The following is a 60,948-nucleotide window of genomic DNA, read 5'->3' on the forward strand; positions in this document are numbered from 1 at the left end:
GAAAAAAAATCAGTGCAAGACGTGAACTTAGCACACTGTTCTTGCTGTTTATGCTCTTCTTCTCAGAATCATCCAGATGGACTCTGTAGGAAACTGAAGCCAAAGGCTAGACAAAATGGAACATTTCATTGGATCAAGCTGTTTTCAAACTCAGCATGAATCAGAAACCCAAGATAATCTGGAGCAGAAGCTAAGGAGTGACCTTAAAGCAGCATTTTTTTTTTCAAGCTCTAGATTCCATTTATGGAGCATTGGCCAAACGTTGGCAGCGTCTGGGTGTAAGTGTCCCATAACAGCTGGATTTGATGGAATGCTGCAAGCAGGATGCAGAGACAGCAGCTGGCATTCCAATAGTTTCTTCCAAGAGACTTGCACTTTTTAAAAAATGCGTGTGCAAGGAGAAAGCAGATGGTGACCACTGGCCACAGAAGCAAATTGAATTCTGCTGCAACATTTATTGGGAAAGTGGAAACTCTAGCACGATATTAGTGTTAGGCTGCATTAACAGAGGGATAGAATCAAGATCACGTGAAGTGTTAATACCACTTTACAAGGCCTTGGTAAGGCCACACTTGGAATATTGCATACAGTTTTGGTCACCGCGATGTAAAAAAGATGTTGAGACTCTAGAAAGAGTGCAGAGAAGAGCAACAAAAATGATCAGGGACTGGAGGCTAAAACATATAAGGAACGGTTGCTGGAATTGGGCATGTCCAGTTTAACGAAGAGAAGGACGAGGGGGGATATGACAGCAGTGTTCCAATATCTCAGGGCCTGCCCAAAAGAAGAGGGAGTCAAGCTATTCTCCAAAGCGCCTGAAGGCAGGACAAGAAGCAAGAGATGGAAACTAATCAAGGAGAGAAGCAACGTAGAACTTAGGAGAAACTTCCTAACAGTTAGAACAATTAACCAGTGGAACAACCTGCCTCCAGAAGTTATGGGTGCTCCAACACTGGAAGTTTTTAAGAAGAGACTGGACTGCCATTTGTCTGAAACGGTATAGGGTTTCCTGTCTCAGCAGGGGGTTGGACTCGGTGGCCTCCAAGGTCCCTTCCAACTTTATTATTATTATTATTATTATTATTAAATGCCTATTGGTCCAAAAGAACTCATATGGAACAGAACAGGGCTGGAAGGGACCTTGGAGATCTTCTAGTCCAACCCCCTGCTCAAGCAGGAGACCCTATACCATATCAGACTAATGGTTGTCCCATCTCCAGTGGTAGAGCACTCAGAACTTCTGGAGGCAACAATTTCCACTGATTAATTGTTCTCACAGGAAATCTCCTTAGTTCTAGGTTGCTTCTCTCCTTGATGAGTTTCCATCCATTGTTTCTTGTCCTGCCTTCAGGTGCTTTGGAGAATAAGTCGACCCCCTTTTTTGTGGCAGCCCCTCAAATATCAGAAGGCTGCTATCATGTCAGCCCTGGTCCTTCTCTTCATTAAACTAGACATACCCAATTCCTGCAACCGTTCTTCATTATGTTTTATCCTCCAGTCCCCTGATCATCTTTGTTGCTCTTCTCTGCACTCTTTCTAGAGTCTCAACATCTTTTTTATACTATAGCGACCAAAACTGGAGGCAATATTACAAGCGTGGTCATCAACATTTTAGCCAGAGTAACCAATGAACTAACCCAATTCAGTGTCCAAACAGTGATGTCAAGAGAGAATATATGTCCCCAACACACGGCCCAAATAAGCAACGCAAGAAACTTAAGAAGATAGATAATTTTATTTAAACAATGTGTGGTTTTTTTTTTTTTTTTAAAAAAAATGATTACATATATTTGGTTTAAAAGGAGTAACTCAAATCACTGACAGAGAAAAAGTTTGGCGTGTATTCCGGTAAAAAGCAGGCAATGAATTGTAGCACAATTTAAGCAATATGTCCATAAGGAAAGAAAGAAAGAATTTGGGGGAATCTGTGAAAAGCAAAATGGGGAATGCTCCAGCTCTCCTTAAATGAGGATACTTAGCTCGGTTCCTATTATAAATGATTTGGAAATCAAAATCCCTGCAAAAGGGGTTGTATGAACTAGAACAGGGGTAGGCAACCTTGGCTCTTTTATGACTCGTGGGCTTCAACTCCCAGAATTCCTGAGCCAGCATGGGGAATTATGGCCCATTTATGACTCGTGGACTTCAACTCCCAGAATTCCTGAGCCAGCCATGCTGAGGGGAAAGGGAGAGGTTTCCAAGCTGAGCCATGCTGGCTCAGGGATTCTGGGAGTTGAAGTCTGCAAGTCATGAAGGGGCCATAGTTCCCCCATGCTGGCTCAGGAATTCTGGGAGTTGAAGTCCACGAGTCATAAAAGAGCCAAGGTTGCCTATCCCTGGTCTAGAGTTTCATGAACAACCTGTGTTCTAGAGAAACCACTTAATCAGAGAAGAAACTATGAATGGATGATTGGACTGAAAGACTTCCCAAAGACTTAAGGTACTATCGATATTCCTTTTTTTAAAAAAAAAAAAACACTTGGTCAGTAGGATGGAAGATAGGGGAATTTTCATAGCACGCAGGAAGAGATTTAATTCTTCTCCCCCTTTCATTGTCCCAGTAAAAAGGATGTCATCCGATATTGAAATTAGTAGCAGGAGTAAAAGCATTCATTGGCACACTTTAATGAGTTCTCCAAAAAAAATGAGGTATCTAATTTTTTGAATCATGGCAACTGGACCAAACTTTGTTAATCTGAAACATTTTGTTGTTCATCCAAGCAACTTCATCAATCAAAATAAATTTAAAAAAAAATTAGGCTCTCTGACTATTTTTTTTATTTTGACTGATGAAGTTGTTGGGATGAGCAAGGAAAATGTCTCAGATTAATGAACTTGGATGCATATCAACCATTTTGATACTTTTGGCCTGGATGATTTGAGTCTTCATTGACATTTTCCAAATGATGCTTTGATTGTACATCAAGCTCTGAGCCCTGGTATTCCAATGAATACCAAAATTATTTTTTTTTCCCAGGCCATAAGCCAGAGGTATCTCCCCCCCCCCCCAAACAGTAATGAAATAAAAAACCTTTGGGAATTAAACCCATCGCATTTCAGAACAGGCACTTTTGATTCGGATTTAAAAACAAAACAAAACAACCACTCCATGCATTTCAAACAAACACACAAAAAGTCCACACAGCTAGACAAAAATATTGCACACAAAACTATAGAGGATCCTTCTGTACTCTAAAGGGAGCGTTTCTCAGAGGCAACGTTTGCAGTGAAAGAGTTTCTCTAAGAATGCAGCAAAAAATATCTCTATCTACTACAGAAGACATATATATATACATAGCCGCACGCAACAGAGAAGTAATCAGCTGCAGGAACTTAGAACTCAGAAATACATCTGACATGAGTGATGGGAGGATCAATCGACCGGGCCCCATAACGAGGTCTATGAGCCGTGTGCAGGTGCGTTTGTGCTTATAAACGAGCTCCCCCACCCTCTGGCTTTTCACACCCTGACGATGATGGCAGCAATACAGCCATCGAAAGCTAGGTTATCTATTTATTAAACATTTAATTGTTTTATCTCCTGGTGCTCGTTTTTATCTTTTGAATATATATACACCCAGGAGACTACATTCCTCAATTTTTAGGTTAATTTTATATATATATATATATATATATATATATATATATATATATATATGTATATATATATATATATGTATATATATATATATATGTTTGTTTTCTGAGGTTTTCACGGGTGTTGTATGTAGGTCTTTGGTTATTCGGGTTTTCTCCCGCGTAAAATTGGAAGTGTCTTGGCGACGTTTCGACGAAGTCCCATTCGTCTCTCAGGCTGGTGTTTTCAGCTTGTGCTCCTTGCTCCTCGAAGCATGAAGCTGAAAACACTAGCCTGAAGATGATGAATGGGACTTCGTCGAAACGTCGCCAAGACACTTCCAATTTTACGTGGGAGAAAACCCGAATAACCAAAGGCTACACATATATATATATATATATATATATATATATATATATATTGGAAAAGGTAGAGACGAAGAGAGACGCCCGAGCCACAGCCCCAGGGGGGGGGGGAATCGGTCGGAGTTTAAATGGAGTATGTGGTGGGACCAGGAGAGAGAACCGAATGGCCCATACCCCAGGACCCCTGGCAAGGAGAACTGTGCACAAGGGGGCAGGGGGATGGAAACAACTACCACCCAAAAGGGATGGGAGAGGACCCCACTCAGCCCCAGAATTAGCGATGGAGGAGTGAACAATAGCGCACGGAATAGAAACAGGAAAGGGCTGGGCGCTGACGCAAAGGTGCAATTCGATCAGCTGGGACCAGTGACGCGGTCCAGAAGCCGGATGCAGGCCTCTAGTGATCATATATAAGCTTCTTCCCAATGACTGCTTTTAACCCTGATGATGTCGGAAGCTTCCGAACGAAAGCTAGGTTTTATTAAATGTTTTTCTCATTTATTCTCCTGGTGATCGTTATTTATTTATTTTACTATATATATATATATATATATATATATATATATATATATTTATATATATATATATATATATATATATATATATATATATATATATATATATACGTAAATTTAGATTTTGCTGACAAAGAGTTAAAGGGAGACTAGTATAGCTATTTCGAGCTATTTAGCTCTCATCAGCTAGCTTGAAATAGCTATACTAGTCTCTCTTTAACTCTTTGTCAGCAACATCTAAATTTACAGAAATAGTTTATCGCAGTAGTGACTTGAGCCTGCAAAACGATATATATATATATATATTCCTGTATTTATTATATACCTTTAGAGGATGGAATATATTAAGAATATCAATCCGATCCAGCAGTGGGCGTTTTGACTGCTTTGTGTGAAAGGATAACATAAAGCTAGCTGTGACTTTGAAGGGGACATTCCAAAATTCCAGATCTTCTGCTTAGTCGTTCCCGCCACACAGCTTGAGAAGGATTTTCTGATAGTCCCCTGAAGTGTCACCCTGAAAAAAAAAAAAAAAAAAAAAAAACCCAGAAGGGAAGGTGAAGGAAAAATTAAAAGTGAAGGAGTGGAACAGAATGGCTGGTCTGCAAACAAAATGTCTCAAAAGTAATCCCAAAGATGCTTTTTTTCAGGAGGCAACTGGACTTCTTTTGTTTTTCCTCGACGACGTTTCGCTTCTCATCCAAAGAAGCTTCTTCAGCTCCGAGTTAAAACTGTTCTACGTTAGAACTGAAGAAGATTCTTGGATGAGAAGTGAAATGGTGTCAAGAAAAAAAACAAAGGAAATACAGTTGCGTCTTGAAAAAGCACCTTTGGGACCACCGGAATGAACCTGGATGGAGAATCTCCTTAGACAGTCTCAAAAGTAGGATCTGCTAAATAAGCACGGTGAGAAAGATACAATCAGCTACCAGAGACCGAACATATTGATACCTTTCTTTTGCAGATGGGAATAACCACATTCTTCAAATTTTTAGGCACAGATGCAAGTTTTATATACAGGTTAAACAAGTCACACAAGGCAGGTTGGCCATGGTGAGTTGGCCCTGGCAAGTTGGCCATGGTCAGTTGGCCGTGCCGAATTCTCATAGACCTGACAAATCTCCAAGTACTTCTACCAGCTATACTTTCATCCCAGATCATGTCCTTGCTTTTACTTTTTGTTCCATTCTGTACACTTTGATGGAGACTCCACTAGCTGATTCCATAAACATACAGGTGCATTATAAAATCAGTACCGCCCACCCTATTTTACTATTGCACTTGGGATTTTGCGAACTGCCATTCCGACACCAGGTCTTTTCTAGTTGTTAGCATTTTATGCTCACACAACACCTGTGCATTTTAAGCGTATTGTGTGGGAAAATCTAACCTTTCCAGCTAAGCAAGAGATAGGTTGATATTCTACGCCGTCACCCAAAGAGAGAGCTTGGATAGAAACGTGATCCTTGCCGATGCCTTACCGCGATGTCCGTGTAGAGAGATTTCCCATACATTCTTTTGTATTCCTGCCGTATATCCAGCAGATCAACTTCACTACGCGAGACCATGATGCGTATGAGAGTCCGGTCCTTGGTTCCTGCTCCCTAAAAAATCACAGAAAGGGCCAGAAAAAAAATGAGTCCTGTTCAGATTGCGATCCTCAGCTGAAGATTCACCGCCTCCTGGAATGAACTGTGGAGTCCTTTGGTCATTCTGATGGTTGTCTTGCAGATGTTTCATGACCCAACTACAGTGGATATAAAAAGTCTACAGGCCCCTGTTCAAATGCCAGGCTTTTGAGATGCGCTTCAGGATTTTGTTTTTTTTTTCATAACACATAAACGGTTCAATTCCATTGAAAAAACAAGCTGAGCTCTGCACCCCTGCTAACCAACAAGAGGGTTTTGTCCATGAACTAAAAAAGGTCCATACAATCCCATATCCAAACCAATGTCTGGAAGACACACCTAAACTAAAACACTACTCTGTCCCAGTAGGTTTGCAAGCCGCAATAAGAAACATCTGGGTTTTTAATAGGACTTTTCAGTAGGGAAACTCCACTGAAGTATTTACCTAGCTCCTATGTCAAGGTAATAATTTATCAGCTAACCAGCTGATGTGATGTAATGTAATGTAATGTAATGTAATGTAATGTAATCTATCTATCTATCTATCTATCTATCTATCTATCTATCTATCTATCTATCATCTATCTATCTATCATCTTACCTACCTACCTACCTACCTACCTACCCATCCACCCACCCACCCACCCACCCACCCACCCACCCACCCACCCACCCACCTATCTATCTATCTATCTATCTATCTATCTATCTATCTATCTATCTATCTATCTACCTATCATCCATCGATCCATCTTTCTATCATCCACCTACCTACCTACCTACCTACCTACCTACCTACCTACATCTATCTATCTATCTATCTATCTATCTATCTATCTATCTATCTATCTATCTATCTATCTATCTCTGAGCTACTGTGACACGTATTTGTAGCTAACCTGGTCTTAAACCTGCAAGGCCAACTTACATCTACATTTTGTACCCCTGTAGTAAGCTAACAGATTTTTCTTAATGAAGCCTAGACCCCTTGAATATTTGAGCACATGATTTTTTTTTTAAGTGTTTGGGGTTTAGTTACCTTCATGGCCTTGTGCAGCCTCTCTGCAAAGAAAGCCGGTGTATTTTTCATACACTTAACTGCAAAAGAAAATTGAGATAACCCATTAGTGATGCTTCGTAAATTCATACCAGGCAAGCACAGCAATGTCAAAGGAAATGGCCCCACTTAGTGATATTAACGATGTCATCCCCCTTTATGTAGCATCTTGATTGATCAAAATGCCCTCAGTGGATTCTATTGTTACTTGTTTGGGAAAGGACCAAGGCGAATATCACTGCAAACGTAAGACAACAACATGCGCTTTTTTTCATGAACCACGTTGAAATGGGTCACACAGGTGAACACGGCACAGGTTTAACTTACACACTAGCTAAATACTAGAAATGAATGCAACCACACTGCTCACAATTACCAGATACACAATCCTTAAGGAAGCCAAAGGGAAGCACAGATTGTTCATTAGATTCAGTAGGTAGGGCAGAAAGTCAACAACAACAAAACATTTTCACAATACAGTCATTTATATCACCTATTTTAAACCTCCAACAATGTTTTGTATATAATATTTTATTAATCCAATCTGGCACAATTATTATAGCGGTACTGCAGCTGAGAGGCAATTTTCTTAAGGCTATCATTTTGATGGACCCTTCTTCATTTCATGGCTTAGACCAAGGGTAGGCAACCTCGGCTCTTTTATGACTCATGGACTTCAACTCCCAGAATTCCTGAGTCAGCATAGCTGACTCAGCATAGCTGACTCAGGAATTCTGGGAGTTGAAGTCCATGAGTCATAAAAGAGCCGAGGTTGTCTACCCCTGGCTTAGACTGTCATTTTCCTAGGTTAAGGTAAATTCTAACTCATGGTAAAATACAAACGAGTATTACCAACAACGCCACAATGGCAGATAAATCAGATCAAGAATCAAACTGCACATCAAAATTATAGTTAGGCAAATTTCACAAAAAGATACAATCATCTACAGAGGTTATCTTCTGGTTTTCTTTTCTTAAAAAATAATCAGAAAAAAGATTCCTTTCTCAAATCTCATACGGCTTCAATTTTTTTTTTTTTCCTGCTTTGGCACAGTGAAATTTTGGAATTCATCCTTTCATATTTAAGCACTTCTGCTTTGAAACAAATCTGTTGCTAAGGCAAAAAGGTTTTCTGCCAATTAAGTACAGGGAAAAGCAAAAAAAAATTAAAATTTTCCCCAAACCCTGTGCAGCTACTTATGTTTTCATCATAAGGAATTATGCTTTATGCCACTTTCTTCTCCTTTATCTGAAAGTTTTTCAATGCAGTATCTCTGAAAGCAAGTTCGTTTCACTATTTATTTACTAGAAGTGATAAATGTATTTATCATGCCTCTATAGGTTTTCCCAGCACAAACACAGAAGAAAAACAACAATTACAGACAGCTCTTGATTTACAGCCATTTGTTTATCAACCATTTGAAGTTGCAACTTGAAAAAAGCAACTTTTATTTATTATTAAATTTGCTCGCTGCCTGCATCGCTGCAAAGCGACTTATGACTTTTACAATTGTTGTAAATTGAGGACTATCCGTAATGTTAAAACATTTGACAATTAGTTGCAAAAATCACAACCTAAAATAAAACTTAAATTAAATTAAAAGGACCATTGCTATAATATAATTAGCATCTCTACATTCAAATTAAAACGTAAGCTTTAAAAAAAAAAACGTTTTACAGGGAGCCACAAAAAGGAAGAGATTTTAGTGCTGTTAATAAAACTGACTTCTGGTGTAATTCTGGTTCAGGTGGGTCCCAAAGAACTGAAAAAATGAGAATAGTTTAAAAATCTCTAAACTATGATGGTAAACTCTGCCGTGCAGAAGAACCAGTCAGAACCCCAAGCAGAGAATTAAATCAGATGCAGCAATACTGGAAACTGACTTGAACTCTTTGCAATAAACATGCATATATCCAAATGCCAGGAACAGTGTGTCAACTCCATAAATTGTTGTTCTTCGTGCATACACAACCTGTCCCTGACTTTGGGTAATGATTAGTAATCATGAGATATGGAAAAAATGCCAAGAGTCCAGAACAATATGAAAAACAGCATTCTGGATACAGATCAAAAGATGAAGTCAGGATTTGGAAAACCCAACCAACAGGTTACTGCAATTATGAAAGTACAACCTGAGAAAAATCATGATTTTGGTAGTTTCGGAGCAAGGATCTTGCAAGTGTTCATTATCTGGACTGTGTAGAATTTAACAATTTTTGAATGAAGCACAGACTATCTCCAGTGGTGGGATTCAGCCAGTTTGCACCACTTCAGCAGAACCGGCAGCTAATTTTTTGTTGCCCAAGCCCAGAATGGACTTCTGGAAGTGGCATCCACACAGAGAACCGGTTGTTCATTGGATAAGCTATCAAAAGTAGGAAACTTATCAATAACTACAATACCAATAAATGGTTTGTCCTAGTCACCAAGATATCACTCACCTACTGCCAGCATCCCAGATTCAAGATCACCCGACATTTCTCTGCATATGCTCTTCTCAATATCCCGGTTACACATTCGCTGGTATTCATTGAAAACTGCAGAAAGAGACCAAGATATGTCAATATTTGTTCTAGACAAAAGCATTTTGGCTACAAACCTCCACACAATTCACCTAGTGAACTGAATAGAAATGCGCCAAAGAATTGCATCAAAGTTTCAGTTTAAGGACTCGTAACCACTATCCACAGAAAATACAGCAATCGATTTTCACAACAGAGAGGACTATCTTAAATAAATGTCCTGTAATTCTATGTTACAAGAAGTGACATCTTTTAAAGGTCTCCTGTTAACATCCAGCTCGAGAATCCAAATAAAACTCCAGATTCGTTTCATTTCCAGAAAGCTTATTGTTTATTGAATACACTACTTGGTTATGTCGAAGAAAAACTAACTGAGGTTCCAACACCAATTCATAGACTTAAACAACAGTTTTCCCAGCTAAAAACCCAACACCTTATGTAATCCATATCAACAAGTCCACTTTGTTATGGGAACCATCTGCTTCAAATCCACATCTGTTCTGGTGTCTTTGACAAGGCTTCAGGCTCCCACGGTCTGCAGCTGAATTGAAGAAGTTTTGTTTCTCTATCTACCCATTTGAAAGTAACATTTCCACACACACACACATATCAATCTAAAGGCACATTGAAACGCAGAGGCATGTAGCTGCCAAAGTTTCATCCTTGACTTCTCCTTACTATGGAACTCCTCATCTTATGAGATGAGCAAGCCATGGCACATCATATGTATGATATGATAAAAGTATTTTTTTAAAAAATCCCAATGATCACTAGATGGCAGCAAAGCAATGTAGAAAACTCTATAACTCTGTGCTGCTATCTGGTGGCCATGTAAAGACTTGCAATTCAGAAACATACCGTATTTCCCCGAAAATAAGACCCACCCAGAAAATTAAACCCAGCCTGATTTTTTTGGGGTGGGCTTAATATAAGCTCTACCCCAAAAATAAGCCTGGGGGATGGACTTTCCCATCTGGGTTGCTGAAAAACTGGTAGTCCTCAACTTACAACAGTTCAGCCACTTAACAACCGTGTTACTAACTTATCAACTGCAGTGATTTCCTTAACAACCGTGGCAACAGAGGCCATAAAATTGGGCTTGACAAACATCTCACTTAACAGCAGAAAATCTGGGCTCAGTTTTGGTTGCTAACTGGAGGACAATCCATGATAGATCCCTCCACCGGGTGATTCTTCCTGGACCCACACTTCCGATAAACTTATTCAACTTTGTACTTGCCGTTTTCGTCTTCTAGCCTTCACAATTTAGATTAAAAAGACTTTTATGAGAAGCATAGATGAACCCATTTCAAAAGGGATATGTTTGATTTATTGATTAACCCAGGCAATATATATATAATGGCTTTGCCCTATCTAAGGGGATATTTTATTATTAAGTTGATGATTTATTATGGTGGGAAACAGAAAAATTTTACGAAATAGAATAAGATTACATTTAAACAGGTAAAATGTGTATTTTGGATATTACAGTTCGCTATGAAAGGAGATAAGGAAAACTTTGATTACCCAAAGCTTGAAAACTATGGATATTAAAGGTTAATTGGAACAGGCAAAAATTTATAACCGGATATGGAGTGTTTTATGAAGACTAATTAAGGTATGTATAAGCTCATAATAATAATAATAATAATAATAATAATAATAATAGTAATAATAGTAATAATAATAATAATAAAATTGGAAGGGACCTTGGAGGTCATTTAGTCCAACCCCCTGCTCAGGCAGGAAACCCTATACCATTTCGGACAAATGGCCCTCCAGTTCCAGTGTTGGAGCATTCACCACTTCTGTGTCGATAAATGTAATAATGATGCTTTCCTTGAGTTGACACAGTTAGAAATGTACTAGCTTGAGTATGAAATAGTAAATGTTAAGGGGAAAAAGAGAAGAAACGTTTGATGATGTAACCTAAGATTTGTACTAAAGATTCTGTTATTGAATTGTTGATTAACCCCGCCACCACATTGCTTTTTAAATACTCCAATGTAAAATTGGAAAACCAATAAAATATTATATATCAGTGATGGCGAAACTTTTAGAGACCGAGTGCCCAAACTGCAACCCAAAACCCACTTATGCATCGTGGAGTGCCGGGTGGGTGTGGCCCATTGGGTGGGTGTGGCCCATTGGGTAGGCGTGGCTGCAGTGGTAACGGCAGACTGGGTGGGACTAAAAAGTTCAATCAATCAATTCCAACTTTGCAAGATCTTTTTTTTTCCCACGAGAAGTTGAACTTGACTGATTGATTGAACCTTTTTTTTTTTTTGTACATGGCGGCGGAGGCCTAAAGCGAAAAGGTTTTATAAAACCCAGCTGAAGGTCTAGGACTGGGGTGATGGTGCGTGTGCCCACAGAGAGGTTCACCACCACTGTTATATATATATATATATATATATATATATATATATATATATATATATATATTAAACAATAAAATATACGAACACCAGGAAGTTATAAAACTATAAAAAGTTTTAATAAAACCAGAATAAAACCAAGCTTTAGTTTTATTCTGGTTTTATTAAAACTTTTTATAGTTTTATAACTTCCTGGTGTTCGTATATTTTATTGTTTAATATGAGTCTACCCAGGAATCACTATTTTGTTTTTAATATTCTTAATAATATATATATATATATATATATATATATATATATATATATATATATAGGGGATGGGTTTAGCATTAGCTGTTTTGAATAATCTACATCGCCCTAAGCATTTCAAGTTCATAAGCTCTGGAAAAGCAGGGAGAACCGCAAACGAGCATGACGTCGTAAGAAATAAGAAAAGAGCCCAACGGGACATCACAAAGGAAGAGATCCCCATTTCTCTCCATATTTCTATTAGATCCGTAGGAAAGGGGAGGGGTTTCAGCTGATGCCCCTCAACCGAGACCGTTTTTCTACAAAAGCGTCGCCTTCCTTTTGTACCTCTTCAAAGCGGACCGCCAATTTCTGATCAACACAACCAAACCATCAGAAATACTGCTTCCGCTTTTGCCTTCTGATCTGGGAGCCTTCATTTCTGCCACCGACTCTTTGTGTGTTGAACTTAATTCCCTTTAACTAAAATGAAAATCCTTCTTAATTCTTTGTTGGTAAATTTAAATTGAAGATGCAAACTCTCAAAGCTTCCTCGCCCCCCCCCAAAAAATAAGTCCTTCGACAATTAAAAAAAATAAAGGTTCCTATTTTAAAATGGTAAAATGTTGAAGTGGAAGAAACCCCCCCCTCCAACTCGGGGTGTCGCCTTGACTTGAGATTGATCCGCTTACCGGCTCTTAGGTGGCTTCGGTTTCTTGTGCACAAAATCGCGTTGAATTTGGATTCGTCGGTCCCGAGTCGGCTTTCTCCTGCTGCATAGAGAGCCTAAGAGGGGCAAAAGCATCAAGGAAGGATTGGTGGACAAGGAAATAAAACAGATAAATGTTAAATTATGCTTAGGAGATATCAACAACCTAAGATATGCAGATGATGCCACTCTAATGGCAGAAAGTGAAGAGGAACTAAAGAGCCTCTTGATGCGGGTGAAGAAGGAGAGTGCAAAAGTTGGCTTGAAACTCAACATTAAGAAAACCAAGATCATGGCATCCGGCCCTCTCAATTCCTGGCAAATAGATGAGGAAGAAATGGAGGTAGTGACAGATTTTATCTTCCTGGGCTCCAAGATCACCACAGATGGGGACTGCAGCCAAGAAATTGAAAGACACTTGCTCCTGGGGAGGAAAGCTATGGCAAATCTAGACAGCATACTAAAAAGCAGAGACATCACCCTGCCAACAAACTTACGTATAGTCAAGGCCATTGTTTTCCCAGTTGTAGTGTATGGCTGTGAAAGTTGGACCATAAGAAAGGCTGAACACAAAAGAATGGAGGCCTTTGAACTCTGGTGCTGGAGAAGACTCCTGCAAGTCCTGTGGACTGCAAGGTGATCAAACCAGTCAGTCCTAGAGGAGATCAACCCTGACTGCTCTTTAGAAGGCCAGATCCTGAAGTTGAAACTCAAGTACTTTGGCCACCTAATGAGAAGGAAGGACTCACTGGAGAAGAGCCTAATGCTGGGAAAGATTGAGGGCAATAGAAGAAGGGGATGACAGAGAAGGAGGTGGCTGGATGGAGTCACTGAAGCAATAGGCGTGAGCTTCAATGGACTCCAGAAGATGGTAGAGGACAGGAAGGCCTGGAGGAACATTGTCCATGGGGTCGCGATGGGTCGGACATGACTTCACAAATAACAATAACAACAATGCTTAGGAGGGAATACATACCATTAAAACTGGTTTTAAATTTTATTAAATACTCAGTGCAAAAAGGAGCTTCTTGGTGTTTTAAAAAAAGAATGTGACACTCAGTGACAGCAATTTTATTCTGCAAATTTTTTAAAATGTACATAAGAAAGTATACATCAGCTGTACACTAACCTGAACATCGCTCTGGACAAGGGACATGTCCACATTGTTGCCTTCATCTCGGTTGCCCTGGAAATTTTTTTCAAAATGGCTATTAAAACACAAACTATAATTTCAAACACATACACTGCACCTACACATATACTTAGAGCTCTATTGATGTGGCTACTGGTCAAGCCAACGGGTTTATCCTTTCTAGCATGTATATGTGTTTCTTTGGTGATGTCATCCTTACACAATGACATATTGAAAAAGGGCCTCTCTTTTTTTTTTGCATATACAAGCAACGTGTTCTGTCCACTTCTCAATCTTATCTTGATCAAAAAGGAGAGAGGGAAGTCACGCAAAGTCTTTAAGAGATTTGCCTTCAGACTACCAAAATCTCACAATAAGGTCTAACAGTTGTCTCCTGAAAAAGCACCTTTGGGACAGCCATGATCTGGATGACTGAGAATCTCCAAAGACATTTAGCTATGCACTTTGGGATGAACACCCTTCAAAGGGTGCTGGAGTATGAATGGATTTCCAGAAAATATTGCAGATTACAGGAACCATTTGTGCTTCAGTTTGAGATTCAGACATCACAGACTAATTCCCAACAGCTTGTGCCTGTCTCCAACAATGAAGAGAGACAGGGCAGTAAACACCCTGCAGCCAAGAAGGCTCCACAGCCATTTGCACCACTCAGGTGACCCTGAGGACACAGATAAACCCCCAGGTGGCCTCAACGACTCTCTAAAAGGATGAAAATGACCAGCTGTCTGCAAGGAGTATAAATCCTTCCATTCCCCACCGTCCAGCCAGAGTGGAAGAAGCTTCTTGGATGAGAAGCGAAACGTCTTCAGAGAAAAACAAGAAAGTCCAGTTGCTTCCTGAAAAAAGCAGCTTTGGGACAACCACGGCCCAAATGACAGAGAATCTCCATAGATGTTTAACTGAAATGCAATTAATTGATGGATGACAGATAAAAAGTGGAGGGTTCCTTCAAGTAGAGCTTAACTTCTACACAGACCCATACTTGTTGTTTTTCTTGGCTGCAAATCAGAATCAAGATTGTTTCCTGGGATATTTTACTACAGGTCCTATTCTGCTTAGCTTTTTTTCAAGGTCAGTGAAGGTCAACTAAACTTCACCATTTGCTTTGACCAATCCTTGGATTAGGGTTATGAAAATGAGCTGAATACCAATATAAGGGTCTATCTGTAGCTCAGAGTTGAATTGTAGAGTCCTTGGTGCTCTCCGATCTTTATTTTTTTCTTGCAGATGTTTCATTACCCATCTACTGATGTTGTTACGTAATTGGGTCATGAAATGTCTGCAAGAAAACAATCAAGATCAGAGAGGACCAAGGACTCCACAATGGTTCAAATCCCAATCAGATTGTTTCTTGATTTTGTCAAAACAGAATCTGTCCTTGTCATTCGTTGGGACCTCAGTAGATTTAAATTCTGAAACAAGCCACGATCAGAATACTTTGGCTAATGATGGCTAGAAAACCAGGAATATTGTCCCCCTTTATGTCCCCTATGGATCTTAATGAAGCTAAAATATATTCAGCTCTTGTTAGAAGTTAGATCCAAATTTCTAGTCCATGAGTTTGTCAAGTTATACATCTGTAAAGATGAGAGTAAGCCGTCATCAAATGATATTTAATAATCCTCTGCATACCTGAGAAAGTGAAATTAAAAGTCTCTGGAAATGGCCAGATGTGTCACTTCTAATGGCTTCTTCCAGAGTTTTCTTAAATTCTGTGAAAGACCAGGGAAAAGTCAGTTTTAAATTGTAATTTTTTTTAGCGATATTATCTCAACATTAGGGAATAGATACAGAAAAGGAGAAGAAAGGCAGTGTAAATACATTTATAGGTTAAAGTGGTTTAGGGTGGAAACACTTCATGAACATGTGGTATATGTTTTATATTTTACCCTTCAAAAATTACTGTTTTTCCAAAGTGGTGACAGGAGAGCATTAAAGAAATTTCCAAATGGAATTTCTCACTACACCCTTGTGTTCACATGACCGCCTCGTCTTTGAGCAAGGAGACGTTTTCTTCCACTGAACTCTGATGGCAGAGCTTAGGAACAAGCCATTTTTCCCGTTCAGGAGAACTCTGGCTGCCTCTTTCCATCTGAATTCAAATTTCTCCAGTAGATTTCACAACCTGGTCAGTTAGCCTGATCTAGCCACTTTCCCAGCCTCTGAAAAAGAACTGCCCGCCTACAATTTCTCTTCTATATCAGCCGTAGAGTAGCAAACTCTGGTAGCAGACTCTGAGCTCAAGGAAGCCATTACTAACTCTTTCTTTCTTTCTTTCTTTCTTTCTTTCTTTCTTTCTTTCTTTCTTTCTTTCCTTCCTTCCTTCCTTCCTTCCTTCTTTTCTGTTTCTTTCTTTCTTTTTCTTCCTTCCTTCTCTTTTTTGTCTATTTCTTTTTCTTTCTTTCTTTTTCTTTCCCTTTTTCTTTTTCTTTCTTTCTTTTTTCTTTTTCTTTCTTTTTCTTTTCTCTTTCTCTTCTTTCTTTCACTCTACTCTACTCTATTTCTATTCCAATTCTACTCTACTTCTATTCTATATTCTATTCTATTCTATTCTATTCTCTCCTCTCCTCTCCTCTCCTCTCCTCTCCTCTCCTCTCCTCTCCTCTCCTCTCCTCTCCTCTCCTATCCTATCCTATCCTATCCTATCCTATCCTATCCTATCCTATCCTATCCTATCCTGATGCTATTCTATTCTATTCTATTCTATTCTATTCTATTCTATTCTATTCTATTCTATTCTATTCTATTCTATTCTATTCTATTCTATTCCATTCCATTCCATCCCATCCCATCCCATCCCATCCTATTCCATCCCATCCCATCCCATCCTATTCTCCCCCAGCCTATCTCCAGAGGAATTCAAGACTGATGTCCAAAACTCAGTTTTTCAGTTCTCAGCATACCAGCTTCTCTGCTGGAGATCAGATCAGGGCTGATTCTGACCAATAAAACTCACCCACTTTGTAGGCTCGGCTGATTTCCTGAATGTGCTTGTTATCGCGAGAGGACAGGATCTCTATCAAGCAGGCCTCATCTGTGCCGGCACCCTAAGCGAAGGAGCAAGAAAGCCAGGTTATTACGCAGGAGTTCCCCCACCGGCTCTCCCCTTCTCTCCACATACAGGAAGTCCTCGACGTACAGCCACAGCTGAGCCCCAAATTGTGTGACGTTTGTTAAGTGAGTTTTACCCCCATTTTACGATTTTTCTTGCCAGCTTCCCCATTGTCTTTGTTTCTCAGAAGGTCGCAAAAGGGGATCGCATGATTCCTGGGACGCTGCGACCTTCATAGATATGAACCAGTTGCCAAGTGTCTGAATTTTGATCAGGTGACCCTGGGGGATGCTTCAACGGTCATGTGTCCCTTTTCTCAGTGCCTTTATACCTTCAGTCACAAACAGTCTGCCTGTCTGTCTGCCTGTCTGCCTGCCTGCCTGCCTGCCTATCTATCTATCTATCTATCTATCTATCTATCTATCTATCTATCTATCCATCTATCTATCTATCCATCTTTCTATCTATTATCTATCCATCCATCCACCCATCCACCTATCCATCCATTCATCCGTCTGTCCGTCCACCCGCCTATCTATCTATCTATCTATCTATCTATCTATCTATCTATCTATCTATCTATCTATCTATCTATCTATCTATTATCTATCTATTATCTATCTATCCATCCATCTATCCACCCACCCGTCCACCCATCTATCTATCTATCTATCTATCTATCTATCTATCTATCTATCTATCTATCTATCTATCTATCTATCTATCTATCTATTCAGTGCTTTTTTTGAAGAAAAAAAAAGTGCCGGAACTCACTCACGTCTTAGAACCCACCTTGCCTATCCTACAAGGTTCCATCTAAAAAAGGTGCCAGAACTCTGTTCTAGGCATTGTATGAGAAAAAAAGCCTTGTATCTATCTATCTATCTATCTATCTATCTATCTATCTATCTATCTATCTATCTATCTATCTATCTATCTATCTATCTATTATCTATCTATTATCTATCTATCCATCCATCTATCCACCCACCCGTCCACCCGTCTGTCTATCTATCTATCTATCTATCTATCTATCTATCTATCTATCTATCTATCTATCTATCTATCTATTCAGTGCTTTTTTTGAAGAAAAAAAAAGTGCCGGAACTCACTCACGTCTTAGAACCCACCTTGCCTATCCTACAAGGTTCCATCTAAAAAAGGTGCCAGAACTCTGTTCTAGGCATTGTATGAGAAAAAAAGCCTTGTATCTATCTATCTATCTATCTATCTATCTATCTATCTATCTATCTATCTATCTATCTATCTATCTATCTATCTATCTATCTATCTATCTATCCATCCATCCATCCATCCATCCATCCATCCATCCATCCATCCTCTATATATTTCTATGTATTTCTGTCATATTTATTTCTATTATCTATCTACCTGTATCTCACTCTCTCCCTCACTCTCTATCTCTACATACACACACACACACACACACACACACACACACACACACACACACACGCAAACCATTAGGAATTCACAAAACAGACGAGATCAAGTCATAGTGAATTCAAAACACTCCACTTTGTGTTCAAAATAGTAGCTTTGCTTTTGTGATGGGACATTTCTTAGCCGACACAGGGCATTTAAAATGCGAAACTACGATTCAAGTGTTTTGCACCTCATTTGCACAGTACTTTCAATAACCTGACAGGGATGTGTGACCGATGCAGAGAAGCTAAGCCAAACCATGACTGAAGGAATGCAAGGCCTTTCTGCTGAGAGGCAGCAAAAAAGCCAAGAGAAAAATATTATTTTGAGGATAAGTTTGGAAGGAGACAGGAAAGAAAGACAAAGGTTGAAAAGGTCAACGCGTCGATAGAGGCATCGCTTTCTTTTTGATACAAACCTTGATAGCGTCTTTGATTTCATGAACATCAAAGCGGACAGGTGTCTTCATCATTGCCAAAATTGTCCTCTCAAAGTTTCCGGACAGTTCTGACTTCAGGTCCTTGATCAAATCCTAATCAGTTCAAAAACAGAGAAGGAAGCGTGGTTTGGAACTGTACCTTAATTAACGACATTTAGCAGAAGCAAACTCCAAATTTATCCATTTCTATGGCAAATATTTATATTTCAAGGATATGAAAGCTCAGAGACAAGAGTCCTGCACAACAAGGGTGTCAACAGTTCCACTCAATACATTCAGGCAAATAAAGACTTCTGGGCCATTTTTTTGTGTTGCCAAGAGCATAATTTACTGAGCTGACATGGATACATAAGTAGCGAAGCCAATTCTAATGTTTTTGTGCGCAAACAGCATTATCAAACATTCCCCTTTTCCCTGGCCCTCCCATTGTCACTTGATTCCGGCCAATCAATTATGTTCAGTTTGTTTGGGGAACAGACTCTGGTGGACTTTCAGATCTGGAGATCTGAAAGATGCATTTTCATGAGGCAACTGGCCTTCCTTGTTTTTCCTTGGAAGATGTTTCACTTCTCATCTGTTTCTTCAGCTCTGACCGGATGGTGGGGAATGGAAGGATTTATCCTCCTTGCAGAAAAACTGGTCATTTGCCTTCTTTTAGAGCAGTGGTTCTCAACCTGTGGGTCGGGACCCCATTTGGGGTCGAATGACCATTTCACGGGGGTCGCCAAACAACGCAGTCCGCCATTTTTTCCCCCTTTTCCTTAGCTGTGCTACTCCCTTTTATTCTATTGGCTTTTGAAAGCCAATAGAATAGACTCTCGTGAATAGAGTCTAATTCTATTGGCTTTCAAAAAGCCAATAGGAATTGTCCAGGCTGTCTCTGCCCTGCTGAGCCCACCAAAAGTCCCATTCTGCAAACGGTGCTGCACCAGTTGAGTAGTCCTCGACTTACGACCGGTTGAGTAATCCTCGACTTACGACTGGTTGGGGGTCGCGGCATTAAAAAGATTGAGAATCACTGTTTTAGAGAGTTGTTGAGGCCACCTGGAGGTTTACCTGTGTCCTAAGAGTCACCTGAGCCGTGCATATGTGTGTGGAGCCATTTTGGCTACAGGATGTTTTCTGCCCTGGGTCCCTTCACCGTTGAAGACAGGTGCAGGCGGTTGAGGATGAGGCTGTGTTGTCTGCATGCAGACTGGGAATCTCTATAGACATTTAGCTATCCACTTTAGGATGAACACCCTTCGAATGGTGCCAGAGGATGAATGGATTTCCAGAAACATTGCACAGTACAGGAACCATTTGCACTTCAGTTTGAGAGGCAGACAACACAGACTCATCCCCAATAGAAGTGGAAAATTTCTGTGGACTGGGAATCACACTATCTAGCTCAGTGGTTCTCAACCTGTGGGTTGGGACCCCATTTGGGGTCAAACAACCATTTTATGGGGGTCGCCAAACAACGCAGTCCGCCATTTCCCCCCCTTTTCCTTAGCTGTGCTACTCCCTTTTATTCTATTGGCTTTTGAAAGCCAATAGAATAGAACCTCTTGAATAGAGTCTAATTCTATTGGCTTTCAAAAGCCAATAGGAATTGTCCAGGCTGTCTCTGCCCTGCTGAGCCTGCCAAAAGTCCCATTCTGCAAACGGTGCTGCACCCGTTGAGTAGTCCTCAACTTACGACCGGTTGAGTAGTCCTCGATTTACGACCGGTTGGGGATCGCAGCATTAAAAAGGTTGAGAACCACTGATCTAGCTCAGCTCATTTCTCAGATTCTGGGCAGGATCAGGGTAGAAAAATGGACAGGGATGGAGCAGGGAAGCTTTTGTTCCTCACTGCTACACTTGTTAATAGAGCTGCTACTTTGGCTACTAATATTAGCAGTATGTCAGCATCTTCACGACAATTATAGATTAACCTTTGTAATGTGCTAACCCGTTACGTTTCTTGGGACCTTCTGAAATTGTCTGAGCCATTGGATGTACATCTGTTGAGTTCACATGCACACAACAGTGGTCAGATGATCCTTCACAACCTTAAGCATCCCGAGCAAAACTGAAAATGTGACTGTTACAAGTGGCATCGTTTCAACAGTCCACCACTGGATATTCCCTTCAGCAAACTGGAAGACGTGTTCTACATCAGCTACAGGTTCTGGACCAAGCTAAAGGACAGCTGTAGAGAGCAGCTTGCTTGCTTCACTCAAGCTTCAGCTGCTCTCTCTTCTTCTTCTCTGCCCGTTTTTATACCCGTGTTTCCGATTTGCATTCTAACCAGATCTGAACGCTTAATTTTTCAAGGTCAAGCGAAGCTGACTAGATGCTGCCACTTAGCTGGATGCAAATACAGGCCCTAAGTAGGTAAAAGAGCAATAGAGTAATGATATTATGGGTCTCACCTTCCCATAAGCTGTTTTGAATGAGAGCATAATCTGCTGTCGTTGCTTGTTCGAGCGACTTCCAAGGCAGTTGATGATGGCCTGTTCATCGGTTCCTAAACAGGAAGATAACCTATTTAGTTCTTAAGGTTCATCCAAGTGTATCAGTTGGAGAAACCAAGGATGGAGAGTGCTGGATCTCCATAATGAAAAGAAAAGAGGTGAGACGTTGATTACTCACCAAACCCTTTCATAGCTTTCCTCAACACTTCTGCATCCCTCAAAGGATCGAACGATGGCGCATCATGGACTGTGCCTCGCTTTCCAGACTGTAGTAATGCAAGGAAAAACAAATGTTTCTCATCCCACAGCCAATTTTTGACAACTAAATATATCTTGCTATTCAAGGCAGAAGATATCAATTAATCATACGCTTGAGGAACTAAAGGTAGGACTAGGGGTGACATGATAGCAATCTTCCAATATTTGAGGGGTTGTCACAGAGAAGAGGAGGTTAACCTATTCTCCAAAGCCCCTGAAAGCAGGACAAGAAGCAACGGATGTAAACTAATCAAGGAGAGAAGCAACCTAGAACTAAGGAGAAATTTCCTGACAGTTAGAACAATTAATCAGAGGAATGGCTCACCTCCAGAAATTGTGGGTGCTCCAACACTGGAGACTTTTAAGAAGAGATTGGACAGCAATTTATCCAGAATGGAATAGGGTTTCCTGCTTGAGCAGCGGGTTGGACTAGAAGATCTACAAGTTCTCTTCCAACTCTATTATTCTTTATTCTGTAGGTTTGGCTTATTACGACCAGCTAGTTGATCATTTGTACAGTTCTCATCTTTATCATAAGATAAAAACAAGAGATGAGCCCAACCCAACCTCCTAGATAGGCAAAAACCCATTATCCTTGACTTAGGCTGGGAATCATTCCGTGTTGCAGCAAACCGATCCCTGGTGCCCAAAAGGTTGTGGACCTCTGTTTTACAGAACTTCAGAGCCTTGAAGATTCCTTGATTTTGAGCTCGCTAGGCCAACAGCTGACATTAAGATTTAACATCCGCCCTCTTTCCCCTTCCTGCTAAAAGGAGAATGTCATAATATACACAAAAGGTCCTTACGACTCCAGGGGTGATGATGGGCATGGAAGAACCCGGGTAGGATGGCATCGAAGGATTAACAGCTGGACCGGATGGATAACTTGGCATGGGCTGCTGCCCAGGATATGGCACTGGTTGAGGCTGCTGGGTGGCTGCTGGAGGCATCGGGCTACCTGGGTATGCTGGATAAGATGGCATCCCTGTTGGGGGATTTCCTCCGGGAGGTGGAGGGTAGATGCCGTAAGGCTGCTGACCCTGCGGTGGTGGTTGTCCGAACCCCCCTGGAGCTGTAGGAGGGTAGCCTCCAGGAGCTGAAGGATACATTCCCTGTGGCGCATTGGCACCACCAAACATTGTAGTCATATTGGAAGCCTGAAAGAAAAACATCACCAGGTATTCAAAGAAGGAAGACAAATTTACAGCGCCAGCAAACCTCTCCACCATGTGGTCCAGAGGACAACACTGTCTGCGTATAGTAGGAAAGGAGGGGAAAAGGGAGGAGATGAACGTTTTCGTTTCTCTTGATTTTATTGTGTGGAGAAGCTGCCTGGGTGACTCTCCACACAAGTGTCTATGGAGGTGCTCAGTTCTCCGGGTCATGGTGTTTTTCCAAAAGGCAACGGTGGGTTCCCCCCCCCCCTTGAAGACGTTTCGCTTCTCTTCCATTCTCACTGAAGAAGCGTCTTGGAGGAGAAGCGAAATGCCTTCAAGGAAAAACACACACACAAAGAGAAGCCTCTTGAAAAAAGCACCCTTTGAGATCGCCACACAAACACGGCCCAGTTGTTAAGAAGCTGGACTAGAACTGGGGCCAGCCCAGACCAAGCTCAGTAATGGAAGTTCAGATTGGGCCCGTCTCTCTCACCCCAACCAATGTCAAGGGGCTGTTGGTATGAGGATAATATGGAAGGAGTCTCCAATATATATTCTTTTGAACTTCTAGAGCAGGGGCTCCCAACCTCCGGTCTGCAGACAAGTACCGGGTGTTATGGTTCTGGCTAACGAAAGAACTTCCAGGCATTGATTTTCCTAAAAGTCATTTATTGTTACAAAATGTCGGCACAGGCATAACGTAGGGATGCTAAGATCTAAGCATGATGTTTGACTTTTAGGAAAATCAATGCCTGGAAGTTCTTTGAAGTGTTTCATTAGCCGGAACCATAACATCATGCTAAGATCTAAGTTCTCTTCCTCTGAGCAGTTAAATTATCAGCATGTTCCCTCCCTAAATTAGCCGTCATATATCACATTATCCAATAAGTGTGAAGGTCAAAGGTTTGTTTCCTCTTTCTTTCCCCGGGTTTTAACCCCACCCCCCTTTTGCTCTGTATTAACCCCATAAATACTAGACAGTTCTGCATATTGTCAAAAGCAAGAATATACAATATTTGCAGCGTTGACACTGGGCCTTGGCTAGTTAGGAACTGGGCCACACAGCTGGAGGCATGTGGCGAGTCTGCAGGGGTCTAGGAAGGGGTGGAAGAGTGGCAAGACAGAAGCCATATTGCTCAGTGCTAAGGTTCTTCAGCGGCTGCACTTGCAACTGGCTTGCAACATCTGAGGTACGTAGCCTTCCTCCTCTTCCTCCTCCTGCTTCTTGTGCTCTCTCTTCTTCTGCCTCCTCCTCTTCTTCCTCCTGCTACTTTTTCTTCATCCTCCTCTTCTTCCTCACTTTCCTCCTCTCTCCCTCCCAGCACCCCAGCTGGGCCTCGTGCTTCCTTTGTGCAAGTCTCCAAGTTTGCAAGGCAAGCATGCACCAGCTCAGCTTGCAACAGGGGGCTTCCCCAAAACCTCGTTGGAGGGGGATCACCCCCACCCCAAGGTATGTGTTTGTGAGGGTGCTTTCTCAGGGTGCAAATAGGGGCAGGAAGTAGCTACTTTTCGCTTTAAGCACCGTGTCTTCAAGGGAATCTCTCTCTCATTTGCACCTTTTCTAAGACCACTGAGTTTTTTTTGCTTTCGTTTTGATGCTGCTCCAGGGGCCTCGTGTTTGGACAATTTCCTGCCTGCTTTTCATGGTTTAGTTTGGTGTGTGTGTGTTCGTGTGTTCGTGCTCCTTTCTTTGTGCAGATCTCAAGCTTGCAAGCCAAGAGCCAAGTTTTGCATTAAGAGATTGGATCGTCTCAATGGGTGGGTTCGTCAATCGGAATTTTGACATGATGACAACAACAATGATAGGACTGTCATAATATCCACTGCAAAGTTGCAGGCAACTCTCAGATTGTAGGGGAAAGCATTTTCTGAACTTCTTGATTACTATCTTGATGTCTAACTCAGTTAGACAACTAGATAGTATCCGTCTTCTTCTTCTTCTTCTTCTTCTTCTTCTTCTTCTTCTTCTTCTTCTTCTTCTTCTTCTTCTTCTTCTTCTTCTTCTTCTTCTTCTTCTTCTCCTTCTCCTTCTCCTTCTCCTTCTCCTTCTCCTTCTCTTCTTCTTCTTCTTCTTCTTCTTCTTCTTCTTCTTCTTCTTCTTCTTCTTCTTCTTCTTCTTCTTCTTCTTCTTCTTCTTCTTCTCCTTCTCCTTCTCCTTCTCCTTCTCCTTCTCTCCTTCTTCTCCTCCTTCTCCTTCTCCTCCTCCTCCTCCTCCTCCCCTCCTCCTCCTCCTCCTCCTCCTCCTCCTTCTCCTTCATCATCATCATGTGGACAGCAAGAGTTTTCCAGCAGTTTTGATTATTCACAGCATCTTTGGCATCATCCCAAGGGATGATGACTTTAAGGGAGATCTTAATAATCTTAAGATCTCCCTTAAATGTTTGGTGCCAAATTTTTGGGTTACAGCCCAGATATAATAGCCCCAACAATGGCCAAATTCCAGGATCTAGACATATCACTCCTATTTATTAGATTTAGAGGTTGCCTAACTCCGTAAGATGATAGAGACAAACAGAGGGCAAAACTGGGGGGGAATCACAATTTCCACAATTTGCTTCAGATGAAACACTAAGAAACTTCAGTTTCAAACTGGAGTTACTCACCATGCCTGCCATATAATCTGGATTGAACTGATTAGCATAGTTTCCAACATTTTCTAATCCAATTGGAGGAGGGTTCGTGGGGGGATAGCTGGGGGCACCCCAGGGATTACTGCCTGGAAGTTAAAGCACACAAATTAGTGAAAACAGACAACCTAGCTGAATATTAGGTGAGGCACTGAAATGATGCTAGCCCAAACAGCTGTTCTGATACCTGTTCATGAAACTAGATATACTCCTTCTTCGCTAATTATTTACATTCTGCTCTGAGTTGTTCCTTTCCTCAAGGATAAATAACTGGCGTCAGAGATGCTAAAAACATATAGAATACAGTAGTACTCCTAGCAAAGAAACTCATGGTACTAAATTCTTGAATGAAGAAGATTAGCTCAAGCTTTCTCCCTGAAGACCTACAAAGAAGAAGTTGTGTCTGCTCCATCACTGGAAGTTTTTAAGAAGATGGAATAGTCCTTGATCTGAAATGGTATAGGGTCTCCAGCATCAGCATTTTGGACTAGAAGACGTCCAAGGTCCCTTTCAACTCTGTTATTCTGTATTTTATTTTTTGTCAGGCCTAAGCCAAGTTCCAATCGAATCCAGAACTTCATTTGCTTAGACTAATAGACTGAATCTTGACAGACTAAAGCTATAACGTTCTAACTTAAAGGACAATTAACCAGTGGAACGGCTTGCCTCCAGAAATCGTGGGTGCTCCATCACTGGAGGTTTTTAAGAAGAGACTAGACAAGGTTGGGACTTACTTTTTGGATGGCATGCCTATTTAATATTTAATAAAAAAGTGGATTGGGTTTTCAAGTCTCATATTATAAGAATCTCTTTGCTTAGAGTGTGGAGAAAGTATTATAAAAGTGACTTCAAAATACCATTATGGGCTAGACCTCGGCATGCCATAGAAGGCATAAGGAAAGGGGTTAATATGGATATGGTCTCTTATGCACAGTTACTTAGATGGGATGGCCAAGATTGGCATTTAAAATCTTTGGAAGAATTAACGCATGAAAATTTAACTTATTCATGGTTCCAATACAGACAAATAGTGGACAGATGGAAGATTGATTGTAAAATGGGCTGGCTTAGAGAAGATGAAGCTCTTTTAAAACAAGTAAGAGATCAAAGGCCAACCCATATTAAGAGAGTTTATGGGGTTTTAGTGGAATTGGACTCAGAACCTGAATTAGTTAAAGATTGTCTGATTAAATGGGCACAGAATATTGGTGAAACGATTTCAATGGATACCTGGGAACTTATTTGGATAAGAAATGTTAAATTCACACAAGCGCAAAATTTAAGAGAGAATTTTTATAAGATGTTTTATAGACGGCACCTTGATCCAAAGAAAATGTCCATTATGTACCCTAATCTGCAGCCGAAATGCTGGAGATGTGGACATTTGGATGCTACTTATTATCATACTTGGTGGACGTGTAAGCATATAAAAGCTTTTTGGATTAAGATATGGTTGAATATCCAAAGAATTTTTAAACGGAGGGTAAAATTTACTCCGCAATTATTTTTATTAGGTATTGTTACTGATTGTGATGCTAAGGAGGTTATATTGATGTTAAATTTGATTACAGCCGCTAGGCTGTTAATAGGGCAATATTGGAAGAAGGAATCCTTGCCTACTTTGCAAGAGTGGTTTTACAAAGTTTCGTATCTGGCAGAAATGGCAAAGATTTCGGCTTTTTTAAAGTAGCAATCTCAAGAGAAATTCTTTGCAGTATGGGAAAAATGGATAAATTTCATACAATATAATTTGGATATGGAAAAATACCATTTAGCTTTTTTATAACTTGTACTGATTGTTTTTTCCTTCTTTCTTTCTTCCTTTTTTCTTTACGTATTATTACTTATATATTTTTTATATATATATGTTCTATTTTTCGTCTACTTTTTTCTTTTTTCTCTCTCTCTCTCTTTTCTTTTTCCTTTTTTTTTTCTCTCTTTCTTAGTACATATTATTCATTTTAAAGCTTATGTTATGCATATTATTATTATACATATTATTATATATATTATTATTATGATCTTTATTATTTCTATTAATTATCTTATAAATTGTAAACGTTATTTTTTAAAATTTGTTAAATAATCCTATATTCAGTTCTGGGAAGTCGGGGGGGGGAGGGTGGGGTGGTTTGGGAGGGGGGGGATGTTTATTTGTAAAATTTTTGAAAAATTTCAATAAAAAAAAAAAAAAAAGAAGAGACTAGACAGTCACTTGTCTGAAAGGGTATAGGTTCTCCTTCTTGAACAGGGGGATGGACTAGAAGACTCCAAGGTCTCTTCCCTCTTCTCTTCTCTTCTCTTCTCTTCTCTTCTCTTCTCTTCTCTTCTCTTCTCTTCTCTTCTTTCTTATTCTATTCTATTCTATTCTATTCTATTCTATTCTATTCTATTCTATTCATTGCTATTCTGTTCTGTTCTGTTCTCTTCTCTTCTCTTCTTTCTTATTCTATTCCACATTCTGTTCTGTTCTATTCTATTCTATTCTATTCATTGCTATTCTGTTCTGTTCTGTTCTGTTCTCTTCTTTCTTATTCTATTCCATATTCTGTTCTGTTCTATTCATTCTTATTCTGTTCTGTTCTGTTCTACTCTACTCTACTCTACTCTACTCTAATCTAATCTAATCTATTCCCCATTCAGTTCAGGACTATGCAGTCTCTTATCTTGTGCTCTTCTTTGGGAATCCATGGTGACATTCAATCACATCTTTTCTGCACCCATTATTCCCTTTATCTATCTCTTTTGTTATGGGTCAATTGCCATCCAACTGTTCTAACAACCAGATCTTAAATAAATTAAAAAAACAAAACTAACTTACCCGGAGCAGCAGGTGGATAACCGCTTGCTGGGGGATAACCACCCGCGGGTGGATACCCGCTCGCAGGTGGATACCCGCTCGCAGGTGGATACCCTGGATAACTCATGTTAGAAATCTGGAAGAAAAAAAACCCACAAATACACTTGCTTAATAGATGATGTTAAAGTCACCTTCAAATTAAGCTCAGTTCTTGGATGACCTTATGATCAGGTCCATGAAGTTTTCTTGATAATAATATAGAATGTTACTCCCTGCATGTAGATTGGTGTTTCTCAAACATAATAATTTTAGGATGTGTGAACTGCAACTCCCAAACTTGTCCACCCAGCATGTTGACTTGGGGAATTCTGGGAGTTGAAGTCCACAGGTCTTAAAGTTGCTAAGAGTGATAAACACTGGTGGTGTAGATTATGTAATTACTTATGTCCAACTCTCAGCTGCTCCGAGTAGCTAAGAGTTGGGCGGCACGTATATTTAATAACAGTGAATAATAATAATAATAATGGTCCATGAAGTTTTCTTTTTTTTTAATTGAAATTTTTTAAATTTTACAATACAATTCCCTTCCCCGAGCCCCCCCAACCCTCCCATACCCTCCCCCAACCTTCCCAGAGCTGAATACAGGCTTAATTAAAAAATTTTCAAAAAATCTTAAAACAGATATAAACCATTAACAAATCTAAATACATTAATTAAACAAGTTGTGAAATAGTTAACAATAATATATATATATATATATATATATATATATATATATATATATATATAAAGACAAAAATACAAGGAAATACAAGAAAATAGGAAGAAAGAAAAAAGAAAAAAGAAAAAAAAGGAAAGTCTATAAAATCTATAAAATATCTTAAATTTTAAATATAAGTTATTAAAAAGCTAAATAATATTTTTTTATATCCAACTTACGTTGTATAAAGTCTATCCATTTTTTCCATACCAAAAAATACTTCTCTTGCGATTGGTCTTTTAAGAAAGCCGAAATCTTTGCCATTTCCGCCAAATAAGAAACTTTAAAAAACCATTCTTGCAAGGTAGGCAAAGATTCCTTCTTCCAACATTGCCCTACTAACAACCTTGCCGCTGTAATTAAATTTAACATCAATATAGTCTCTTTAGTATCACAATCAGAAACAATACCTAACAAAAACAATTGTGGGGTAAATTTTACCCTTCTTCTAAAAATTCTTTGGATATTCCACCATATCTTAATCCAAAAAGCTTTTATATTTTTACAAGACCACCAGATATGATAATAAGTAGCATCCAAACATCCACATCTCCAACATTTAGGCTGTAAGTCAGGATACATACGAGTCATTTTTTGTGGATCAAGGTGCCACCTATAAAACATTTTGTAATAGGAGTCCATGAAGTTTTCTTGATAATAATATAGAATGTTACTCCCTGCATGTAGATTGGTGTTTCTCAAACATGATAATTTTAGGATGTGTGAACTGCAACTCCCAAACTTATCCACCCAGCATGTTGACTTGGGGAATTCTGGGAGTTGAAGTCCACAGGTCTTAAAGTTGCTAAGAGTGATAAACACTGGTGGTGTAGATTATGTAATTACTTATGTCCAACTCTCAGCTGCTCCGAGTAGCTAAGAGTTGGGCAGCACATATATTTAATAACAGTGAATAATAATAATAATAATAATGACATTATATTCTACTATACTCAGCATCTCCTGAGTAAAGTCTGAATGTTCCAGAGGCAACGTAAAAACGTCTCTTTTTTCCAAGAATGGATTCTTAAGATCAAGATATAAATCCAAGAACATTTATATCCTGCTTAGGAAATTCAAACATTTTAAAATACTCCATGGGAAATACACATTGATACATGACTGTAAATAGGATATGCAGCAATTTTAGGTCTATTAAAAAATCTTTCTGTACACTGTAGGCATATATTTAACCTGAAATAGATATGCCTACTGCAGATATGCCTACTGCAGAAGACTCCTGCGAGTCCCTTGGACTGCAAGGCGTTCAAACCGGTCGGTCCTAGAAGAGATCAACCCCGACTGCTCTTTAGAAGGCCAGATCCTGAAGTTGAAACTCAAGTACTTTGGCCACCTAATGAGAAGGAAGGATTCACTGGAGAAGAGCCTAATGCTGGGAAAGATTGAGGGCCTAATGCTGGGAAAGATTGAGGGCAATAGAAGAAGGGGACGACAGAGAATGAGATGGCTGGATGGAGTCACTGAAGCAGTAGGTGTGAATTTAAATGGACTCCAGAAGATGGTAGAGGACAGGAAGACCTGGAGGAATGTTGTCCATGGGGTCGCGATGGGTCGGACACGACTTCGCAATTAACAACAACAACTGCAGATATGTATTATATGTGTGTATAATATATATTTCCTCCTGAGCATAAAAAGTATTTTAAACATCCACGTTATCCACCCGGTTGCCATCTGGTAAACTCCTTCAGCAAACATTGATTCAGTTTTGTTGACAGCATCATTTTTATTCTCGTTAAACAAAGTTTCCTTTCTAATAGGCAGAGAAAAAGTCAAGTCGCTTTGCTATTTTTTTCCCCCAGAGGTACAGGTTTATAAAAATTATTCTGCTTTTCAAAGATTTATATAAAGACAGTCCTTGACCTACGATCACAATGGAACTTCCCGTGCTACGAGAACAGAATCAAATGCCTGTTATTAAAGAGGAACAAGGAACATGAAAGATTAACCATGCTGGTACTTAGTAGATAGCAAAATGTGTTGATTTAATTTGGTTATTTATTTATATTTCCTGTGTCTTGCCCCCCCCCCATCTCCTTCAAGAGGAGACACCTGAATGAATTATAGCTATAACCAGCATCAGCTTTCTAATATTTGGTTGGATTCAGGAACTATATGAATATTGTAGCTTCAGTTAATTTTTGTCACAGAATAACATTCATTTTGTCATGAAAGCAGTTATGGATAGTTAAGATTAGAAGAAGAATAAGGACTCAGCAGAACTATTTTACAAATTTACAAAGGAAATGCCCCCAGAAATCATAGGCGCTCCATCACTGGAGATTTTTAAAAAGAGGCTAGACAGTCACTTGTCTGAGACGGTATAGGTTCTCTTGCTTGAGCGGGGGGGGGGGCTGGACTAGAACACCTCCAAGGTCCCTTCCAGCTTTATTCTATTCGAGATTTTGTGAAAAATGATGGGCACCATCCCATAGTTTCTTTTAACTGAACTCCAAGATAGATGTTTTCACTATTTAGGGCTACCATTATGAGCTGTAAATATTCTGGGTGAACACTAGATGGCAGCAAAGGATTAGATTTCCAGAAACTCTTTCCTTCACCTAGTGGTTATGCAGAATATTGCAAGTGAGATACAGGTATGTATGGAAAAACCTGCTTATTTTCTCCAGGTGCGTTCTATCTGCAACACCTAGAATTCCCCACCAGTTCAGTCTTCAATCTTGAAATTGTATTGCCAACACATCTGGAGAATATCTGGTTTGTAATATTAAGTACAATGCAGCATTACAAGCTCGCTGTTTGCTACTACGCCAAATTCATGATTTCCCCAACCAAAGAGGGTCACAATTTGGGAGGAGAATGCAAGGCAGTGATTTGATAACCTCACATGAGGGATTCAAGTTCTGTTATTTGTTGGCTTGAGGGCTACAGAATGCCTTTAGCATGTGAGATAGAAATAAACAATGTCTGATTGATTTCTGAAACTAGCTGAAGTTCCTCTTTCCTTTCCCAGCTCAGATCTGGTTTTTAACAGCATCTGGGCCCAAATACCGTACTTTCTGGCGTATAAGATGACTTTCGCAAGCGTTAAGATCAGCACCGAAGTCGGGGGGGCGTCTTATACGCCGAGTTGTTTTATACGCCAGAAATAACGGTAGTTTCTGGCGTATAAGACGACTTTCTAGGCATGTGACTCGGCGCCGAAGACAGGGGTCGTCTTATACGCCAGGTCGCCTTATATGCTGGAATATACGGTAATGTCTGAGTCAACGGTCCAGCAGAAGCACAATCATCCATCTCCTCTTATTTTTTTCACACTAACCAAGCTCATGAATGCTTTCTGGGATTGTCCTCTGCAAGTAACACTACCTGGGCTATTCAAACAGAAGTCTTGAGCCTTTTGCCTCTCAGCTGGTGGAAAGCAAAAGGGGAAAAGAGAAAAAAAAAGAGAGAGAAAGAGAAAAACAGTGTTGTCATCAACAGGATGCTAAAACGGAATTTGAAAGCTCAGCTCTTTCCAGAGCCCAAGAATAATTTCCACTTCTAGCAAAAGTTAAGGGGAAAACAAGAGGGGAAAAAAATTAAATTCTCACCACCTCTTTTCTTGCCATGTTCCCAATTTAAAACACAAAATATCCGATGCTGCAAGGACAACTCGGACAGCAACACCAAATTGACAAGCCAGGAAGGCAAGCAATGTTGATGTGCAGATGGTAATTTACTACAGATTTGCTAAGCGTCTTGCTCCAGGGCTAAAACAAAGGAGCAGAGCTGTTAATCCATGTGCTCGTTCTCCTTCCTTGCAGACATCTGCCATTATATTTTTAAAAAGGCCTGGAGACATTTCGTTTCAAGCAGACGTCCCAGCAGTTTATGGACATGCTCAAGTTTGATTTTTGCCCACAGAAGAGAAATATGATGCAGGTCAATGTACGACCACAAGTGACACAAAGCACTTGTGTTAAGTGAGATATGCCCCATTTTACGACTCTTTTTGCCTCAATTGTTAAATGAATCACTGCATTGTTGATAACGGTGTCGTTGTTAACCAGCTTCCCTGTTGACTGGGTTTCTCAGAAGGTTGAAAAAGGGGATCATGTGATCCCGGGACACTGCGGCCATCATAAATAAGAGCCAGTTGTCAAGCCTCTGAATTTTGATCACATGGTCCCGGGGATGCTGCAACAGTCGTAAGTGTGAAAAATGGCCCTAAGTCGCTTTTTTTGTGCCGTTGTATCTTTGAATAGTCGCAACGCAAATGTTTGTCGGTTGAAGAACACCCGAGATTGACCCTTCTGCTTTCTTCTCAGTCTAGTCATAAACGCAAGGATCTCCCGTTCTAGCCTTCACAAGATCCGATCCTGCCCGGTTCTTCACATCAGCTACAGCCACTGCACAAAACTCACACACAAAGTCTGCAACCCCTTTGCACCAAAAGTCTGACATTGCCTATTCTGCCTACCACAAAGGAAGGGCTTCTAATGGCTGCACTGTTTTGTACCACAAGACTCATCTGCTATCATAGTCCATACATGTCAATTATGTGCAGTCACCTCCAATTTTTTTTTTAAAAAAAATACTCGACAGATCTCCAATTAATCGAGGAAATGATGCAAAGCAGCTAAAGTTCAGCAGACACTGTGATGTACCACAATTGCCTAGAATATTAATGCCACATCTAGGGCATTGTGGGATATAAAGTAGAACAAGAGCTGGCTAACTTTGATTTAGAGAACTATTGCCACTCACCCTGTTTATCAGATTATTTTCCCTTTTAATATTGTATTGATTGGGACAAACAGGCAAGAGAAAGTCCACTCTCCCCTTACTTCTCCAAGGTCCACCCCCTAAACATATATCCTAAGAAGCTTTCAATCCTCCATAATTCATTCTTATGCCTTTTTTTTCTAAATCTCAATTGCTGTAGAGCAGGGAGTCTTCAAACTTGGCCCTTTGATGACTTGTGGACCAACTCCCAGAATTCTTCAGCCAGGCACGCGTGCTTCACAAGTCATCAAAGGGCCAAGTTTGAAGACCCCTGTTGTAGAGTGACTGGACCAATGGATTTATAAGTGAGCCTTTCAGATCAGAAGTAGTGTATTTGTTTTTCAAACCAACAGAACTGTCTAGCTAAAAGCTAGATATATGTAGCTTTTGTGGTTGAGTGTCTCATATCCTGTTGGGAAACCCATGACGATCATTTGACCTCTGTTACTGGAAGACCACTCAAGTTAATTCTTGGTTGCAACCCTTAACTTAAAGCTCTTCAAAGGCAGCTTTAGAGCTGAAGATGGATCCAGGGCAAAGTCAACATTGAATAGTTTGAAGGAGCTGGGTCTTCTCCGAGGCTTACATGCCACTCTCTGCAGCTCAAGCACGATTCCACCAGAAGGCTTATTTTGGGGGTTATTTTGGAGTGCTCTTGTGCACTGACTAAAATCACATTCTGCCCTTTGCCCAGTCCTGTGACACATTTTTCAACTCTTTGCAAGAAAGTTTACCATCAAAATGAGCAAATATTGAATTGGGTGGAGCATTTAAAATCCAGGATTAACCATATAAACTAGGGGTCTTCAAAGTTGGCCTTTATGACTTGTGGATTCCAACTCCCAGAATTCCTCAGACAGGTATGCATGCCTGGCTGAGGAATTCTGGGAGTTGAAGTCCACAAGTCACAAAAGGGCCAAGTTTGAAGACCTTTGATATAAACTCTCCAAGTGCTCATTGTATCTGTCTGTCTATCATCTACTTACCTACCTACTGTATCTACCTATCCATTATCCCATCCATCCATCATCTATCTATCTATCTATCTATCTATCTATCTATCTATCTATCTATCTATCTATCTATCTATCTATCTATCATCTTTCTTACCTACCTACCTACCTACCTACCTATCACTATCTATAGCATATCTGTCTATCTATCTATCTATCTATCTATCTATCTATCTATCTATCTATCTGTATCATCACTCTCTCATCTATCTATCCATCTCTATATCCATATCGACATCCACATCCATATCCATCTCTATATCCATTTCTACATCTACATCTACATCTACATCTACCTACCTACCTACCTACCTACCTACCTACCTACCTACCTACCTACCTACCTACCTATCTATCTATCTATCTATCTATCTATCTATCTATCTATCTATCTATCTATCTATCTATCACTACAGTATCTCCTATTATTATTGTAAACAGATCCCTGTGTAACTTGCTTTGGGTTCCTGGAGGAAAGACAGAATAGAAAGCTAAGGAATAAATAAATGTTATGCTTTTTAATAATGTTTTGTAATCTGAAATAATGCTCTTCAGATTCTTCCTGAATCAAAGACTTCACTTTCTATCTCAGCTGCCGTTCTTAGGTTAATGACCTTTCATATTTGCAGAAGGTGATAAAACACCAACTTTCCAGAGCAGATTGTGAGAATTCTATCCTATTCTAAGCTCCCTTTTTACCATCCCGTAATCCCTTAATTCAGGGTAGAGTCGGGGTGACTGAATGGAGCTGAGTGTTTACTGGCCAGATGCCCTTCCTGACGCCTACGTGAAGTTCACAGCAGATATTTCCTCTTTGTGCCCTGATAGAGAAACATCTGCCGCTACCTAGGATTGAACACTCAACCTTCCAAGTGGGAGGCGAGCATCTTTACCACTGGGCTACCATGCCACTTACTTCTATCCTATTCTACTTCTTAGAAAACAGCAAAGCCTTAGTTACCATTTGGTTCGATGGTTAAACTCTTGTTGGTGTTATTATACATGAACTAAGCTTTTCTCCACTAACAACTCACCAAGGCACGCATTTCTACCTAACCCCCTTGAGGTGGCCTTTATCCTATTTCCAACCCACGAGCAAGTTAAGTGTTGAAGTGGCATTTTTCCTCTTATTCCAACACCAGCCTAGAATGTCTGAAATTTTGTAGAATCTGGCCTCCCACTACCTCGCTGAGAAATCCAGTTACTGCAATGGCTTGACAGAGTGACCACAGAGGATAGGGGATGGCACATTACGTGAACATGGAGTTTCCTGCAAACTCAAGGATGGGGAGATGGGCCCTGGATGTCCCTTACAGGGTTTCCAGAATTGTTCATAATGCAGAAGCATTCCTTAGCAGACAAATCGACTTTTAAAAATTCTCTAAAAGTACAAAATCTAAACACCGCTTGTCTAAATATAACCTGCGAATGATCACCTTCCGTATCCACAATGCTTGCTGTGTAGTCAGGCTGCTTTCTGGGTACAGAAATGTGTTTTGTGCAATACAAACCAGCCTTTGCTACACAGGAAGGTTTTGTATTTGAGTTGGCACCATCGTATCGTATTTATAATTTCTATTCAGAAGTTTATTCAGATTTAGCATCCATTTGCAAGAATCCTTCATCAAATTGGAAAGTTTGGCATGACCTCCTCCTCCTCCTCCTTCCCTTTCTTCTTCTTCTTCTTCTTCTTCTTCTTCTTCTTCTTCTTCTTCTTCTTCTTCTTCTTCTTCTTCTTCTTCTTCTTCTTCTTCTCCTCCTCCTCCTCCTCCTCTTCTCCTTCTCCTTCTGCTTCTGCTTCTGCTTCTCCTCCTCCTCCTTCTTCTTCTTCTTCTCCTCCTCCTCCTCCTTCTCTTTCTTCTTCTTCTTCTTCTTCTTCTTCTTCTTCTTCTTCTTCTTCTTCTTCTTCTCCTCCTCCTCCTCCTCTTCTCCTTCTGCTTCTCCTTCTTCTCCTTCTTCTCCTTCTTCTTCTTCTTCTTCTTCTTCTTCTCCTCCTCCTCCTCCTCCTTCTTCTTCTTCTTCTTCTTCTTCTTCTTCTTCTTCTTCTTCTTCTTCTTCTTCTTCCTTCTTCTTCTCCTCTTCTTTCTTCTTCTTCTCCTTCCTTCCTTCCTCCTCCTCCTTCTCCTCCTCCTCCTCCCTTTCTTCCTGACCTTCCTTCTTCTTCCTTTTCCTCACACATCCCCATGTCACCTGATCAAAATTCAGGCACTTGGCAACTGGCATGTATTTACCATAGCTGCGCTGCATCAAGGCCACGTAATCCCCATTTGTCACCTTCCCAACTGGCTTTGGACAAGCAAAATCAATGGTGTAAGCCAGATTCACTTAACAACTGCATAATTCACTTGTGATTTGCTTAGCGGCAAAAATGGTCATAGAGTGGAGCCAAACTCAATGAACAACTACCTTGCTTAGCAATGGAAATTTGGGGCTCAGCGTAGACAAGAGTAAAATCTCACACTTAGGCAAGGAAAACCAAAAGGATGCATATGGATTGGGTGAAACCAGGCTTAATAGCAGCAACGGTGAGAGGGATCTTGGAGTCTTAATGGGCAATCAATTAAATATGAGCCAACAGTGGGCAGCAGCAGCAGCCAAAAAAGCCAATGCAATCCTAAATTGAGTTAACAGAGGGATAGAATCAAGATCACGTGAGGTACTAATATCACTCTTTAAAGCCTTTGTAAGGCCACATCTAGAATCCTACAACCAGTTCTGATCACCACCATGTAAAAAAGATGTTGAGACTCTAGAAAAAGTGCAGAGAAGAGCAACAAAGATGATCAGGGGACTGGAGCCTAAAACATATGGAAAAACGGTTGCAGGAACTGGGCAGGGCTAGTCCAGTGAAGAGAAGAACCAGGGAGACATGACGGCAGTGTTCCAATATTTCAGGGGCTGTCATAGAGAGGAGGGGGTCAACCTATTTTCCAAAGCACCTGAAGGCCAGGCAAGGAATAACGGATGGAAACTGATTAAGGAGAGATTCAACCTGGAAATAAGGGGGAATTTCTGGACAGTGAGAAGAATCAACCAATGGAACAGAAGTTGCCTTCAGAAGTTGTGGGAACTTCATCACTGGAGGTTTTCAAGAAGAGACTGGCCATCCGTCAGAAATGGTGTAGGGTCTCCTGCTTGGGCAGGTGTGTGTGGACTAGATGACCTACAAGGTCCCTTCCAACTCTGTTATTCTATTTGAGATTCTATTCTGTTGGAGTTGTGGCCGAATGTTGAAGACTACCTGTAGTTAGTGGGACTCAACAGCAAAAATACCTTTTTAAAAAAACCAACAAACAGTGACCTCTGACTAATAAGGGAGACACTTAACCTTCTCCAAGAAACTCATAGACTAAAGAATGGTAGTGTTGACTTCCATTTGCCAACCCATAAGGAGCCCTGAGCTGTACAAAGGTTGTTGCGTAAGGTTAAAATGCACCAGGAAACGTGTGCTCGAATTAATGAAGGGAAAAAGGACAAGGAAACTGGACTCAATAAATGCCCTGGGTTCCCCTCTCGCATCTTCCAGGCAGATATAAATTCTATACCTTTGACAGCTGTATGCAACAAAATCTCATTGTAATGTATTAATCTACTTTTAAAGTGACAATAAGTTATTGTTCTGTTATGTTCTGTTCTGTTCTATTCTATACTCTGTATTCTATTCTATTCTATTCTATTCTATACTATAGTATACTATACTCTGCATTCTATTCTATTCTATTCTATTCTATTCTATACTCTGCATTCTACTCTATTCTATTCTACTCTATTCTACTCTACTCTCTCTGCATTCTATTCTATTCTATTCTATTCTCTGCATTCTATTCTATTCTCTGCATTCTATTCTATTCTATACTCTGCATTCTATATTCTATTCTACTCTACTCTACTCTCTCTGCATTCTATTCTATTCTATATGCATTCTGTTCTATAATATTCTATTCTATTCTATTCTATTCTCTGCATTCTATTCTATTCTATACTCTGCATTCTACTCTATTCTAATCTACATTCTATTCTATTCTATTCTATTCTATTCTATTCTATTCTATTCCATTCCATTCCATTCCATATTCTATTCTATTCTATTCCTACAAAAGCTTTGCATGAGACACCAGGAAAGCCTTGTGCTCAATGGGGCCAATTTTATTAGCTTGGCTTGTAGACCATAAAAAACCCTGAGCAATCTTGGCCTGGCCCTCTGTCTTCCATGAATAGACATGGGATAAAGGAGGGATTAAACTACAGGCAGTCCTTGATTGACAACAGTCCACTGAATGACTGTTCAAAGTTACAACGGGCACTGAAAAAAAGGGATTTATGATCATTTTCCACCCTTAGGACCGACGCAACGTCCCCACAGTCATGTGATTTGCGTGCGGATGCTTGGCAACAACTGACTCCTCTTTATGATGGCCGTGCAGTCTCCCCGGAGTCACGCGATCCTCTTTTGCGACATTATGACAAGCAAAAAGTCAAGGGGAAAAACTAGATCCACTTAACAACTGTGGGGCTAATTTAATTTAACAACTGCTGTGGTTCACCTAACAAATGCAGCGAGGGAAGTCGTAAAACGGGGCAAAACCTGCTTAACAAATGTTTCCCTTGGTGACATAATGTTTGGGCTTAATTATGGTCGTTAAGGTGAGGACTACCTTGCTGTATCAAGTCCCCATAAGCTGCAATGAGATAAAAATAATATCAAGTCCCCATAAGCTGCATGCAAACTTTTTTTCCGAGGGACCCAGGATTAGGAATACATTGTTTCCCCCCTTAATAATTAGCTGGCTTTCCAACAGGCAATCTCCAAAAATAGCCCCTGGGTAGAGTAGCAGCTGATATTTGGCCTGCAATAAAATGACAGCAAGGGAGTGGATTAGATTCCCCCTAAACCGGATTTCTGTACAACAAAGCCAGCCAAAACAGGAACGAGTCGAAGTCACAACATTATGAAGAGCTACAGAAGGTACGCACCAGCAATTCTTTGGTTGGGCCTTCAGTTCCAGAAAGAAACCAGGAAACAAACACACAAACACACCCACACACACACACACAAACTGCAAGAGTTGGACAATCCCCCAGATTGTGAAAAATGTTTTCTGCCTCTCACTATATTATGCCTCCAAGAAAGAAAGAAAGGAAGGGAGGGAGGGAGGGAGGGAGGGAGGGAGGAAGGAAGGAAGGAAGGAAGGAAGGAAGGAAGGAAGGAAGAAAGAAAGAAAGAAAGAAAGAAAGAAAGAAAGAAAGAAAGAAAGAAAGAAAGAAAGAAAGAAAGAAAGAAAGAAAGATCCCCTCCCCTTTCAGATCTTTGGCCAAAGTTGGCTAGTTTGTGTTTTCCCATGTTTGGCAAACTCGAGTTTTTGGTGTCCTGTTTAAAAAAACTAAACAAAAACAAAACAAGAAATCTGGCATAGAGTTTCCTGCCTCAACAGGGGGTTGGGCTAGATGACCTCCAAGGTCCATTATTATTATTATTATTATTGTTGTTGTTGTTATTATTATTATTGTTATTGTTTAAATAAATAAATCAAAAACCCAACAAGGAAGCTGAGCCTACAAACTCTCGGTGACAGAGGAGAGCTCTGGGGGGGGGGAGGGAAGGGGCGCACGTTGACGACCCTGGCTGGCCCCAGTTCCTCCCGGGCTGCTGTTCGCCCGGTAAAGCCAGCAGGGCTCCGGGGCTGCTGCAAAAAACCTGCCCGGGCAAAGGGCGGCGAGGAGGCTCCGCGCTGTTTCTCCGCCCAAGGCGGCTGCTGGCAGCGCTCCCGCCTCGCCCAACAGCCTTGTTTGCCTGGAGGGGCCGCTGGGCCGGGGTGGGGGAGGGAGGGAGAGGAAGGGAGGAACCTCTTGCGCTCCGGAGGCGCCCCGACCCCCAAAGCGGGCTGCGCTGTCCAGGGTCCCCGGCCTTGGCTCGGCCCCAGCCACCGCCGCCCTTGCCAGCTTGCCTGCCTGCCTGCCTGCTTTCTTGCTGTCTGTCTGTCTTCTTGTCTGTCTCTCTGCCCGCCTGTCTGTCTTCTTGCCTGTCTACTTGTCTGTCTTCTTGCCTGTCTACCTGTCTTCTTGCCTGTCTACCTGTCTGTCTTCTTGCCTGCCTGCCTGCCTTCTTGCCTGTCTATCTGTCTGTCTTCTTGCCTGCCTGCCTGTCTTCTTGCCTGTCTACCTGTCTGTCTTCTTGCCTGCCTGCCTGTCCACCTGTCTGTCTTCTTGCCTGCTGTCTGTCTGCCTGTCTTCTTGCCTGTCTGTCTGTCTTCTTGCTTGCTTGCTGTCTGTCTCCCTGTCTGTTTGCCTGCCTGCTTGTCTGTCTGTCTGCCTGCCTTCTCGCCTGTCTGTCTGTCTGTCTGTCTTTCTTGCCTGCTGGCTGTCTGTCCGTCTGCCTGCTTGCTTGCCTGTCTTCTTGTCTGTCTGTCTGTCTCTGCTTGCCTGCCTGCCAGCCAGGCTCCGGAGTCCAAGCACCCGATCCCGCCGCCCCTTACCTGGCAAGCGAGGCTCCAGCCCCGGGGGTGCCGGATTTGGAAGGAGGGCGGCCCGGGGGGGGGGGCGGAGGGCAGAAGCAGCAGCAGGAGCTGGAGGAGCGGACGCCTCTTCCCGGCCGGGCGCAAAGTCCTTTCCCAGCCGCGGCTCGTTTCGTCCCCCCTGCCTGCCTTCCTTCCGGAACGAAAGCGAAGATCGGCGGGGCCCCGAGGCGGAGCCTCTCGCCTCCTCCGCCTTCTTCCCGGTCTGGCGGGGGAAGTCGGCCGCCCCCGCGCGCCCTTCTCGCTCCCTGCGCGAAGATCCGGCTTGGAAAGCGGAGGAAGGAGCCGGGCTTCCCCGATCTAGGTCTCGCCTCCCCTGGGCGCGGGCATCGGCGCCTGGCCTGGCCTTGGAGAGCCCAAAGCGCTCCCTTTAAAGAAATGAAAAATAAAATGAACAATAGGGCCGTTAGCCCAATGCCTGAGGGGGGGATCCCCATGGCTATCTCCCCAACAATGAAGGAGGCTCTTTGTAGCTCAGGGTTGTTGTTGTTGTTGTTGTTGTTGTTATTATTATTTTGGATCATCGCGCAGTCAGCCAGATGTTCAGACTGGATTTGGCATTTTGTCTACCTATCGAGTCCTTACCCAGGACCTGGGATAGGCAGATGTAGATGTTTGATGGTATTACAGGTATCGTCGCAGGATGGAAGCAGTTGTTTATTATTATTATTATTATTATTATTATTATTATTATTATTATTATTATTTTGGATCATCGTGCAGTCAGCCAGATGTTCAGACTGGATTTGGCATTTTGTCTACCTATCGAGTCCTTACCCAGGACCTGGGATAGGCAGATCTGGATGTTTGATGGTATCGTCGCAGGATGGAAGCAGTTCCTAATAAGGCCGCCTTTTGCAATTGACTAATAGCGAATTTGTCAATGCCGATCCGATGATGGTGTCCAAGTGGTGCTCCAGTTGTTTTGGGATTGCACCCAAGGCGCCTATGACTATTGGTACTACCCTTGCTTGCTTTTGCCACAGTCTTTCTATTTCTATTTGTAGGTCTTTGTATTTTGTTATCTTCTTCAGTTCTTTCTCTTCTATTCTGCTATCTCCAGGCACTGCCACGTCCACTATCCAGACTTTTTTGTCTTTCTTATCGACAATTGTTAAGTCTGGGGTGTTATGTTGCAGGTGCTTGTCTGTTTGAATTCTGAAGTCCCAGAGCAGTTTAATTTTATTATTTTCTATGACTTTCTCTATTTTATGATCCCACCAGTTTTTGCTTACAGGCAAATGATATTTTTTGCAGATCTTCCAATGCACCATTGTTGCTACTTTGTCATGCCGCTGCTTGTAGTCAGTCTGTGCAATCTTCTTGCAACAGCTTACCAAGTGTTGTTGTTGTTGCTGCTGTTGTTGTTGTTATTAACCCTGAGCTACAAAGAGCCTATAATAATAATAAAGTTGGAAGGGACCTTGGAGGTCATCTAGTCCAATCCCCTGCTCAGGCAGAAAACTCTATACCATTTTGAACAAATGGCTGTCCAGTCTCTTCTTAAAAGTCCTTGAAATGTGGGGTCCTTGGTGCTCTCGGAGCTGGCTTGTTTTCTGGCAGACGTTTCATGACCTAACTAGGTAACATTATCAGTGTTAGAAGGGAGTGGGAGGGAGGAGAGGAGGAGGAGGAGGACTGTGGGGTCCTTGGTGCTCTTGGAGCTGGCTTATTTTCTTGGCCCACGTTTCATTTACCCAAACTAACTAACATCACTAGCACTTACTCTTACCTAGTTTGGTTAACGAAACATCTGCAAGAAAACAAGCCAGCTCCGAGAGCACCAAGGACTCCTGATATCTCCTCAAGAAGCCCAGTTAGGTCATTAGACATATTGGTAAAGGGGGACATTATTTCCAGAGCCAACCTGAAAATAAGGAATTTCCTCAACATCTTGTTTACATCATGGTGGTTAATTTTGTTGTGAGTTGCACAGTGACTATAAAGATATTCCATGCCTGCCAACTACATTTAACACGCCCGTTCAATTTCCTTTATTGCATCACCTTCCATTGGATAAAGAATATTTTTCTTCTGGCTTTTTTTTTTATTAAAAGTTTTACAAAAATTACAAAATGAAACCTTAAGGGTCCATTCTTCTATAGTTGGCAAGGAATCTTTCTTCCAATATTGTCTTACCAATAGCCTTCTGTTATTAAATTCAACATCAAATTGGTTTCCTTAACATCAAAATCTACAATAATACCCAACAAAAATAGTTGAGGAGTAAACTTTATCTTTCTTTTAAAAATATTTTGAATGTTCCACCAAATTTTAATCCAAAAAGCTTTTATATTTCTACAAGTCCACCAAATATGAAAGTAAGTTGCATCCAAACAACCACATCTCCAACATTTGGGCTGCAAGTTAGGATACATACAAGACAACTTTTGGGGATCCAAATGCCACCTATAAAACATTTTATAAAAATTTTCTCTCAAATTTTGATCTTGAGTAAATTTTACATTTCTAACCCAAATTGTCTCCCATGTGTCCAATAGAATCGGCTCTTGAATATTTTGTGCCCATTTTACCATACAATCTTTAACTAATTCTATTTCAGAGTCCAATTCTATTAAAACATTATAAATTCTCTTTATGTATTTTTCTTCTGGCTTTTAAGCCCCACCGCTCCACACACACACACAGGGAAGCATGCCAGATCTGGGGTCTTTGGTTATTCGGGTTTTCTTCCGCGTAAAATTGGAAATGTCTTGGCGATGTTTCGATGAAGTCCCATTCGTCATCTTCAGGCTGGTGTTTTCGGCTTCATGCTTCTAGGAGCAATGATCACACATTGCTCCTAGAAGCACGAAACCGAAAACACCAGCCTGAAGATGACGAATGAGACTTCGTCGAAACGTCACCAAGACACTTCCAATTTTACGCAGGAGAAAACCCGAATAACCAAAGACCTACATACAAACACCCGCGAAAACCTCAGAATATATATATATATATATGTGTGTGTGTGTGTGAGTGTGTGTGTGTGTATTTTCGTATATATTACTTTTATCTAAGCCTTTTCAGCAATGTTCCAACCCCGCATAAGGAGTAATTCCTTCCTACATGGTGCCCACCCCGTCAGTTTGCAGGCTTCTTTAAAATCCTATGGAGAAAAACACCAGCCATAAAAAAAATACATGAATGAATGTGTTCTATGTATAGTTCCTTCGAACAGTAACTTCTCTATTTAAATCGTCTGACTTAAAACCACACCGTAAAGCAGCTTCTATTTATGAGCCCCCGCATTTCACCCAAAGCAACACTCGCTCTTTGTTATTAGCAAACAGCGATTACATAAACATTCATGGCCTTATTATGTGTCATTTTGCAATTGGAGTATATTTGCAAAGCAAGAGAGGAATTCGCTCTAGGGAAAGTCTGAAACACACCAGGCCATGAAATTTATTTATAGGATAAAGGTAATGGATCTAGCAAGTAAGGTGATCTCTCTTTTTTTTTAACATTACAATCCAATCCAATGGATTGATTTTTTTTTTAATATTTTATTTTTAACCAACAAAACAAAACAAAGCAAAACATAACACACATACACACACAGTATGTACTCATCCTCCTTTTTTAAACAGCGATTACATAACGGTAATCTTCTATTATTTACATTTCCCCCCTTATTCTTCTTTAGAATATTTGTCCTTATTGCCCCATTGTTTCTTATTTACATTTTTCTTCCTTCATACGCTACTTCTTACTAAGAATAATTCATATTATTATTATTATACATTATTATACACATATTTTCACTTTTGACCTTTCCATATTTATTCTCCTCTATTATTTCTAGTCTCCAACCAGTCATACCACTTGTTCCATGTTATATAGTGCTCTGTGTCTTCCTTTTCTTTTATCTCTTTTGTTCATTTGTCCATCTCAGCACAGTCCAGGATTTTTCTTATCACTTCTTCCTCTGATGGTATATTCTCATTTTTCGAGCACTGTGCATATGCTATTCTTGCCGCCGTTATTATATATAAAATTAAGTACCATATTTCTTTACTATATTTTCTGTTTAAAATACCCAACAAAAAGATCTCTGGTTTCCAGTCTACGGGTTGGTCTATTATTTCTTCGATCCATTTTCTTATTGTAGTCCAGTATTTTTTCGCAACTGGGCATGTCCACCATAAATGATAATATGTTCCATGGATTGATTTTATTTGTTACATTTCCGTAGCCTTTTAAACGCTGTGATTTTCAAATTCCTTTTTGGTTTATTAAATGTAGAGGCCATCCAACTTCACAAGAATCTGGGCTATTGACAGCAGCAAAAGAATAAACAAACAAACAAACAGAGGTTTTTCTATGCCTAGAAGAAGACAAAAACATTCCTAGATAACATTTAACTTTTTTAACAAGTTTTTTAAAATAGGCCGGGAGGCATAAAGGCAGGAGAGGCGCGCACAGACAGTTCCAGAAATAGACTCAGCATTAAGAACAGGGATTATCACATTTTTAAATAGAAGGTTTGCTTTTACAAATGCAGTTTTTTTTTCCTTCTCCTTCCTTACCCATCAGAGAAGAATAAGTGCAGCATTGATTCAAGCTGAGCTCCTGCTTTTCAGCGTTACTCAAATTAACCGCAGTGAAGAACAGTAAGTTCAATTGATATAATTGGCGGGGTTTCTTTTATTGTTGGTCCATTAAGCTCAATTTTCTTCTGTAGTTTCTAATGAACTGATGGGGTTTCCCCAAACACACACACACACTTAGCTAAAGATACTACAGTAATTTTCTCCAGAAATCAGACGTTCCCTGACCTGGCTGGCTTTTTTTTGCAAATCCTTAAAGAGCTGGTTTTGCCATGAAGCCTGAAGCTGTCTATGATGGCTTTTCCTGGTTGCATTTATTGAACATTAACTGATCAAAGAGGAAATGGGAAAGTTAATTGCATTTTTCTGCACCAAGTCAATGGATTCTGCCTGCTCTGATTTGTAATCTGCTTTCTTCTCAGTAAAGTATATTGGGGGAGGGGGGGGAAATGGACCAGGATGAGCAGGAAAGGGAAAAAGGATTATTTTCTTTCTCTCTGCTGCTGAAAGTAATTCAGTGAATTACAAAGGTGCTTTTTTTTTTCAGGAGGCAACTGGACTTTCTTTGTTTTTCTTTGAAGACGTTTTGCTCCTCATCCAAGAAGCTTCTTCAGCTCTGACCAAATGGTGGAAATGGAAGGATTTATACTCCTTGTAGACAGCTGGTCATTTGCCTTCTTTTTTTTTCCAACAAATTTTTATTTTTTAAACCAACAAAACAAGACAAAACAAAACATAACACACATACACACACAGTGTGTACTCCTTTTTTTTAATAGCAATTTCGTAACGGTAATCTTCTATTATTTACATTCCCCCCCCCCTTATTCTTCTTTAGATATATTTGTCCTTGTTGTCCCCGTTGTTTCTTGCTGGCATTTTTCTTCCTTCATACTATACTTCATACTAAAAATAATACATATTATTATTACTATACATTATTATACACACATTTTCCACTTTTGACATTTCCACATTTATTCTCCTCTATTATTTCTAGTCTCCAACCAGCTGTACCACTTGTTCCATATGAAATAGTACTCTGTGTCTTCCTTTTCTTTTATCTCTTTTGTTAATTTGTCCATCTCAGCACAGTCCAGGATTTTCCTTATCAGTTCTTCCTTCTTCTTTTAGAGAGTCGTTGAGGCTGCTTGGAAGTTTGTCCCAAAGATGCTTTTTTCAGGAGGCAACTGGACTTTCTTGTTTTTCTTTGAAGACGTTTCACTTCTCATCCAAGAAGCTTCTTCAGCTCTGACTGGATGGTGGGGAATGGAAGGATTTGTACTCCTTGCAGACAGATGGTCATTTGCCTTCTTTTAGAGAGTCGTTGAGGCCATTTAGAGGGTTATCTATGCACTCAAGGTCACCTGAGCAGGTGCAAATGGGCATGGAGCCTTCTTGGAACTGCCGAAAGGGTTTGTGTTGTAGACCCGAAAGGCCAACTGCCCCTTGAAAAAGCACGTTTGGGACAAACGGGATCTGGGTGACAGAATCTCCATGGACGTCTCAATTAAATAGCAACCTGTTTTAATTTCTGATGCAAATTAAACCCTGAACAAGTGTGTTTTCATGAAGGAACAGTCTTCTGCCTCAGAGGATTGAGATCATTGATAAGGCAAAGTGACCGGTCTTCCTAAAAAACAGTGAATTCAGTGTGCAGAGGATAACAAGTATGTGTCACCCTGACCCCACAATTACTGGAACCAGTTCAGAGGGAGAAAAAAAAACAAAAACAGCAACACCAACCAGGAAAGCGTTATCTCTCAAGCATCCGGTTTAGCAACCAAGGACGTGTCTTCAAGCCTTTACTACAGCTCCTGAAACTGGGTGTGACTTCCCCCAAAAGAGTGGAGGATTTATAGACATTCCAAGCTCCTGGTGCGTGAAAAAACTCTGGCTGAACCTGTACGGCTTTCATTTCTCAAATGTCTGGGTAGGAGGAACTGAAACCATGTGGTTCCTTGCCTGCTGTAATATTGCAGCAATATCCATTAGGACAATTTCGTTTTGGGAAGTTTCGGACATTCCAGGTTATTTAGCGAAGGTCTGAACCAGTGGTGGGATTCAGCCGGTTCGCATCAGTTTGGCAAAACCGGAAGCTAATTTTGTGTTGCCCAGGTCCAGAATATACTTCCGGAAGCGGCATCCACACAGAGAACTGGTTGTTCACCTATTTGAATCCCACCGTTGGAGGGAAGGAGGGAGGGAGGAAAAGGAAAAAAAGAAAGAAAAGAAAGAAAGAAAGAGGGAGGGAGGGAGGGAGGGAAGGAAGGAAGGAAGGAAGGGAAGGAAGGAAGGAGAGAAAGAAAAAAAGGAAGGAAGGAAGGAGGAAGGAAAGAAGGGAGGGGGGAGGGAAAGAAGTTGGAAGGTCATGGAAGGGAGGGAGGGGAAGGAAGAAAGGTCAAGGAAGGAAGGAGGGAGGGAGGTCAGAAGGTCATGGAAGGGAGGCAGGCAGTAGTGGGATTCAACTGGTTCGCACCACTTCAGCAGAACCGGTAGCTAATTTTGTGTTTCCCGGACCCAGAATGGACTTCTGGAAGCGGCATCCACACAGAGAACCGGTTGTTCACCTATTTGAATCCCAGCACTGGTCTGAATGCAGCGTTCTTTCCAAGCTGCTTTGAAATCTAAGGTGGAGCTCACTTCTAAAAGTTCAAGGAAGCAACTGAGCCTTATTAGAGGTAGAACTTGATTTAACGATTATTTATTTAATGGTGGTTCAGAGTTACGACAGTGCTGAAAAAAGTGACTTATGACCTTCATACCATGGTCACATAATTGCTCCATGATCACATAATTGTAATCTGAGCACTTGGCAAGCAGCTTAAGTTTACAGTTGCAGCATCCTGCAGTAGCCTGAGCAAGCTTCCAACCCTGCTTCTGGCACTTGAAGTGTTAATACCACTTTACAAGGTCTTGGTAAGGCCACACTTGGAATACTGCATCCAGTTTTGGTCACCACGATGTAAAAAAGATGTTGAGACTCTAGAAAGAGTACCGAGAAGAGGAACAAAGATGATCAGGGGACTGGAAGCTAAAACATATAAGGAACCGTTGCTGGAATTGGGTGTGTCTAATTTAATGAAGAGAAGGACGAGGGGGGACATGATAGCAGTATTCCAATATCTCAGAGGCTGCCCCAAAGAAGAGGGGGTCAAGCTATTCTCCAAAACACCTGAAGGCAGGACAAGAAGCAACAGATAGAAACTAATCAAAGAGAGAAGCAACCTAGAATTAAGGAGAAACTTCCTGACAGTTAGAACAATTAACCAGTGGAACAACCTGCCTCCAGAAGTTGTGAATGCTCAAACACTAGACATTTTAAAGAAGAGATAGGACAACCATTTGACTGAAATGTATGGGTTTCCTACCTGAGCAGGGGGTTGGACTAGGTGACCTCCAAGGTGTCTTCCACCTCTGTTATTCTATTCTATTCTATTCTATTCTATTCTATTCTATTCTATTCTATTCTATTCTATTCTATTCTATTCAGTGTGACTTTCATGATGACTCTGGAGCTATCTTGAATTCCTGAACTTAATAGCTAAGAACTGACAATACCTGCAGTCTTCAGACTTTCCTTCCATCTTTTTTATATTGTACATAAAACTTTGCCCAGATGTCTAGACTGATGCATCGTGACAGCAGCCAATGTTCAGTTATAGTTTCTTCTTGCCATCATCTAAATTGAAGTAGGAGGCAAAGAACGTGTGAACGCATACTTAGCCGAGAAAGGGGTGGATGAGGGTGAACAAGTTGCAACTTCATTCAGATCCATCGTAACTTGGTTTCTTCGGAGAGCTTAACTTGCTGCTGAAGTGGTTGGACAATATCTGAAGAGTTGGGTCTTCCATCTGGGGAATCTGTTCAAACCTGCCTTATTTGGGATGACCAAGTATTGTCAAAAGCCAGGATTGAAGTTTGTCAGCTTTGATGTAGTCCCAGGCTAAGACTCTCTTTTGAGAAAGCAGGAATAATCTTGGCCGGGCACGTCCTGAATTTATTTTAGATAATTACTGCAAAAACCTTCTCTTTATAGAGCAGTCTTTCAAGATACCTGCAAATTTCAGCTGGATCAACACTCTGGTGAGAATCAGACCTTGAGAACTAGTCAGTTTCTGAGCATTGTTCAAAGCACTGGAGTTGACCCATGTCCCAAATGGTTTCTCTGCACCTGTAAGAACCGGAACTTCAATGTTAGTTTTGGAGGCCTGGTTTCTGAGTCACTAATAGGGCGGATCAGATCCGCAGATACAAAAGACATTCTTGAGCTATGAACATACCCCTCATATTTGTCTGTATGCTTTTTTCCATTTCTTAGATCAAAGCTAATAGACTTTCTTCTATTCCGCAAGGCTTTTCAGAATAATCTTGGGATTTTCTGGAAGCTAACTTCCAAGTACTAACCCGGTCCAATCTTGCTTATTTTTTTTTTTTTCAAAATTGGCTACCTGTGACACCTGCTTTTGAAATCTTACATCCTGGGCACCACAGTTACAAAAGGACAGTGACAATTTGAGGTATGTTCAGGGGACAATTACTAAGGAGATCTGGAAGCAAGATTAAAGAAGACTTGATAAAAGCATCTAAGGAAGAAATGACAAAGAGGAGATATGATAGCAGTTTCCAAGCATCTGATAGGTTGTCACGGAGTAGATGGTGTGGATTTCTTGGATACTGGCAGGACCAAAGCCAATGGGTTAAATTTGTAAGGATGCGGGTTCTGCCTAGACCAGGGGTAGGCAATCTTGGCTCTTTTATGACTCGTGGACTTCAACTCCCAGAATTCCTGAGCCAGCCATACTGAGGGGAAAGGGAGAGGTTTCCAAGCTGAGCCAGGCTGGCCCAGGAATTCTGGGAGTTGAAGTCCACAAGTCATGAAGGGGCCATAGTTCCCCCATGCTGGCTCAGGAATTCTGGGAGTTGAAGTCCACGAGTCATAAAGCAGCCTAGTCAGGGGTAGGCAACCTTGGCTCTTTTATGACACATGGACTTCAACTCCCAGAATTCCTGAGCCAGCCATACTGAGGGGAAAGGGAGAGGTTTCCAAGCTGAGCCATGCTGGCAGAAGGAATTCTGGGAATTGAAGTCCATGAGTCATAAAAGAGCCAAGGTTGCCTACCCCTGGCCTAGACTCTGAAGAGCTTCCTAAATGTATTAGTTTTCAACCAGTAGGAAAGGCCGCCTCAAGTGTCAAGCTCAAGAAATCAGGAAGCCAGGCAGTTCAAATGAATATATAGGGTTATTGTATGCTAAAGCTAGAGTGGTGTGTTAGCCTAGTGGTGAAGACATTCGCCTCCCATTCAGAAGGTTGAAAGTTCAATCCTAGGTAGCTGTGAACTCTGCGTAGGCATCAGGAAGGGCATCCAGTTGATAAACGCTCAGCTCCATCCAGTTGCCCAGACTTTACCCTGAAATAAGAGATTACAGGGTCATAAAAAGGGAGTTTCTGAACTACTGACAGTCAAAGCAAATTGATGGTAGATAAAAGTCAATGGAATTCAAGGTGGGCTGCACTTAGATCTCTTATAGGCCCGAGACTGATAACACACTTGATTCGTTCTTCAGACTCAGCCTGGTCATCTCCTACATCCAGAGAGCTGAATCTCCACCTCACCTTACATCTACAACTCAGCTTCCACAGCTTTGTGTCCTCCAGATGTCTTGGATTCCAGCTCATAAATCGCCGCATAAAAAATTGCAAACAAGGAGAAATTCTTTGGTCAGGAGTAGCCAAAGATCCTAAGTCAAAGCAGAACAAAATAGGAGGAAATGCAATATAACTCGAACGAAACTGACTTACACAGACTTGTGCTGCCCTCCTATGGTAGCTCACTGGTGGTCCATCATAAACAATGCATTGCAAACTCTAGCTGACCAGATGATGTGGGCTGAAGAGAGATACCCAGACTCGCTCCTCGTTGTGTTAGGAGATTTCAACAGGGCTAACTTAAGCCAAGAGTTACCAAGATACTTTCAGCATGTCAACTGCCTTACTAGTGGCAAAGACACTTTAGACCACTGCTACACAACATTAAAAGATGCTTATCGGTTTTTAACCATGAGCAGCTGTGACACACTCTGATCATTGTGTGATTTACCTTGTAGCTGTTTATAGACAAAGGCTGAAAACCACAAAACCAACCATTAAATCAGTGACGTCTTGGATTGAGGAGGCAAAGTTAAAGTTGCAGGCTTGCCTTGATAGCACAGACTGGAACGTTTCCAAAGATACCTCTGGAGACCTGGATGAACTCACAGACACTGTAACATCGTATGTTAGTTTTTGTGAAGAGCTAGGTGTGCTGAACCCGAAATCTGTGAATACACAGTAACAACAAGCCTTGGTTCATGGCTAAATTCAAGCAGCTATGTCATGCCAAAGAGGAAGCCTACAAGAAAGGCTTAACAACTGTCCTCTTGGCAACAGGAATGTTGGGATCCCAAGGCGAGGACTACCTACGAGGGCAATTCAGAAATAAACCTCCATTTGGTTATCAATGACAGACACTCACAGATACAGAACTTTTATTATACACACTAGAAAACTACAACATTACGTTACTTTTTGACATAATTGCCATCCCGTGTGCTCTCTCCACTTCTTTTCTCTCTATATATACCAGTGTTTCCCAAATTTGACAATTTTAAGGCATGTGGACTTCAACTCCCAGAATTCCACAGCCAGAAATGCTGGCTGTGGAATTCTGGGAGTTGAAGTCCACATGCCTTAAAATTGTCAAGTTTGGGAAACACTGATATATACCAACGACTGCATCTTAAAGGATCTCTCTGTCAAAGTGCTGAAGTTTGCAGATGGTACAACAGTGATTAGCCTCATTTGAGACAATGATGAAGCTGCATGCAGACAGGAGATTAAACAACTAGCCTTGTGGTGCAGCCAGAACAATCTTGAACTAAACACAATCAAAACTGTAGAAAGGATAGTAAATTTTTAGGAGAAACACTCTTATTCTCCCATTCTATTGTCTTACAATACTTGACAACACAGTATCAACAGTAGAGACCTTCAAATTTCTAGGCTCTATAACAGGGATGTCAAACTGCTGTCCCGTGAGCTGGACGCGTCATCCAGAAGCCACCCCATTGCCGGCAATGGCAAAACCCTCCCGATACGTTGTGCGATGTCACATGACGTTGCAAGTTTGACATGTCTGTTCTATAATATCTCAAAATTGACACCTAACATCAAAAATATCATGAAAAAAGCACAACAAAGAATGTTCTGTGCCAACTCAGAAAGCTCAAGGAACAATGGAAACTGATCAAGGAGAGATTCAACCTAGAAATAAGGAGAATTTTTTCTGACAGTGAGAACAATCAACCAGCGGAATGGAAGTTGTGTCCAGAAGTTGTGGATGCTTCATCACTAGAGGCTTAGATCTCTTATAGGCCCGAGACTGATAACACACTTGATTCCTTCTTCAGACTCAGCCTGGTCATCTACCACATCCAGAGAGCTGAATCTCCACCTCACCTTACATCTACAACATCAGCTTCCACAGCTTTGTGTCCTCCAGATGTCTTGGATTCCAGCTCTCATAAATCGCTGCATAAAAAATTGCAAACAAGGAGAAATTCTTTGGTCAGGAGTAGCCAAAGATCCTAAGTCAAAGCAGGACAAAATAGGAGGAAATGCAATATAACCCGAACGAAACTGATTTACACAGACTTGTGCTGCCCTCCTATGGTAGCTCACTGGTGGTCCATCATAAACAATGCATTGCAAACTCTAGCTGACCAGATGATGTGGGAAGAGGGTCTCCTTCTTGAGCAGGGGGTGGGACTAGAAGACCTCCAAGGTCCCTTCCAAGTCTGTTATTCTAAGTTGGAGTTTGAACAGTTCACCAACAGAGGGAGCCTTTTCTTCATGCACTAGTAAATTATTACCGGTATTTTTCCCTTAAAATGGAGAAATCTTTCATCTGGTGTGATTAATTGCAGCCCGGCTATGACAAGAATGGCTTAAAGTGTTTGAGATGGAGGGAGGGTGGAAAAGGTTAGCGTGCATGATTCTCTCAAGATAGCAGAGGCCATTCAGATATTTTGAAATAAAGTAAGCTGAGCAGTTCTTGAATGAATTTGGTGTGCTTCAAAATGAACGCAACCTCCAGGGACTGGCAGACAAACAAGATCAGCTTTCCACCGCTCTGTGTCTTCCAGATGCCTTGGATCCCAACTCTCATCAATCCCCAGCATGAAAAATTGCAAACAAGAAGAATTTCTTTTATTTTATCTCTTATTCTGGCACAGAATGTTCATCCTTCATCTTCTCCAATGGCAAATGTGGTCTGAGCTATACGCAATATTTCCTTTTAGTTTAAAATGTAATCACGGAGAGCGTTTAGTGGGGAATTGAACTGCCAATGTACTTCTGTCCAACCTTTTGTAAATGGGAAATGGGAAAGTAAAAAAAAACAAAAAAAAAACAACAACCACCAGAGAACTTTCTTGCATTTCTAGATGTTGTGGGTTTTTTGTTTTGGGTTGTTGAAGGAAAAGTCTTCATCATGGTTCAGTCCAAGCTGGGAATAAACAACATGGTGACTGCTTTAGAAAGAAGGTTGCATTTTATTGAAGAGGAGAGCCAGACAGAAAGATGGCTCTGGAAGAAAAGAGTGAGAGCACATGTAGGGAGTGGGTTTTTATACCCTCTGGGGCTCTTGAGGTTGTTTCCTGTTCCTGTTTGAGGCTTTGTATTTCCTGTGTCATGTATTTTGACCTGTGTCCCTTTGGCATCTGTGGGTTAATCCTATTTTGTCCTGTCTTAGAGTTTGCACGGGGTATGTAGATTTTAAGTGTCTTTGTCTTCTTAATTTTCTAGTTGGGGGGCCTCCAACCTTCCTGGATTATTTACACCTGCGTTTCCACAGAGCTGGTTTCTGCTTGGGGGAGGGAGACTTGGGGCTATTAAGAAAACTGGGCATGCTTTTCTGCCTCTTTAAGAATCCTTTGAGGAAATATATTTTTCTGCTCTTTTAATATTTCCTTCTCTGGGGGGCTGACATCCCACAGGGGTTGAATTTAACCGACAGCATCTCTAATAGAGAACAGAACATTGGTTCTGGAAATCCTGAGCAGTTAGATATCAAAGTAAGCACCAAGACTTCTCCTTTAAGTAAAACATAAATTCTCTTCTCTTGCTGTAGTTAAAAATCACTGAGATCAAAACAAAGTAAGAGAGTTAAAACCCATAAATATTCATCATACCTCTTCATATCTTTCTATCCTGGCCTCCGGCAAATTTACACACCACTCCACACATTCCCTGAAGTTTCTATTTAGGCAAAGGAAGAAAATAGTTGTTCCTGTAGGAAATAGAAGAATATTCAAGAATATCAGCGTTCCAATAAGGGAAATCAGAACAAAGAGGGAAAAAAAAGAATGAGGTTGTCCCTTGTTCGCTTGCACAAACAAAGCTATTTGTTGTATCACCAACACTTTTGAGGCTAGGAAAGAATTTAAATAGACTATCTTTGAGTTGAACAAGAAGGCTGGATGGTTTCCAAAGTCCCGAGTCTTAGCTATTAAGCAATCTGCAAAGCCTTAGTGTTATATTTGCGTGCATCACATGGGCTCCTGGTGGAATTGGCATCCATCTGTTTAAAACTTAGTATTCTAAAAACCAGAATCAGAACAGAGCTGGAAGGGACCTGGGTGGTCTTCTAATCCAGCCCCCTGCTCAAGCAGGAGATCCTATACCATTCCAAAAAAAATGCCTGTCCAATTATTTCTTAAAAGTCTCCAAGGATGGAGCACCCATACCTTCTGGAGGCAAGCCATTCCATTGGTTAATTGTTCTCATGGTTAGGAAATTTCTACATAGAGGACACTGCTATGCTTTAGATACTGGGATTTATCCTACAGTTATCTTCATTTCTTTGTATTTTCCATACATTGTATTGAATGTGTGTTTCTGACTCTGCTGAAAATAAGATCAGGTTCAGTTCCAAGCTGGGAGTAAAACACTGGAAATAAAATGGAGGCTAAGATGCAGGAAATAAAATGGAGGCTGCTTAGGAAAGAAGTTTTTTTATTATTATTATTGATGAGCAGAACCAGCAACAGCATGCAGTTCTGGCCCAGCTGGCAAAATGAAGTTGAGAGCAGGTGGATTTTTATACCTTCTGATTGAGATGCGCCAGGGGGTTGTGCAATGTAGTGGGCTTCTGTGTCTTTCGCTATTCTAATGAGGGCGGGGAAATCCTATTATGTCCTAAAGGTCATGTCCCGTCCTTAGAATTTGGGTGGGGGAATGTAAATTCTTAATCCCATCAGCTGTGGGAGGCTGAAGGCATTTTGTTTATGAACAGATTGTGCCCAGTCTTTCTTAATAGGTGCAAAATATCCAATTCTAAAGACTTGAGGTTCTGCTTGAGGCTAGTCAGAAACACTGGGGTTGCTTTCTGCCTTTGTTAAGAGATTTTTCCTCCATTTTTCCTTTGGGGAAATATAATATTCTGCCCAGTAGTGGGATTTAAATATGTGAACAGCTGGTTTTTCCGTGTGTGGATGCTGCTTCCGGAAGTCCATTCTGGGCCTGGGCAACAAAAAATTAGCTACCGGTTCTGCAGAAGTGATGCGAACTGGCTGAATGCCACCACTGATTCTACCTCTTTTTAATATTAAGAATAAAGAATATTATAATCTAGGGAGGGGGGCCTTCTTACAAAGCCAAGCGTGCTACCCATGCTGAGTGGGTTGGAGCCTTTGCTGAATTGCAGATGGTTCCCAACCAAGGTCTCCTTAGTCATTGTTGGACAGACTGTTCTGGAATAACACAGATACGATCTTTAGTTACTTGAAGCAGGGTGTAGCTAAAGGTTAGTTTTTCTTTTCTGTGAAAGTGGACACATACCTGGCAAGTCTCTTGAGTGCCTTCCCGCCTTCCCAGCAGTTCCAAGCCAGGACTGGGTGTACGTGTATCCTCATTTTAATCTGTGGGCACTGGAAAAGTACGATAGGGACTCAAGTACAGCCCTTTAATCCAGAGCAATACATTATGTGAGTTGGCCAAGCCTTTTATGAAGTGTGACTCCACTGGACAGTGTCTGTTAATAAAATCCTTGCAAAGATAACTGAAACCAGCTGAGCAGCCCCTTGGTTAGGAGAGAAATATTGCAATTCTGAAGAAAAGCTACAGAGGGAGCATTTAGGAATTTAGTGGGGGAGGGAAAATAAAGCAGGAAATATTTGGCAGTCTAACGTCAACCATAAAGTAGAACAAAAGTCTTCACTGAAGCACACATGGTTATATTTTCTGCATTACAAAACCTGGAGTGAGTTTTGATTTCCTTCAGAGGATCCCAGATTTATTTTCTGCAGACTTGATACAAGAAACAATGGGTGGAAACTAATGGAGGAGAGAAGCAACCTGGAATTAAGGAGAAACTTCCTAACAGTGAGGACAATCAACCAGTGGAATGGCTGGTCTCCAGAAGATGTAGGTGATCCATCACTGGAGGCTTTTAAGAAGAGTCTAGACAGCCACTTGTCTGAAATGGTCTAGGGTCTCCTGCTTGAGCAGGAGGTCAGACTAGAAGATCTCCAAGGTCCTTTTGAGCTCTATTCTGATTGATTGATTGATTGATTGATTGATTGATTTTACGCCCAGTGTTTCCTTGGGTCCTTCTTTTCTTCTTGTATCTCTGCTTCTTCATGTATTTCACTAAACAAACCATTGTAAGTTGGGGGCTATCTGTATTTACTCAACAGACACAGAAGAACGTGAGATGTTTAAGGTCGCACAGAAGCAGCATCGGCTTTCCTTGAAGTCATGTACATCACCCATTCTGCTGAGCCACTCCCCTGCGGAGATAGATGCTATTGTCCTTAATTGTCCAGAATTTCAAGACAATTAAAGCAGAGAAGCCTGGTGGCCATCAAACAGCCCAGTGTTTATGGCCTGCCCTGTAATTCATTGTGTCTTGCAGTAGGGTGACACAAGATATATTGGAAATTTGGAAGAGACAAGGCAGTCCTTCACTCTGGGAGGAAAAATGTGCTTTTCATGGTTTCATTGTACCCGGGACAGATCGGTTACTGAAATATTTCAAATTGCACTAAGGGGGGTCTAATGAAGAGAAAACAGTGTCAGGCACAGGAGTGGGAGCTAAAATTGAAGGAAGCTGCTGGTATCCAGAAAAAAATAGGACATGGAAGATGATTTTTGCAAATAACATTGCCCTCTCTTTCTCTTTGCCTGCCTCCTTGCCTGCCTCCCTCCTTCTCTCCCTAGCGAAATACTTAATATAGCTTAGGTGTTCTATTGATTAAAAACAATTATTGTGACAGAATGCATAGAGCACGCCATTATTTTGCCCTTCTTAATTCATTGGGTTGTGGTCACTTCTGAGCACAAATGTGGAGGGTTGTGCAAAAGAAGAGAAGGGAATTTTCACAATAGCTTTGCAAAGAGTTGAAGGCCATACATCTGAAAGTTGTCCAGATTGGAAAATCCTGTGGTATGTGTGTGTGTGTGTGTATGAAAGAGAGAGAGAGAGAGAGAGAGAGAGAGAGAGAGAGAGAGAGAGAGAGAAATTAGTAGATCTAATTTATTATTATAATTATTAGATCTAGATCTTATAACTAGGTAGATAAGTGGATGGATGGATGGATGGATGGATAGATAGATAGATAGATAGATAGATAGATAGATAGATAGATAGTGTGGATGAATTGATAAATGGATAGATGGATAGATAAATGATAGATGGATAGATGATAGATAGATAGATAGATAGATAGATAGATAGATAGATGATATAGGAAGAGAGTGTGGATGAATAGATAGATAGATAGATAGATAGATAGATAGATAGATAGATAGATAGATATAGATGGATGGATGGATGGATGGATGGATGGATGGATGGATGGATAGTGATATAGGAAGAGAGAGTGGATGAATAGATAGATAGATAGATAGATAGATAGATAGATAGATAGATAGATAGATAGATAGATAGATAGATAGATAGATAGATTAGACATGCAGCCAGGCAATAGACAGAGTTGCTGCCATCCTTACTCAATTCCTGAGGTCCAGAGCCTTGCTGCTCTTTAATCAGAAAAAGGGGCCGTTTCCTGCTTTGCAGGAAGACAACATAGGCAGTCTCAAGCGCAAATTCCAGTTGTCAGGAAGAGGCCTGTATATATTGGAGAGCAAAACCGAGGACGGGAAGACGTATGGCCCCTGGCAAAGACTGAGTAAGCAAACAAAGCCCTTTGCTTCCCACTCTGAAAGAGGAAGGGAATCACCCCTGCTGGGAGGGGGTTGATAGAGGATCTGGAGGGGCCTCTCCGGGCTGGATCTATTCTTAGTCCTGCTTCGATTACACCCACTTGCATCCGTGTGATCTATTTTAGTAAGTGCAAGTAAACAGATTGAAGCAGGCCTGTTGTAAGCCTTCTCTTGAGCAAGGCAAGATGGCAGGTCTGTGTTGGGTCTGGTTTTTAAATATACGAGGGCAATTCAGAAATCAACCTCCATTTGGTTATCCGTGACAGACACTTGCCGATCCGGAACTTTTATTATACGGGTTAGAAAATGACAATATTACATGACTTTTTGACCTCATCGCCATTCAAATTGAGGCCCTTGTCATAAATGTCTTACAAGATTTGAAATTCCTTAGTAGTTGTCGCTTGGCACCAGATCTGGACTATGGTGTGTGTGTGTGTCTGTGTGTGATCAAAAACATGCCAACAGAATTGCTTCAAAAGTTCTTGAGGGCGTCTAGCAGTGTGCGGGCAAGCATTGTATCATGAACCAACATCACACTGGAAGTGGTGCCATAGAAATTCCTGCCAAATGTGAAGGTGCCAAAGGAGGACGGTTAGTGGAGCTCATGGAGCCTGGTTTGACCATCCATTCAGATGTCTGCTGTGAAACGTTAGGAAAACTCAGATGAGCCATCCATCACAAGCGTCGGGCTGACTGACTTCTGGTGTGGTGTTGGTTCGTGACAATGCTCGTCCACACACCGCTAGACACACCCAAGAACTTTTGAAGCTGTTCCGTTAGGATGTTTTTTATTACACCCATCCCCTACAGCCTGATTTGGCGCCGAGCAATGACTACTAAGGAATTTCAAATCTTGTAAGACATTATGACAAAGGCCTCAATCTTTTTTAAAAAATAGATTTTATTGATTTTTTTGTAACATAATCATCATTAATATTTGGTAAACTGCATGTTGTCTGGGTTTATATTTACAAACAATCAAGAAAAATTAATTTCTACAATTCCCTACTCTGCATAACAGCTTTTCTTGATTTTTTTCTCTTCTTCCAATCATATTCTCTTTTATCAACCTTAAGTTAGTACATTTCTTAGTCGTTTTTAGTAGATAACAATTGAATGTAGACATTTTTCTAGCATTTCTACAAGTAATAACCACATGAATATGTCTCCTTTTCTAATTAATCATCTTAATCACCTTGTCATAGATCCTGTTTTTAAAGTTCTCATTTAAATTGGTTTTCCCTGCAGTGTTCAAAAGACATTTTTCCCTGTTAAGGTTTTCTTAGAGTTAATTACACTTAAGTATTTAAGTCTTTTTCCTCATACAAGCCATCCCAATGCTTTTACGTTTCTCATATCTTAAAATAAAAACAAAAAAAAGCAAAACAAAAAAAGTCTTGAATAAATCTTATGTGTGCAACTTAAGAGATTGTCCTGAATCTTTTTTTTTTTTCATTGACAGTCGATCTAGCTAGCTAGTCTCTTTAAAACTGCTTCGAGGTTAGGATCCACTTCCTAATAGATGTTCTCATTTGTTAGCTAACGCATCACTAAAAAAAATATAGACCTATCTAGTTATTATACCGAGACTCATTTTGATCCCGTCTTCCAATTAAAGATAAATTTCAAGACAATTCGTCAACCAGGAAAAAAGAAAGAAAGAATCACAACAGAAACCTGTTTTAAAGTTTATTGCTGTTTTAATGAATCACTTTGTTTAGCTGGGGGCTGGTAGTGGTGG

At 40.8% G+C, this 60,948-nt stretch overlaps 1 protein-coding gene and 1 long non-coding RNA gene across 4 annotated transcripts; both read right to left on the reverse strand.

The window, feature by feature from the left end:
- Positions 1–4,746: 4,746 nt before the first annotated feature.
- On the reverse strand, positions 4,747–41,540 carry ANXA11 (annexin A11). 3 transcript variants are annotated; one of them, XM_039340765.1, is made up of 16 exons: positions 41,349–41,539; positions 28,477–28,489; positions 28,375–28,413; positions 25,530–25,642; positions 22,576–22,926; positions 21,690–21,777; positions 21,470–21,564; positions 19,050–19,163; positions 17,090–17,180; positions 15,766–15,845; positions 14,110–14,166; positions 12,964–13,057; positions 9,585–9,680; positions 7,125–7,183; positions 5,939–6,061; positions 4,915–4,974 (listed from the first exon to the last, which is right to left on the reverse strand). In XM_039340765.1, the coding sequence occupies exons 2-16, from the start codon at positions 28,478–28,480 to the stop codon at positions 4,915–4,917; spliced, it is 1,464 nt and encodes a 487-aa protein (XP_039196699.1). In that variant the 5' UTR covers positions 28,481–28,489; positions 41,349–41,539. The 3 variants fall into 3 exon arrangements, with proteins under 3 accessions (XP_039196697.1, XP_039196699.1, XP_039196698.1); XM_039340764.1 differs by having other exon boundaries at positions 28,375–28,489; positions 41,349–41,540; XM_039340763.1 differs by lacking the exon at positions 41,349–41,539 and having other exon boundaries at positions 4,747–4,974; positions 28,375–28,480.
- An 11,748-nt stretch (positions 41,541–53,288) lies between these two features.
- LOC120306772 lies at positions 53,289–56,953 on the reverse strand. Its single transcript, XR_005556383.1, has 3 exons — positions 56,820–56,953; positions 55,172–55,269; positions 53,289–53,510 (listed from the first exon to the last, which is right to left on the reverse strand). It is a non-coding gene; the product is annotated as an uncharacterized LOC120306772 (long non-coding RNA).
- Positions 56,954–60,948: the final 3,995 nt, after the last annotated feature.

This window comes from Crotalus tigris, unplaced genomic scaffold (assembly GCF_016545835.1).
Source record: "Crotalus tigris isolate CLP2741 ecotype Arizona unplaced genomic scaffold, ASM1654583v1 scf7180000017753.6788120, whole genome shotgun sequence".
In the NCBI taxonomy this organism is placed as follows: domain Eukaryota; kingdom Metazoa; phylum Chordata; class Lepidosauria; order Squamata; family Viperidae; genus Crotalus; species Crotalus tigris.

Excerpts from the sequence above, each read along its gene's own strand:
- ANXA11 (XM_039340763.1), bottom strand. The coding sequence starts at position 28,480 with ATGAGTTATCCAGGGTATCCACCTGCGAGCGGGTATCCACCTGCGAGC. Across the intron at positions 21,565-21,689 it reads GAAAGCTATGAAAGGGTTTG|GAACCGATGAACAGGCCATC; the intron begins GTGAGTAATCAA and ends CTTCCTGTTTAG. Across the intron at positions 4,975-5,938 it reads CTCTCTACACGGACATCGCG|GGTGACACTTCAGGGGACTA; the intron begins GTAAGGCATCGG and ends TTTTTTTTTCAG.